This window comes from Lepus europaeus, chromosome 20 (genome assembly GCF_033115175.1).
Source record: "Lepus europaeus isolate LE1 chromosome 20, mLepTim1.pri, whole genome shotgun sequence".
In the NCBI taxonomy this organism is placed as follows: Eukaryota; Metazoa; Chordata; class Mammalia; order Lagomorpha; family Leporidae; genus Lepus; species Lepus europaeus.
Window position 1 is genome coordinate 16,253,826 of NC_084846.1, and position 72,089 is coordinate 16,325,914.

At 42.2% G+C, this 72,089-nt stretch overlaps 1 pseudogene; it reads left to right on the forward strand.

Moving 5' to 3' along the window:
* The first annotated feature begins 44,348 nt into the window (after nt 1-44,348).
* Nucleotides 44,349-45,243, forward strand: LOC133749567 (large ribosomal subunit protein uL1m-like; annotated as a pseudogene).
* Nucleotides 45,244-72,089: the final 26,846 nt, after the last annotated feature.

Consider the following 72,089-nt stretch of genomic DNA (forward strand, 5'->3'; position numbering starts at 1 on the left):
GCTGCCTGCCGCTGGGCACCGCCTTCATGGCCTGGGTCAGCACCCGCCCACCTGCATGCGCAGCCCAGCAGCACCATTCCAGCCACCACAGAGTCCCTCTGATGAAAATGCTGGAGACTGAGGTCGCTGGCAGAAACCTGCAGGACTCCAGCTCACTGCAACCCTGCACAGGTCTGGGCGGGGTCTATGGCTGGCCATGCCTCTAAGAGCACCCGACACACCCTTAACGAGCTCTTGGTCGGTCACGTAGTGCAGGCACACACACACACACACACACACCCCGCAGAGAGCAAAGCTTAGCACTCTCCCAACTCCTGAGAGTGGCAGGTCACCTCAGTCACCTTTAGAACACATTCCTGGAGTAACTGTGACTGAAGATGCTCTAGAAATGACTTAAAGGCATAAACTCCTTGAGTTAAACTTTTTCAAGACATTATTACAAAAAGCTTCTCATTAAAAATTAGGTTGCGCTTAAATGGATTAGTTTATCAGTAAAAATAGATTAGTCACAAGTGTATCAGAAATATTAGGAAGGTCTAACATTGAGGATTTGGGTATAGTTTTTGATCTATGGAAGTACGTGGTATTGTGTACGTGATCTTAAACATTCTGTAGGAATTATCAATATTATGATGGTGTGATGATACTTGTGTTTAAAATGGTAGTTAAATTATATAAGAAATTACCAAGAAAAGGAATTCGCACCTTTACTTTGTTGAAGGTAAACTTTGAGTTTCATTTTATTGGGGGGGGGAGGAATTAGTTTGTGCTTTGTGACAACAAAAACAAAAAAGGGTACTGGTAGGGCTTATAATTATAGCTAATTTTCAATAAAAAAGAAACCCATGGGTTTAGTGCTGTGGCATAGTAGGCTAAGCGCCTCTGCCTGCAGTGCTGATGTCCCATAATGCCACTGGTTTGTGTGCTGGTTGCTCCACTTCCAGTCCATCTATCTGCTATGGCCTGGGAAAGTAGAGGAAGATGAGCCATGTCTTTGGGCCTCTGCACCCATGTGGGAGACCAGGAAGAAGCTCCTGGTTCCTGGCTTTGAATTAGCTCAGCTCTGGCAGTTGCAGACATTTGGAGAGTGAATCAGAGGATGGAAGACCTTTCTTTCTGTCTCTCCCCATCTCTGTCTATAAAACTCTACCTCTCAGCCGGCATCGTGGCTCACTAGGCTAATCCTCCACCTGCGGTGCTGGCACACGGGGTTCTAGTCCCGGTTGGGGCGCCGGTTCTGTCCCAGCTGCTCCTCTTCCAGTCCAGCTCTCTGCTGTGGCCCAGGAGTGCAGTGGAGGATGGCCCAAGTGCTTGGGCCCTGCACCCGCATGGGAGACCAGGAGGAAGCACCAGACTCCTGGCTTTGGATCGGCGCAGCACGCCAGCCATAGCTGCCATTTGGGGGGTGAACCAATGGAAAAGGAAGACTCTCTCTCTCTCTCTCTCTCTCTCTCTCTCTCTCTCTCTCTCTCTCTCTCATTGTCTAACCCTGCCTGTCAAAAAAACAAAACAAAAAAACTCTACCTCTCAAATAAATTTTAGAAAAAAAAAAAGAAAAAAAGAAAGACAGAAACAGCTGGTGCTGCTTGGGTCACCTGCATGTCATGAGTGCCTGGTTTGATTCCTTGCTTCTCATCCAGCTTCCTATGAATGCATCAGGTGATGGCTCACATGCTCGAGTCCCTGCTGCCCACACAGGAGACCTGGATGGAATTTCTGGCTCCTGACTTCAGCCTGGCCCAACTCCAATAGTTGCAGCCATTCAAGAGGTGAACAAGAGTATGGAAGATTGATCTCTCTCTCTCTCTTTCTCCCTCTCCCCTCTATCACTCTGGCTTTCAAATAAATAAATGAATAAATCTTAAAAAGAAACCCAAACTTTGAAGGATTGTTTTGTCATTCTACATCCTAAAATATGCATCCCTCAAGATCTTACATAGGACACATGCAGCGCGTTAGCCATATCCCCTAAAAGAAATTCAATAGCAAACATACCATTGTAAAAAATGATATTAAAATCAAACTCACCAGAGACTTTTCTGCAAAAGGTTAATTAAACCAATGGCTTTCCAATGCAACTTAACTCAAGGAGAGGACTGGACGTTCTGTAGAGGCTTTTACATCAATGTGAGTCAGCCAGTCTTAGGAGAAGAGCCAGAGAATGGTGGTGCTCTCAGGGGAGACTGGTGCTGTCTGTGGACCTGGGGTTGTGAGGCATCTGTCCCCTGCCCCCTGATCACTGCTGTGGTCCCTTGACTGGCCTCCTCTTACCACCTTGCCTCTGCTCCAGTCCATTTTCCCATGAACACAAGCATCTCTGATTCACAATGGATGATTTCCTTGTCCAGTTCAACATGCTTTCCTGGCCTCCTTAGACTTCATTGTAAAAGAAGCCCCTTGTGGCTCCTGCCTTCTTTCCAGGAGCTCCTTTCACCATCCCCTCCACGTTGGGACTCCAGCTGCACAAAGCACTTTGGATTTCCTAGAGGTGCATGCTGCTCATGGCTTCCTATGCCTCTTGCCTCATGGGTTACGTTGGCAGAGTGCCTCTTGCCTTTATTCCTTCACAGGGACACTCTGTTCTGGACGATGTGTTGAAGTTGAAACTCTTCTGCTCCTTTCATTTAAAACATCGTTGATTTGTTTTCATTTTGCTTGAAAGACAGAGGGAGAACTCTCATTTACTGGTTCACTCCCCAAATACCCACAATAGTCTGGGCTGGGCCAGGCTGAAGCTGGGGACCAGGAACTCAATCCAGGTCTCTCACATGTATGGCAGAGGCCTGGGTACATGAGACTTCATCTGCTGCCTCCCAGAATGCACACAGTCAGGAAGTAGGATTGAAGCAGAGGGACCAGTGTTTGAACCAGGCACACTGACATGGCGTGAGGGTATGCCAAGCAGTGTCTCAGCTGCTGGACCAAATGCCCACTCCCATACTTTTCTTATGCAGGTCCACAACATCCTGCATCTCTTTATATCACAGTGGTAGCACAATTAGAATTTATCACACAAACCACCCTAGTGGAATCGTTGGTCTCTTCACCAGGATCCCATGTTAGAATATAAATTCCCATACATGGATTCTCCATTTTCCTTACTCACAACCTATACCAAATAAACATCTGGTACAACATATTTGCAATACATGTTGAAGAACAGAGTTAATCTTTACTATCTTTGAGCTCCCAGGAGAGTGCTCAGACGATTTCTGTTGCATGATACACACTCAGAAACACTTGCTAAAGGAATGGAGATGGCTCGCTGGATAAATTAAAGGATGTTGCACAGCAAGTCTGGTATTTTAAGAAGTGCAAGGAGGATCCTAGGCTGTCTTCGCCACACACAGAGGGCTAACTCATGGGCAGGCAGGGGCAGCGGATTCATTATGCAGTTGTCTGAGAGTGCTGGGGTAGGCACCAGAAGTGACTGCGGTTTGGAGAGTGGGAAGATGAACCAGCACCTAAGCCTGAGTGATGCTCATCCTTACTCCTGCTGAATGGCTTTTCTGTAGGACTGGTACACCCGCCATGCATGGACAATGGACAGACATCAGAGCCCAGTGTTGGAGAGAAACAAAACCCAGAGTATTTTTTTGTTCTGAGAGAGTGATTCAAAAATACTGTCTTGCTGCCTTTCTCTTCCCAGGAATGAAAGACTGACAGGTATTTACCTCTGGAACAGCAGCTTGTCAAGAAGTCAAGGGCCTTTGACAGGAAGAACGTTGCTTTTTGAGATGCATCTGCGGGACAGGAATATTATTTTTATGTTTGATTTCCTATGGAGAAGCTTAGAACCATCCTGAACTTGTGCTGTTATTATTTACACTGCACTCATTAAATTTCACATTGACTCAGCTTCCAGATAATAAAAATCTGGTTTGCAGGCAATGCAATTACAGATTATGTAAGAAAGGAAATCTTAGAAACAAAAATGCCATCTGGCTGAATAACTATGCTATTTAACTAATTTAGGAAAATCTTGGATACACAAGTAGATAACTATGTGGGTGGGAAAATGAGAAAATACACTCTGACCCTAATGTTTTTGCTTTATGATAAAATACAAACTGCTGTGTGCCTGAAATTTTCCTTGTGAATATTCTCATTTTAAGACTGATGCGGTCATTTCTATTTGTAAATAAATATGTAACCATGCAACAAGATAAATTACTTGGAAGACAATATAGCATTGGTAGGTAAAGTAACTTAATTGCAGAAATAAACAGAGACTTACTGAAATAGTTTCTTTATAAAATTATCGCTATTATTTGCATTATTTGATTTTATAATCTGAAAAAATGGAGGAAATTCAGGACAAATAACTTTTACTTGAAATCAGATTAGTACCTTTCTATATGGTGATTATTATAGTGGCAAAACAAGTTCTTGAAAGTTAAATAAGAGCAACAATTCTTTACCAAGCTTAATAAAATAGTAAAATAACTTTTCAGATAATTTCTATATGCATGTGCCTTTTCAGCTATGCTGTCTTTGTGTGAAGCACGGGTAGACAAATGGCAGGAGAGGTAAAGAGGAAAAGAATAACAGCACTTGGAGAATGGAGCCAGGAGCACAGAGCTCTCTGGAAGACAGGCAAGGTGTCAGGTTTCAACCCAAAAGCTTTGCACTGTCTTTAAACAAGCTCTCACTTTCTAAGGTTGCCGCACAATATGCTCACAATTATATATAGTAGTCCCACTAAAGGTTTCTTGTACTTGAAGATTAATGATTTATTTTTGGAACCCAGATAGATTACTTCTCTTACTGTTACTCATATGATAATTTGCAGGATAATTTTATGCAGTTTATCATGTTATTGTCCTTCTGGTTAGCCAGTTGTGAGCTGGGGGAAGCTCTAGGTGTGAGATAATACGGACGGCATGTGTTGGAACACATGCATATACTAAAATGATGTTACACTAGTATGCCTTTCAACTTGGCAAGCTCTGATTTCACTTAAGCCACATTTCTGGCGACACATTATGGGTCAGGTAGCAGTTCAGCGCATAGACCGTGGAATGAGGCTGTCTTGGGTGGATGCCCAGCACTGCCTGTCTGCCTGTGAGACCCTGGACAGCAGACCAGGTCTCTGTGAGTCTCACATCCAGCTATCATTTCAGGGTGATACCAGCACTTCCTACTCATGGAACTGTCATGAGATTTGATGCTTTACCATATTTAAAGTAGTCAGAATACTGTACAGCTCATAGTACATGCTGTATTTTATTTTGATGATCACTGTTAGAAGTGACTTCTCGCTCTGGTACTTGCAGACAATTTTGGGTGACCAAACACATGACAGTATCTCATGTTCCTGACAAAGGTGGTTACACAGTCTCTACGGGGTGCCAGGAAAGGAGGAAGTTGCCCGTGCAGATTTTGGACTGGGGCATACACAGGTATACACAGAAAAAAAATATACTGAGTGGGAGGGAGAACTGAATGAGGAGAAATAAGTCAACTAAAATAGAGAGAAGATTCATGGGATCATTGGAAAGAAGTAGAGATTCCTCCTGGAAATGGAGTAGACATGTAGCAAATAAACAGAGCTGAGTTTTCAACGTTCCCTTCTTTCGCTTCCCCTAGTGAGCAGGATGTGTGGGAGGAGAAAGAAGCTGCGACATCGAGTGTGCATGATTGAAAGTAAAAAGGTGGGGCCGGCACTGTGGCATTAGCAGGTAAGGCTGCTGCCTGCAGTGCTGGCATCCCATAGGGGCACCGGTTCCAGACCCAGCTGCTCCGCTTCCAATCCAGCTCTCTGCTGTGGCCTGGGAAAGCAGTAGAAGATGGCCCAAGTCCTTGGGCCCCTGCAACCATGTGGCCCCTGCAACCATGAGCTCCTGGCTCCTGGCTTCGGATCAGCACAGCTCTGGCTGTTGCAGCCATTTGGGGAGTGAAGCAACGGATGAAAGAACTCTCTCTCTCTCTCTCGCTCTCTCTCTCTCTCTCTCCTTCTCTGCCTCTCTGCAACTCTGCTTTTCAAATAAATAAATAAATAAATATTTATTAAAAAGTAAGTAAAAACATAATTTTTTAGGAGGCAGGGGCACCTGGAGAAGGGCCCATAGCATCAGCAGGAATAAGGGAGAATATTTGTGATTTCTTCTGCCGAGGCTTCCTGCAGCTGATCAACAAGGAGGGGAGAGGAGAGTGTCAGGGGACAAATCCCAATTCCGCCATCTGTCTCCATCTGCATTGCAGAAAGCCAGGCCCCAGCACTTCAACCACCTCTAGGGATTGCAAGTTGGCTGGAGTTTAGGCGATTTTCATGTTTGAAAAACAGAGAACCAGGTGAATTGATTTAAATCTACAGGTGGATGAATAATAAACTGATTGTGGTGTTTTATTGAAGCTTGGTGGCTGTAGATTATCTTTATATCCTCTAGGGACCCAGAAGCCTGAACCAATCCCTCACCTGGTTTTTCTTGTGTTGTGTGCATAATCACAAATCGTAAATACACACCTCCTATGAGTGAGCTCAGCCCTGACAGACCTGAACATGGTAGAGAACATTAGTTTCCCCCAGGGACTTATTAGGACCCTCATCTTTTAAAAATAGGAATGACTCTTCAAGTCATGGAAAGGAAATTAAAAGAGAAGTTAATCTTGCTGCAAAAATTTTTTTAAATCCATGCATGATTTTTTTCGTAATATGCATTTTCCATGAACTATTCGAAGTATTCTCATATTGATGGCTAAAATCAGAATCAGAAATGAGAAGAGGTTACTAGTAAATCCAAATAGAAGTCACCAGTTTCCTAAAAGGGAATTGATTCCACTCAAGTCACCTAAGATTTCTGAAGAAAAACCATGCCACTTGGTTGGCTTATCAGCTAACTACAGTGATGCAGAGGCAGGGCGGTGTTCCAGAGCCTCCACTCATGCCTTTCCTTTCCTTGCCCCTGAAATTTCTCATGCTTTGTAGCAGAAACTAAAGTTTCCTTTAGTTAACTGTAATTACGAACTAACAGATAGCTTTGCTCCCCTCAAGTAAATATCCATGGTTTCCTCCATTTCGGATGCTGACCCTCGTTCTCTGTTTTCATGTAGTTGTTCCATGTTTAGACAAATAATCTATACCCTTAGAGAGGTGCCAGACAGCAGCTTTCACCCGAGGGGATGATTACAAGGGAACACGTTTCATCCCATAGTTTAGCTGCTGGAAAGAAAAGACATCGGCAGGCACACACTTACGGCTCACTGAACTCCACTTCTCAACTTAGCCGGGTAGAGGCTGTACCTTGATGGCCAGCTTGTACCAGCCATTATATGAGATGATTGCACAATGGTATAATTATAGGAACTATTTGGACGGTAAAGTAGGATCTACTTATAATTATGCCAGATAACAGATGTCAACTAGGACCATCCTGGGCAAACATGTGGGATACATGTTCATCATGTGTCCAGCTGGATTCCTCTTATTCTAACTCCTTTAGAATTTATATTTACATTACAAACTCCTTTTCTATCATGACAACTCTCAGTTCAAAGAATAAAATGTTTCTGTGGTATTCATTCATTGTATTTCTAGACCGGAAACTAGATTTCTATAGCACACGAGTAGCTTTCAAATTGTTCATGGGACATGTATATCATGAAGAAAATGCATGGATTTCAAAGTTTTTTGGACCAAAGAAATTTCTAATTCTATTTTCCACAAACTTTTTGAAGTCCCTTGTGTTGTATGAAGTTATCTTTTAAAAAATAAACCCTGCTTTTCGAAACTGGATCTATTGTTTAATGCTTCAACACTTCTGTAGTTTTATTGTGTGATTGTGAGGGCGCTTCATAGTTGGTGGAAAAATGAAGTTAAAAGAGAGGTCTATTTTGATGCAAAAAAAGATTTGAAATCTGTTCATAGATTTTCCATAGTACACATTTTCAAAGAAATGTGTACGAGTATGATGTGAAGTTTTTCAGTCCAAAAAAACCTGGACTTTTGGAGTCTGAAGAATCTTTGTTCAAATCTTCATTATGATTCTCTAGCTGGGTGACTTTGGATAAATTCCAGTGCTTAACATTTGTTTTTCTTCAGTCACAAAACAGTGGTAAAATATCTACTCTTGTGAATTAGTTCAATGCTGGAAATATGAGTATGTGGCCCTCCACAGGAGCTGTTGTTATAGCCAATATACATATCTAAAATTTTTACTAGGAAATTGCCAAAATGTTTTTTGATTGGGAAATAATTTCCAGTTTCTGATGCACTAACTTCACTTTGGTGGTTCCAGTTATTTAAAGATGTGGGATGAGTGAAGTTTTTTGAATATGTATAAACAGAGACTCCCCAACATGCTAAAAGTCGTAGCAAATTTGAAGCAGTATCTTTAAGAAAGTCACACTTGCTTGACAGACGGCTTCAACATTGTCATATTTAAGCTTAAAGGATTCATTTTCAATTTGGCAGATTTGAATATATAATAGTTGGGGCCGGTGCTGTGGTGCAGCATGTTAAAGCCCCAGCTTGAAGCAACAGCATCCTGTGTGGGTGCCAGTTCTAGTCCCGGCTGCTCCTCTTCCAATTCAGCTCTCTGCTAAGGCCTGGGAAAGCAGTAGAAGATGGCCCAAATGGGAGACCCGGAAGAATCTCCTGGCTCCTGGCTTTGGATCGGCGCAGCTCCAGCCACTGCAGCCATCTGGGGAGTGAACCAGCAGATGGAAGACCTCTCTCTGTCTCTACCTCTCTCTGTAACTCTGTCTTTGAAATAAATAAAATAAATCTTTTTTAAAAATAATATATAATAGTAGAGCTATTTGGGGGCATCATCCAAAACAACCCCTTTCTGTATAAAATAGACCCTTACACTTTCCTTCAAAAATGACAAAAGGAAGTAGGGTAGAGAACAACTAATTGTGGTTTTGCACTTGCCTAAACTTTGATGTTTATGCATAAAAACTCTTCCAGTGGTTTTAAAAGACAACTGTGCTAATTCAGAGCATTAAATATGTCTTTTTAAACTAGGGCAGCTCGGTAAGAAGTTGTTATGCACATTTATTCTTGAAACTGGAAAACATGATGCTCATTATATATATATATAATATATCAAAGTTGATATATTATATATACATGCCTATTTATGAAAAGATTCAAAATTGGTAGATGAATGCTTATTTCGATTTGTTTACTCCCTATACCCGTGAATATAATGGTACAGTTCTGCACTTGTCTGATCTATACGATTTACAAGAGATAACTGACAATTTTCTGTAATAAGGTGTCCTATATGCTATGCTTGGAAGGGTCTCAAAGTGATTTAAGAGACACTTACTATATGGCAGTGTTGTGGTCTTTATGGAAACATAGTTTATTGAAACATAGGTTGTTCAACAAATGTCACTGAGACAACTGGATAGCCACATGCAAATAATAAAGTTAAATCCATACCTCATAATATATATAAATATTAACTGAAGATGGATCAAAAATCAAAATATGTGGCTGAAAATAAAAAAATACTTTGAATTTTTGAATTAACTGTGGATATAAATATCTATGACTGTGAATTAGGCGATGGTGTTTTAGACAGTACACCAAAAGTGTACTTTTAGACAGTACACCAAGAGTGAAAATAGATTGGCCAGCGCCACGGCTCAATAGGCTAATCCTCTGCCTGCGGCGCTGGCACACCGGGTTCTAGTCCTGGTTGGGGTACCGGATTCTGTCCCAGTTGCTCCTCTTCCAGGCCAGCTCTCTGCTGTGGCCCAGGAGTGCAGTGGAGGATGGCCCAAGTCCCTGGGCCCTGCACCCGCATGGGAGACCAGAAGCACCTGGTTTCTGGCTTCGGATCAGCGCAGTGCGCAGGCCGCAGTGGCCAATGGGGGGTGAACCAACGGCAAAGGAAGACCTTTCTCTCTGTCTCTCTCTCTCTCATTGTCCACTCTGCCTGTCAAAAAAAAAAATAGATTAACTGAACAATTTCCAAGTTTAACACATTTGCCTTTTAAAGGACACTACAAGAAAAACGAAAAGAAAATTCCCTAGGATGGGACACAGCTTTGTAAATTGTGTCTCTGGCTAGGAACTTGTGTCTAGAATAACAATTACAACTCAGCAATAAACAGATATAACCCCATGAAAAGTGTGCAAAGTACTTGAATAGACGCTTATCAAAGAAATATACACAAATAACCAGTACGCATATGAATAGATGATCAACCACCAGCCACCAGAGAAATACTAACCACAACCACTAGGAAATTCCATTTTAAACCCACTGGGTGCCCTGAGTCAACTAGGTAACAAGCACTGGCAAGGATGTGGAGAAACTGAAACTTTCATACACTGATGGGAGAAAGATAAAGCGATGTAGCACTTTAAAATGCACTGTGTGGGCAGGTGTTTGGCCTGGTGGTTACACGCCTGTGACCCACATTGGAGTGGCTGGATTCAAGTCATGTCCTGTTTCCTGATTCCAAATCCCTGCTGTGCAGACCCTGGGATGGTCTGCAGGTGGTAGCTCAGGTGGATGAGTTCTTGCAATCACGTGGAAGACCTGGATGGAGTTCTCAGCTCCTGCAGTAGTGGGCGTCTTGGCAATGAATTGGCAGATGAGAGTGCTCTCTCTCTAAAAAAAGAAAGGAAAAGGACAGGACAGGACAGGACAAGCAAGCAAAGGAAAGAAAAAAAAAAAAAAAGAAACAAGAACATGAGGTTGACCAAGTCTGAGAAGTTTTGGGTGTGTTTTCTCCTGATAAGAAACACTCCTGGAGAATTTTGCTTTAAAGCAAAAACAGTACAACAGTTTGGCTTTTCCTCAAAAGCTTAAAACTCTTTTACCATATGATCCAGCAACTCCATTCCTAGGAATATTCCCAATAAAAATGAAATTGTATACCCACACAGAACTTGCACAAGAATATTTATAGCGAAATTATTCATAATAGCTAAAAAGTTGCAGCAATCCAGTTGTCCATCAACTGAAGACTAAATACATCATATGCAATGGCATATCATTTGGCCATACGAGAACTGAAGTACTGATACATGGTGTAATATGGGTGAACTTTCATCCCCGGTGTTTGATTACACCTGTGTCATCAATTGGGTAAGGGGCATGTGGCTATCATTTTGCTTGTTGTGACTCATACTTCATTCATAATCTAGGTATGTATTTGGAGAATAGACAAACCATTACTTCTCCCATAGCCCTACATCAAGAAGTGCTTGTTGAAGGAATGATCTTTGTAAGGAGAGTGTGCAGGATTCTCAGCACCAGAGTGGAGCCTGGAGGGAGGCTGTCATCTGAGGATGCTACACCTTGCATGGTGCTAGCAACCATGTAAGTTATGGCTTCAGTTAAGTCTAGATTTGCCATGAAAACATGGATTCTCAACAGACAGATTAATAGATGCTTAATAGATTAAAGATTCTATTTACTATATACTCTTTCCTTAATTATCTTATAGTATTTTACTCTAATACATTGTGTACTACGTATCCTAAATTTTTTTTGTTTGTTTTAAAGATTTACTTGTTTTACTTGAAAGTCAGAGTTACACAGAGAGAGAAGGAGAGAGAGAGGAGAGAGGGAGAGGGAGAGAGAGAGAGAGAGACAGAGACAGAGAGAGGTCTTCCATCCGCTGGTTCACTCCCCAATTGGCCACAACAGCCGGAGCTGTGCAGATCCAGAGCCAGGAGCTTCTTCCAGGTCTCCTATGTGGGTGCAGAGGCCCAAGGACTTGGGCTATCTTTCACTGCTTTCCCTGGCTGCAGCAGAGAGCTAGATCGGAAGTGGAGCAGCCGGGTCTTGAACTGGTGCTCATATGGGATGCCGGCACTGCAAGCAGCTGCTTTACCTGCCACACCATAGTGCCATCCCCTTATCCTAAATTATTTTAACCACACACGGGCCTCCATTAGCAATGAAATTAAGAATTATACCTAAGAGGTTGTCTTCCATTTATTACATTTTATTCTAAGTGATAGCTCCTTATGCTAAGTCCTTCAGTCCATATATACACTTACTGTATGCCACCATTCAACTGACAATCATACAGTTAAATGACTATTTCACATATATTTTCTGTTGCATGACTCTGTAATCTAGACAAGAATAGGAAATCTCTGTGGTATCCCTCCACAGAACTAATCACGACAATAGAAACATTTGTTTCGAGCCCTGCCCCAAGGAGCCCATTCTCTAGTAATTTGCACTGTGACCTTCCTATTCCTTCTCTGGCTGTAGTGAATAATAAATGAGATCAAACAGGTGCTCTGTCCCAGGGATTGGAACTGAGACCAAAAGCTGGCCAGAGAGTCAGAATATTAAGTTAGGAATTGCAGCATATAAAGTTGGGAGTGTGGTACAGCCACATCCAGAATGAAAAAGGAGAAACAGGAAAAGTCCATCTGAAAGAGTGAGAAGAGAGAGAGAGAGAGAGAGAGAGAGAGAGAGAGAGAGAGAGAGAGAGAAGATAACATTCTGTTGAATTTATACTTTAGCTACTTTTGATTACAGATCTTCCTTAAAATCTAGTTGAATCTCTATGTTCCTAAATGTGTATATACAAAACGCATGAAGTTTGCATACCTTAAATAAAATTTTCAAAAAAGAAAGAAAACACTAGCACCAACAACAAATGAGATCTAGTTGAATTCTTATGTTGGCTCCACAAGCTACTTCTCCAGTCTTGAAATACACTCTCCTCCACGCTGTCTTAGAAGTAAAAGACAAACAAACAAAAAGCAAAGCTCACTTGATCTGGAAATCTTAGATGCTTCTGCCACAGGAAATGAGACGTTGCAGCTGAATCACCTGGTGTGCTGTTGTGAGGCCCAGGAGGCGTGATCTAGTCAGTTAGTACGCGTGGATCTGAATCTCACCTCAGACCATCCTATGGATGTTTCATCCCCATTCTAAAATGAGTTCAGTGGAATTTTCTCATAGTGAATAAATTCACATTCCCTTTTATAATTCCAACTGTAAGTGGAGCAGAGTGGGAAACAATGTCAAACCAGCTCTCCCGGTGCAACAAGAACTGAGTCAGATCTTAGTCATTATTTGCTCAAGTTTACAACCCATTTCTTCTTTCAAAGAATTCTGATTTTCCCTTTCACATTTTTTTCAATAATTGAAAGTTAATACATCACCTAGGATTTTTCTTCTTGATAGACATTGTGACCTATGAATAAGAGAGGTGGGTTTGGGGGTGAGGGATTGGAAGAGAGAAGGCAGTGAAGACTGTGGACAGCTCTCTGAGGGCAATGAAGACTGTGGACAGCTCTCTGGGGATAACTGACGAGAAAGCAGCAGTGTTTCAGTGTAAATGCTGACGCCAGCTCTGGAGCAGGAGTTTGTCCTGGGGGTCAGGACACTGGGTGAAAGTGTCCCACATCAGAGTGCCTGGTTGACTCTGGCTGCTGACGCCAGCTTCCTGCAGACCCTGGGAGGCAGCAGTGATGACTCAAGTCGCTGGGTTCCTTGGACCCATGAGGGAGATGTGCATGGAGTTCCTAGTTCCTGCTTTGACCTCCTGGCTGTGGTGGGCATTTGGGGAGGGAGTGAGTAGATGGCAGCTTTCTCTCTGAAGCTCTCTCCTTCTCCCTCTCCCTCCCTGCTTCTTAAGCAAATGACTAAACATTTGATATAAAAAAAAAAAAGATTTCCATAGGTCAGGATCAGATGACCTAGCTGAATTTATTTTCTTGCAATCCAAAGGCAACAAACTGCTTCATATTCAATTATTTAAGTCACTCAGATCATTTTTGTCTTCTTAGAAAATGTGTGCATTTTCTAATCTGCTGTGTGAATACTTAGTAACTCAGTTTGTACAAATTAAAGTATTAATTTTGAAAAGGAATGCATGACAGAGTTCTCAACACTCCAATTATTTTTTTAAGATTCACATGTGATGAATTAATATGACAACTAAAGATGATTGTAATTTAAATTTCCTCTACATTATGACACACTGTATAATTGATATATATAACAACTGTTAAACATTATTAATATATTATTACATATTGCAACAAAATACCAAAAATTATTTCTTAAAGTTTAAAAATATATATCATCAGTGATGACTAAAATAATATTTGTTGTAAATTTCTTTAGAAAATATTAAGGTTAATTTTTTAAAATTTGTTTATTTATTTGAATGTCAGCATTACAATGAGAGGGAGACACAGAAAGAGAGAGAAATCTTTCATCTTCTGGTACACTCTCTAAATGACTGCAATGACCAGGGCTGGGCCAGGCTGAAGCCAGGAGCCAGGAGCTTCTTCCGGGTCTCCCACGTGGGTGCAAGGGCCCAAGCACTTGGGCCATCCTCCACTGCTTTCCCAGGAGCATTAGCAGGGAGCTGGATTAGAAGGGGAGTAGCTGGGACTTGAATTGGCGCCCATATAGGATGCCGGTGCTGCAGATGGCAGCTTAACCTGCTATATCACAATGCCAGCCTCAAGATTAAATATTTATGCCTAATGAATTCTTTTTTAAAATGCATGCTCATTTCATTAATTATATAAGTCTAAACATCTAAACATACTAGACAAAATCAATTAACTGAGTCTAAATAATTCATCATACTTTTCTTCTGGGTGGAATAGCCCAAGGTCACAATTACTGAGAAGGCATATGGTTTTTTTAATCATACAGCTTCAAAAAAAAAAATCAAGATGATATGCTGCAGGAATCACAGAATTAGTGATTACTTTAGTCCTCAAACTTAGAGGGCATTTGCAGGTGTGTGAAAGACCCTCTTTTCCCATAATTGAATATAATTTTGCTTTCTTCTGACTTCTTTCTTCTCTTCCTTATTCTATTTTTTTTAAAGATTTATTTATTTACTTGAAAGTCAGAGTTACACAGAGAGAGAAGGAGAGGCAGAGAGGTCTTCCATCCACTGGTTCACTCCCCAGAGAGCCACAATGGCCGGAGCTGTGAGGATCTGAAGCCAGGAGCCAGGAGCTTCTTTCCAATCTCCCATGTGGGTGCAGGGGCCCAAGGACTTGGGCCATCCTCCACTGCTTTCCCAAGCCACAGCAGAGAGCTTGATCAGAAGTGAAGCAGCCAGGACTAGAACTGCCGCCCATGTGGGATGAGGGTGCTGCAGGCAGCGGCTTTACCCACTATGCCACAGCGCTGGCCCCTGTCTTTTTTTTTTTTCCCCATTTGGCAAAGTGAAGAGGCATTTATATATGCCTATGTGTGTTGTAAAATCTAATTCAACTGTGCATTCAAAGAAATAAGAAAATCCACATGGTAAAGTGAACTTGCTGTCTGATTGATCTGATGGTTCCTGATAGCGAGACACAGGAATATGAGAAAACATGCTCTTGTCTCCTGTGTGTTGATATCCGCCGCCCATTTGTATGCCTCCTGCCCTCATGAAATTTCATTCCTGCTGTCAGCTAACAAAACTGTATTGTTTTATGCTATTTGGAACAAAAATGTAAAAGGAAAATATATTTTAATGTATTAATAATTTGTTTGTCAACCTTAAAAGTAACAAATTCTTAAACGACTTCATGATTTTGTCTACCTCCAACTTCTGTTTATGTTTTTGATTTTGTCACTGAATGTGATTTTTAGATTTTAATCTAATGTCCATTTGCCAGTAATCCCAATTCATCTGAGAACCTTCAGTTTAAAAATTGGATTGCCCCCAGGCAAACCACAGGCCTAGAACTGGAGTAGCTGTAGTCCAGTGGGGCTTTCCATATTACAGATAAAGGAACTCTCTGGTTCAAGTTCTTAAATGGCCACAGCAGAAACTTATGGGTTATCTCAAGACTCTTGGTCCCTGGTTCACTGCCTCAGGAATTCATTACATTGTGTCTTGAGGTTACACATCTTGTACCCACACTTCACAGCAACTCCCCGACAAGTGCTTGCATACTTTTGTTCAGTATACTGCTGGGGAATGAATAAAAAGGACTTTTTAAATAAATGGTAAATGTATTAGTATTTTGTATGTGTAAGCAAAACTTTAAAGCATATATATATACATAATATATATACATATACATATATATATATATAAACTGCTTATAGGTTTTATATGTCTATTGTAAGATTAAAACACAAGTATATAGGGGTATGTGACTTAGCAGTCAAGAAACCCACAGCCCACATCACAGTGCCTGAGTTCAAGTTTCAGCTCCAGATCCTGACTCCAGTTTCCTGCCAGTTCAGATCCTTGGAGGCAGTAGTTGATAGCTAAAGTGACTGGGTTCCTGCCACCCATGTGGAAGACCTGTATTGAGTTCCCAGGTTTGGTCCCAGCCTAGCCTTGGCCAACATAGGCAATTGGGGAGTGAATCAGTGGATGGGAATAGTCTATATGTCTCTCAAGTAAATAAATAAACAAATTTGAATTTAAAAAATTCCCCAGATTCATATGTCCAATTCTATCTATCTATCTATCTATCATCTATCCATCCATCCATCTATCTATCCACCTATCAAGGGTTTCTTGGTCTGGAAATTTATTCTGTGGGTGAAATTTGAGGAATTCTAACTATTATATCACAAAGTCAAATCTAGAAGAGTAAAACAATACAGTTTAGAATTGTAAGAGTCCCAGAAGGACAAAGTGCCCTGTTCAAACAGTCACCCAGCTTAGTCCTCATCATTTTCACTATTGGAAGACATCAACTTCCAATGTAAAAATTCCACTTTGGGACAACACATTAGGACATTTCTTTCTCAAGTGTAATTTATCTCCCCATAGGTTGCATCTGGACATTGAATCAAAAGAAAATATGTGTTATGGGGTCAGTGCTGTGGCATAGCAGGTAAAGCTGCTGCCTGAAGTGCCGGCATCCCATATGGGCACCGGCTATTCCACTTCTGATCCAGCTCTCTGCTATGGCTTGGGAAAGCAGCAGAAGATGGCCAAAGTCCTTGGGCCCCTGTACCCACATGGGAGACCTGGAAAAAGCCCCTGGCTCCTGGCACAGCTCTGGCCATTGCGGCCAATTGGAAAGTTAACCAGCAGATGGAAGACCTCTCTCTCTCTCTCTCTCTCTCTCTCTCTCTGCCTCTCCTTCTCTCTCTGTGTAACTCTTTCAAATAAATAAATAAATCTTAAAAAAAGAAAATATATTTTTTCTTCTTAGTACAAGCTTGTAATAATGAAACCACCTTTTCATCTTATTCCCAATTTTAACTTAATTTTATTTTTTTAATAAGTGAAATTTATTTGAAAGGCAAAGAGAGAGAGAGAGAGAGAAAGAGAGAAAGACTCTTCCACCACTCCCCCACGTGGCCACATCACTGGGGCTGGGTGAGGCCCAAGCCAGGATCTGGAAAGTCCAAGCCAGTCTCCCACATGAGTGGCAGGGGCTCAAGCATTTGGGCCGTCATCTATTGTGCTCCCAAGTGTGTTAGCAGGAAGCTAGGTCAAAAGCAGTGCAGCTGGGACTCGAACTGGCACTCTGATATGGGATGCAGGTGTTGCCAGCCGTGCCACAATGCTGGCCCCTGTTCTCAATCTTTACCATCTTTAGTATTTGAATCCCAATTCACATAATGTTATTTCATTTTCTTCCCTACTCCTAACCTCACTACTTTTAAACTGTGGTCCTCATACCTCATTTCAGAAGTACTCCAATCTTTCTAGATACAGTATTTCTTACAAAACTTAGAACCACCCATGTTATTGATCTGCTGAGTCCATCACATGGTGAAAAGTTAGAGCTTGTTTGGGGGGATAAATTATCCATTTGAAAGTATTCCTTGTCTTTCTTTTCTTCCACTTCTTTAAATCATCTTTTTTCTTCTCCTATTTCTGAAGGATATCCAGGCTTGTTAGACAGGCTCTTCTGGTCTGACAGTGCCAGGACCAGGTGGGCAGCAGGACCTGGGGACAGAAGGTGCCTGTTACAGAGCTTGGAGGAAGAGAAGCTGACAACCTTGCAGACTAGGGAGGTATACTGCAGGGAGGGAAAGTTTGGTGGAAGGCAGTCATGGTGAGTTCAGACAAGGGAGCAGGCAAGGAAAAGTAAGGAAGTATTAAGAAGTATTTCCTGGGAATATTATCTGCTTTATGAAATTCAGGAAGTACTACTGGGGTGGATGTTGACACAGTGACACCCTCATACAATACTGGAGAGCCTGGGTTCAAGTCCCAGCTCTTTTCCTGATTGAAGCTCCTGCTAATGTGTACCCTGTGAGGCGCCAGGTGATAGCTAGGCGCTGACTCCCTGCCACCCACACTGGAGATCCAGATGTACTTCTAGGCTCCTGGGTTCAGCCTTAGCTGTTCTGGGTACTTGGGAGTGTGATCCAGCAGATGGGAGATCTATCTGACTGTATCGCTGCCTTTCTAAATAAATATTTCAAAAGGGAATGTCTACTGGATGAATTAGATTATATGGAAGTTAGTACATACTGTATTCATGTGACTTTGATATTATTCTAGGACTGACCCAGTTATAAGAATTACCTATCTACGTCAAAGATGCATGTTTTACAAGCAGTCAATATCTGTTCATGTGTCTTACACAGAGAGCTTAGGCTACCTGTCTGTGCTTCTACTCACGGTGACTCAGTGTGCCAGGCCTGAGAGTGGCGAGACTGCAGCCTGAGAGTGACAGTCAGCTGGGGATCTGGCCGGGTGCCTGAAATAAAGCCAGCCAGGAGGAAGCAGGTGGACCGCCAACAGAGCCTGCTTCCCTTACACACGCAGGTCTTCTCATCTAGGTTCTGTGTGGCAAGAGGCACCTTCTGACTCTCCTGGAGGACTTTTAAAGAATCGAATAAACCCATGTTTTAAAATATACATAAGAGATGAGAAAAAACCCTAATGACTATGATTTTTTTTTTAAAAGTATTAATGTTTGGAGCTGGTGTTGTGTTGGTACAGTGGGTTAAACTGCCATCTTCAGTGCTGACATCCCATGTGGGTGATTTGAGTCTCAGCTGCTCCACTTTTGATCACGCTCCTTATGTACCTGGAAAACTGGCAGAAGATGGCCCAAGTGCGTGGGCCCCTGCACCCATGTATGAGACCGGATGAAGCTCCAGGCTCCAGCCTGGCCCAGTCCTAACCATTGCAGACATTTGAGGGTGGAAGATCTTTCTCTGCCTCTCTCTCTTTCTCTCTGTAACTCTGCTTTTCCAGTAAATAGTTAAAAATTTTTAAAAGTGTTAATGTTTGTGGGCTGGCATTATGGGGCAGTGACTTAAGCTACCGCTTGTGACTCTGGAGAGCTGGTTTGAGATCCTGCTCCTCCGCTTCCCAGCCAGCTCCCTGCTCAAAGCCCCTGGGAAAGCAGGGCCCATGTGGGGGTTCCGGGCTCCTGGAGTCAGTCTACCCTAGTCCCAGATGCAAGCACTTGGGAGTGCAGCAGCATATGGAAGATTGTCTGCCCCTCTCCCTCTATCACTCTTTCAAATAAATAAATCTTTTTTTATTTATTAAACATTTATTTAATGAATATAAATTTCCAAAGTACAGCTTATGGGTTACAATGGCTTCCCCCCTCCCATAACTTCCCTCCCACCCGCAACCCTCCCCCTTCCCACTCCCTCTCCCCTTCCATTCACATCAAGATTCATTTTCAATTCTCTTTATATACAGAAGATTAGTTTAGTATATATTAGGTAAAGATTTCAATAGTTTGCCCCATATAGCAACACAAAGTGAAAAAACTACCGTTGGAGTACTAGTTATAGCATTAAATAAGAGTGTACAGCACATTAAAGACAGAGCTCCTACATAATATTTTTTTAAATTAATTAATTTTCTATGCCATTTCCAATTTAACACCAGGTGTAGCCTCAACAAATAAATAAATCTTTAAAAAGCAAAAAAAGAAAGTATTAATGTTTGGAATCTCTTATGTCTTGAGACCATCCTCTCCTTTCCATTTTTCAGTGTGTCTTGAAGTTGATGAGAATTGATGGCATAGTTTGCACTGGGAATAAGCATCAAACCTGTTACACGTGAAGCAGGAATACAACTAGGTTAAAGGCGTGAATTAGAATGAGGAGGAATTCTGTGGTTTTCAGCAGGTGCCTGAAGGCATCTCTCCGAAAGGAAGGGGGAATTGGCAAGCTGGTATTCACCTTATAAAGCTTTCTAAGAAGGTTTACTCACTGTGATGAGCAGAGGTTACAGAAGCACGGATGCCCTGTCTGCCACGCCTTCCCTCACTGCTCCACCCACAGTGCCTGGTGGACCAGAAAGCAGCAGGGCTCCTCCCCAGGAAGCTACTTCCGCGTGCTGTGCGCTGAATTAGCACCTAATCTGGCCTCACACAAGGAAAGCAGTGGGGCCAGCTGAACCCTGAGTTCTCCTCTAGAGTTGCTTTGGCAAGGTCTTGTGAAATGCGGCTTTCATTGGATGTTTTCTGTATTTGCTATGTTAGTTATTTGTACAGAAATTATTCTTTGAGTGTAAGTTATTTTAAAATAAGGACTGGAGAACATGAAAAAATAAAGGTCTAGATGTGTGTGGGAAGTTGCCTTTTTAAAAGGAGTGACAGAGAAAATAAAACTCCTGGAAGAGGGACTATATTTACACACGGTGTTTACTGTTATTCTTTGTTTCTCAGTATCAGAAGCTCATTCTCAGATGGGGAGAGATGTGAGCTTTTCCTCATCTGTTCCTGAGGTTGGGTATGTTACAGTGACAATGAATAATACTGATAACAATCAGGAGTTTCTGAGTGAGGTAATAAAAGGCTCAATGGTAACAAGAAATAGCTCATTACAAAGCTTTGCTGGTAATGGATAATTAAAGAGCACCTGATAATTAAAGAGCACCTGCCTGGTGTTCATTCACTCATCTGTCCATTAAGCCACTCCTCCTCAGACCTCGCTTCCCTTATGGAAGAAGCCAAGGGATGAAGAAGTTAGTGCCGTGTCTCATCTATATTAACATGTTCATTTAAAACTGCATTCTATATTCTCAACTGACTCATCCATGTTGAGTGAGATTACGTGTTACCTATCAATTTTAAAGACAAAGAAACCGAAGTTCACAGGGCTACTGGATTCACTAAGATGACGCAGCTGTTAAAGAGGTAAAACTGGATTTAATTTAGGATTTAAGACACTATTCACCTATTGAATCACTTAACCAACTTTATAGTTGGATACCTGTGAATGTTTAGGATGTGTTTTCATAAGTAGTTTTAAATTTATGCACAGGTTTTCCATAATATACATCTTCCCTTGGACGTCTTAAAGTCCACTCATATGCATGGATTTAAATTTTCCTGGCACCAAAAATAATAGTATTTTTAATTACATTTTCCACAAACTTTTTGAAGTGCCTCTGTATATGTCAAAACAAAGGTAGTATGATGATCATTAAAACACATTGTTGACGTCAAGAGGCTGGGAGAGGTGGGGCCTGGTGTGATAAACCCTGTGAGCTACAGAGGGTGTGGAGAACATGGGTTGGAGACCCTGTCAAAGGCCAGGGCAGGATTCGCAGGGATGGGCGTGACTTCTACACTGAGAGCTGAAGGTCCAGCAGGAGTTGCCTGCCCTGCAGGTGTGTGTGGGCTGTGGGTGTCTGTGGGTAGCTGCCACACAGTGTGCAGGCAGAGGAAAGAGCACATGCCTTTGCATGTGCTAATGAGAGCAAGGCCCAACTAGTGGCAGACGAGGGAGTTCCGACAGAGCAATATGGTTGGAGCACAGAATTAGACTTGGGGTGTTTTCATGATGTGGATCCAGGTAATTAGGGACCTTGACATTTATGGGGGTCCTGAAGCTATGTTGGAAAGTTTAGACCTTATACTGCCTGCTTTTGCTTAAAAATAGAATAGTACTGAGATCTCTTATGACATGACAGAAACTAATCATGCAGATGCTACTGCAGAGTCTAAGCTAGATTGAGACTTGGATGAAGGAATTGGAAAACTAGCGAGAAATTAAAAATTCAAAAGAGTTGATAGGGAAAGCATAAGTGTAGCATCGAGGCAGTAGTCTTATAGTTAGGAGGCCCAGAGAGCTTCTGAATGAGACTGTGTCTACATTCCCATGTGTGCCGTGAACTTAAGGTGTCTCCAACAATCTCTAAAACATGTTAGGAGCAGTCCTTGTCTGGTTTCCTCAAACCCGTATTTTCCTCTTTTTATTGTAGCACTCACTTTTAAAAGCAATACCTGATCATATTGGTCTTCATTTTTCCTTTTTGTTTCTTTGACAAATTAAAGTAATGGGGGGGGGGGGAGACAGAGAGAGAGAGAGAGAGAGAGAGAGAGATGGAGAAGTCAGCTCCCAATTCACTCCCCAAACACCAGCAACGGCTGGGACAGGGACAGGCCAAAGCTGGGAGATGCAAAGGCAACCAAGGTTTCACAAGTGGGTGTCAGGAATGCATTTACTTGAGTCACCAAGGCTGTCTCCCAGGGACTACTTCAGCAGAAAGCTGGAGTCCGGAGTCAGAGCTGGGAATCAAACCCAGGCACATCAATGTAGGATGTGGTTGTCTTAAGCACTAGCTAAGCATTCACTTCAACTTTGCTTTCTAATTTGAAGAGTAAGATCTTTGAAAGTGCTTCGTGGTGAGCATAGTCTCTCCAGAGAAAATACAATCATGGTCCCTTTCCCTCTCTCCTGTTCAATGTGCCGTTGCCCATCCATCTGTAATCTAGCAAATGGTGGTCTGGAAAGGAAATGTTTAGCTGTCTCTTGGCTTCGAGTATGTGATTCTTCATAATGACCATTTAAATCTCTACAAAATTGATGTTTACTTAGTTCATACTATCAGGTGACCCTCATGGAATTTTACATTAATCTTCCTGGTAAGAAGTGAGATGCAAGGGCCTCAGGCAATATCATGCTCTTTGGCAGCAGAGAAGCAATTAAATTATATTCATCTAATTTAAAGCCACAGATGTAAGCTCTTTAACTTGTTCAAAATCTTTGAGAAATTTCAAGATTATTCAAAAGGGAAATTATACCAGTAGTATAACCAAACCTTGAAATCTATGAAAAAATGAAATTTCTATTGTGGTCATCCTCAATATAGTTTTTGAAATAATAAAATAACCATCTCATCTCTAATCAATCAACTCTTTTTCTTTCTGTGCTAACTAATATTTATTGCTTAGCTATTCAGATCAAATAATGAGAATCAGTATGCATCCCCCTAGTCACAAAAGAATATAAAAATAAATAAATCAGGGTCTCTATTTTGGCATTAGGTACACAAGGATATTTCTGCTAATCAGTTACTGCTTTGTAATATAATATTCATCATACATTGTAATTTTAAAGATATGTATAATTTCATTATCAACTGGAAAACATTCTTGGGAGTAGATCTGTTATCAGGGAACATATGTTAAAATTAATGATTAGGGTTCTTGTCTTAAGCCAAGAGAGATATTCTAAGCTTAGACACAAATGAGACAGGCAACATGGTAAGGTTTAAGATTTATTTAGAGAGTGAGAGAAATACACAGGAATGTGAGAGCTTTATTTAAGGGAGAAGGGGGTCAGAAATTTAAACCAGGAGTTCTACACCAGGCAAAGGGCAGACCAGGGGCCACTTGCAGGAGTCAACAGGCCAGAGATGCATGTGGCATGGCACGGGCTGAATCAGCCTCACATACAGGCAGCCTGTGAGAGAACAGGGAGAACAGGTCAGGTCCAGGGCTCTCCAAGCCTCTTACTCACTTTCAAAAGGGAGTAGTTACATAGTCTAATTGGCAGGTGGGTATACACATGTGAGATCAGGTAGGGACAAGAGGAGGTCCTGGTCTCCAGCTCACTAATCTAAAGAATCTAATCCTATCTTCCTGATTGCCTCCCCATATCAGAACTGTTAAGTATAAGTGTATGTACATCCTTTAGGCTGTAGTAATATTGTTTGATTGTCACAGGAAAGATTTTGACATTTCCCATTGCCATCTTTCGTAAATATTTTCTTAAATACTGCTGGTATTGTACCCATGCACACACACACACATATACAAGTGTAGATCACCTAATATCACCTAATTTCGTGCATAGAAAAATGGCATTACTTATGTTGAAATGCACTCTTTTTTTAATTTTCTTTTTGATATAATTAAAGGGCCATTACACCCATTTAGAAAAGTGTTAAACTTTTAAGTAACAGCTTTTTGGATTGTAGAATGATGCACTTACTTTTCAATTTTTCTACTGGGATTTCATGAAAAAGCATTTGTAAAATACTCCCTGGCTGGTAGAACAATATGTCACTAACATTTCTGATTTAGAAATGAGAAAAATCTGCTGAAAAAACACACATGCATGCACTAGACTGAAGTCAATTTTGGTTTTTCTCAAACACCCCTCTTTTTTTTCATTTATTAAACTTTTATTTAATGAATATAAATTTCCAAAGTACAGTTTATGGGTTACAATGGCTTCCCCCCTCCCATAACTTCCCTCCCGCCCGCAACCCTCCCCTTTCCCGCTCCCTCTCCCCTTCCATTCACATCAAGATTCATTTTCAATTCTCTTTATATACAGAAGATCAGTTTAGTATATATTAGGTAAAGATTTCAACAGTTTGCCCCATATAGCAACACAAAGTGAAAAAACTACCGTTGGAGTACTAGTTATAGCATTAAATAACAGTGTACAGCACATTAAAGACAAAGATCCTACATAATATTTTTTTTTAATTAATCAATTTTCTATGCCATTTCCAATTTAACACCAGGTTGTTTTTTTTCATTTCCAATTATCTTTATATACAGAAGATCAATTCAGTATATAATTAGTAAAGATCTCATCAGTTTGTACCCACACAGAAACACAAAGTGAAAAATACTGTTTCAGTACTAGTTATAGCATCACTTCACATTAGACAACACATTAAGGACAGATCCCACATGGGATGTAAGTACACAGTGACTCCTGTTGCTGACTTAACAATTTGACACTCCTGTTCATGGCGTCAGTAATCTCCCTAGGCTCTAGTCATGAGTTGTCAGGGCTATGGAAGCCTTTAGAGTTTGCTGACTTTGATCTTATTCCGATAGGGTCATAGTCAAAGTGAAAGTTCTCTCCTCCCTTCGGAGAAAGGTACCTCCTTCTTTCCACTGGGATCTCACTCACAGAGATCTTTCATTTAGGTCTTTTTTTCTTTTCCATGGTATCTTGGCTTTCCATGCCTACAATACTCTCATGGGCTCTTCAGCCAGATCCGAATGCTGTAAGGGCTGATTCTGAGGCCAGAGTGTTGTTTAGGACATCTGCCATCCTATGAGTCTGCTGTGTATCCCGCTTCCCATGTTGGATCTTTCTCTCCCTTTTTGATTCTATCAGTTAGTATTAGCAGACACTTGTCTTGTTTGTGTGATCCCTTTGACTCTTAGACCTATCAGAGCCATCAATTGTGAGCTGAAATTGATCACTTGGACTAGTGAGATGGCATTGGTACATGCCACCTTGATGGGATTGCAAACACCCCTCTTTTGACTAAATTAATACATATGGAAAAATTAGAACCATGAGTGGTAGTCTTAATGCTTATAATAGCTTTCCCTGAACCAAAAAAAATACTAAATTGGCAATGTAAATGAAAAGATATCACAGAAAATGTAGTTTAGGAGAAAAGAAAAATCAATTTAATTGTATGCCAATATAGTCAACCAAAGATGACATATTTAGCATAGAAGTCCTCAAAAGTAAGGGAGAAAGTCATAGGAAGTGTTTTTACCATATTTATTAGAAAATTTATTTGATAATCTATATTAATAGAAAGTGTCCAGAAATGTTTTAATTTTTCATTAGATCCTGTTTTTCTTATGACCATCTCCAGCACTAAATGCCATCTCATACTCTGAGAATGTATTCAGTCTGTCAAATTCAGAACCAAAATTTCCTTACAGAAAGGTTCTTCCTTTGATGCTTTCTTCCTAAGGTTTGTTATTTTGTTCTCTTCTCAACATCCATCATTTTGTGTGTTTCCTTAGCCTGACTTCTCGGGAAACTCCTCTTCCTTGATTGTGCCTCTTCTTGCCTTAATCAAATGAGTCAGAGCCCTCATGGATCAAGTTGCTAAACTGTATTTAAATGTAGAATTTGACAGAAATCCACAATGAAAACATGACCCATATAATTCGAGTGAAGAGGCTCAGCACATTTTGCATTCCAGGAGCAGTATTCTGTTTTTGTTTCAGTAATCTGATCATTGGTACTAAAATGACCACCCCTGGAAGGACCCTCTGTTCAGCCGCACCACCTCCCTTCCTCTCTCCCTGATGTTTTATCAGAGGCTCTGTCAACAACTTTGAAATTGCCACACCCTCACAACACAGTTGTCATGTCAGAACTCCTGTATTCTATTCATCAGAAGAAAGTAATAACCTTTCTTTGTAAAGTACTGTGTCTTGATGAGGATGGAGCTTGCATGATTTCAGGCCCTGAGAACCATACAGCGAAGGTGGCTTTTTTGGGATATGTGGGGATGCTCATAGAGAGTTCTGGAAAACCCATCCCCTTGTCCTGCAGTCTTATCTTCCCCATACCCTCACCTTGAGTTTTGCTTGGGTTAACTCTTTCTTTACCTTCAAGAGCTTAGTGAGGGACCTAAGAGTCACCTCCCTTAATAACTCCAATCAGTAGGACCCAGACACCTGACTGAGAGCATTTTATCCTTTCTGTCAGACCATGTCCTGCATACTTTTTGACACTGCTTTTGTTGCCTGTCTTCTGTACTATTAGAAAAATAAGGGCAATATTCTTCAATTATGTCTCCAGGGAACTTGAACCTAATTTTTGCCTAGAAATTCTGTTGACTAAATGGAAGTGGAAGTGGATATTTGAGTGGAAAGTTTAAAGAGGAGAGGCTACCCCCTAAAACAACTTCTGGACTAGAATCTGCAGTGTTATTTTACATAAAGACATCAATAGGCATTTTCCTGGGTTTTTATTTTTTCCTCAAACATCTGACAATTGAGGGTTGTGAAGACTATATAGTATATATGTATGTACACACTTACATTTGGTGGGGGGAGGTGCGAGGGCCTGAATATAAATGAAAGGCACCATAAGCTTAATAAAAACTAAGTGTAGGTGTTTGCAATATGCCTCACATCAGGATTGCTGCAATGCCTTGGGCCTTTGAAACTTTCTTCACAGCTGACTGATTCTTGGAGGCTTCAAATCCATGGTTCCATGTGTAGCTGGGTTCTGTTTTCCAAGGGCTTCATGGACTGCTCATTGGCTGGCACTGCCCACAGGGCAGAAAACCAATCGGTCCAATTCCAATGAGACAGGTGCCAAGTTAGTCTGGAATGTGTGACTCTACTGCCTCACAGTTAGTGGTTGTGGGCATTGTGTGTAACTGCTTCATGATAAAAACAAACTGTGGCATCATTAAATTAATTAGACAAAGGCAAAATTAGAAATGAATGCTTTTCAGTTTCAGAACTGCTAATGGTAGAAATTGAAGCACAATAAATGCACTCCAAGCTTTGATGAGCTTTGCTCTTGATTAATTAGCAGATTTTAATGGCCTTCCATAGTGTGGTAGCCATTCTATTGATCCATCTAATTAGAGATCATGAAAGTAGAAGGGACTTCTCTTCTCTTGGATGAGTGAATCGCATTGAATAATGCAAAACAGCTCAAATGGCGGCTCAGAATCATGTCAGCAATGTTATGTGTTCACATTCATGTGCAGCACACCTACTGCAAAATTTTATTTCACTTCTGTTTGTTTGGGTACTAGGTAGGAATGAACAGAAAGGAATAATGGGAAGGGACTATGGTTTCAAACTGTGTAAACACTCCTTCCAATGTTATGCCATGAGTAGATTTTAATTATTTATTTCTGTTGAGCTGAAATCCACTGAATATCACATTTACTCACTGAGTGCTTATTCCAGCATAAGGTACAACCAAACAGGCTGACACGTTGTGTTAAAATTTAAGTAGCTGGGACATTGTGTATGTGAAATTTCTCAAGCAGTTCTAAGAGGCATTGCGAGTTCACATGATTTTAGCCCAACATCATGGCATAGAGAAATAATGCACAGAAGAAAACACATGAGAATCACAAGTGAGCCACGCATGATGAGCAGGACAAGTGGGGAATCATAGGGAAACAAGGAGGGGTAACCAGGCTCTTTCTTTTTGTAAAGGGGGGCAGTGTTGGAAAAGGGCAGGGAAGAGCCAGGAGGGCTCAGCCCCACAGGTGCCTGCAGCCTTCAGCGTGCTGTTCATGCTGCTTGGCAGGGACCCTGGAAGTTCTGTGTTTATTTCTACTTTGGGGAGGCGAGACTCACAGTGTGGGGTAGATTCAAAAGGTGGAAAGGGTATTTAGCGTTAGTGGGCAGCCCAGAGTGCCTGTGTCCACATCCCTCTGGACATCCCTTCTGCCTTCCTCTCCCTCCCTCTCTTCTATCTTTAATTCTTTCTATTTTCCTCCTTTGTTCATTCTTATTTTCCTCTGTTGTGTGCTCAGTGATGTATGTATGGTGCCACTGGGCACTCAATAATAAAACATTGCAATACAGGGGAGGATAAGACAGCTTAAGGGAGCCCAATATTAAATCTAAGCATTTTAGAGATTGAGACATCTATGGGTTGGTTTATATGTTACGAAAGGAAACTAAATGAAATCTGGTTACTCTTTCAGTGGCTAGAAACTTATTTTTCATAGAGAAAGTAATAGCTTGGTGACAGAAATTAAATTGTTCATAGTGACTGTTCCAATTCTTCTGAAGACCACATGGACAACTTGAGTTTCGGATAACTAAATACCCCCATGATAACTTAAAGACCGGAGGAGGCATCCTGCCTCAGATCGGAAACACTGAAGAGCTTTCATATGCTTCCTGCCTTACACTCACCTGCAAGTGTTGTGGGCTGCGGGGTCCCCAGCTGCGCTTATCCAGGTTCTTCTCAGCTCCTGTGCATCAAGGTGTGAGGGAAAGCAGGGTTTATTTAGAGCAGAGCAAAAGCGTATGCTCAAGAAACAAGATCATGGGGAGGGGTGGAGAGAGAGAAAGAGAGAGAGAGAGAGAGAGAACAAACATCAAAAACACAAAAAGGCTCAACAAAATCTCCTCACAATGCAAAACACCCTCAACAAAGGAAAAACCCTTGCCAACAAGTTCAGACCATCCCCATACACCACCTGGACTACAGTGGGTGATGTACTACTCAGCACTGCATTGAATATTCAAAAGGGAGTGCAGTTTGGGGTGGGTTTGAGTACTGACCAGTTCTGTGCCACTTTTGGAAAATACTGGAAGTGTTGTAGCAACAGGTGCATGATGAGACTCGGAGCGTCTGCCCTGGTAATTTTATTAAAGTGATATTGTAATGATCCAAAGGTTACTGAGGGGACACATACTGGAGGAAAACATTCTCCACTCATATTGGATATTTTCAACTAGCTCTGGTTCTACATTTGTGGAACTTGGGGTTTCTTTTTTTAAACTATTTATTTATTTGAAAGGCAGAGTTACGGAGAGCAAGAGGCAGAAGAAAGAGAGAGAGGTTTTCCATCCACTGGCTCACTCCCCAGATGGCTACAAAGGCCTGAGCTATGCTACTCTGAAGCCAGGAGCCAGGAGCTTCTTCCAGGTCTCCCATGGGGCTGCATGGGCCCAATACATGGGCCATCTTCCACTGCCTTTCCAGGCCATAGCAGAGAGATGGACTGGAAGTGGAGCAGCTGGGACTCAAACTGGCGTCCATATGGGATGCAGGCACTGCACGTGGTAGCTTTAACAGCTATGCCACAGCGCTGGCCCCAGGAACTCGGGGTTTTGGACCCCACAGAAAGGGGGAGAGGTTTGTGGTGTAGAGAAGGTGGGTTTGGACAATGAGACACCGGGGAAGCTTGAGTGGTGCACAGAAAAGAGAGCTGTCACACAAGCCAGGCTGGGCTGCCATGTGGGCAGGCCCAGCTGTCCCAAGGCAAGAAGGCCAGAGCCTTCGGAGTGGTGCCCGCAGCTGTCAATCAGCTGCCTGCATCAGTTGGCTGGGGCTGTCAATCAGTGAGCCCCACTGCAGCACAGGTTGGCAGGAGCTGCCCAACAGTGGTTCTGCTCAATTTGTCAGACCTCAGCTCCTCCCCCTATCTACCTACCCTTCCACAACAGAAGTGCTTCAGGAAATAATATTTTTCCATGTGTTAAAAAGCAATTTATTTATTCACTTGAGAGAAAGGCAAATTAAAAGACAGACAGAGCTCCCATTCCCTGGTTCACTCCCCAAATGGTCACAATGACTAGGACCACTCCAGGGTTGAAGCTGAGTGTTGCAAAATGCAATCCAGGTCTCCCACATGGGTGTCAGGAACTCAAATACCTGACCCATCACTGCTGCCTCCCAGAGTCTGCATTAGCAGGAGGACGGAGTCAGGAGCTTGATAGGAATTGAATCCAGGCATTTGATATGGGATACGGGAGTGTCATGCAGCATTTTAACCACTAGGAGAGGCGCCCTCCCGTGTGTGTGTGTGTGTGTGTGTGTGTTCCCCCAAAGCAGGAGTTATTCATGGTCAACATATGGACAGGGTCATGTTAATTTATATCCTGCTGTGATCAAGGTGTACAACCTCACAGAATCTACCTATTAGGAATAAAACATTGTGCACAGTTCAGGATCATATTAGAATCGAGCACCCTTAGAAAGTAAAGTTAGAAATTCCTTGGACAGTACACAGACACATCTGGGACTGTTTAAATGGGAAATAAGGAGGAAGGAGTCAGTGCTTTGCTTAATAAAATTTCTTTTGAGAAATAGTTTTCATTTATGAAAATCACTTCCTTCATTTCTAATAATTATATCCATGGCCATAATTCTAAACATCATTAGCTGGGTGTTCTTGAATATTCATTTGAAAATATAATCTAATGGAAACTATGCACCCCAACTTATTATGGATGACATTGTTTCCAGTGCAGGGATTTTATTCACAGAAACAGTGCCGAAAATCACACCCTATTTCCAAATCTACTGAGCAGCTAAGCAGAACCAAGGCTTCCTGAGCTGAGGCCACGGTCAGTGGGACCAGGGGCACTGGGCCTACCTGGGGACATCAGCTTTAACTCTAAGGTTTCCTTCTCCTCTGGCCACACCTGCAGGCGCTTGTACAGGCATGAGAATGTGTGTGTGAGCCTGGATTTTTCCTCTGTCCTTCCCTCTCTAGTCTCCCTCCTACAGTTGTTAGAGGGCCGGTGCTTACGATCAGGTCTCCTTCTGAGTCCTCCTCCTCTTGGTGAGCATCTAGGTCTTAGGAAGCTCAAATCATGCACCTGCTCCTTCTCTTCTCTTCTGGACTTTCCTGTAGCTGCCCCCCCCCCCAACCCAAGACCCCATAAGTTAGTCAGAGTTGCTCCTCTCCTCTCCTCTTCTCTCCCCTTTCCTTTTTCTTCCTTCCTTCCTTTTCCTCCCTCCCACCACCCCTTCTCTCCTTTTTCTTTACACAGGTAGAAAGACAGAGAAAAAGAGTCAGAGAGAGAGAGAGAGAGAGCAGAGGGGAGCTCCCACTGGTTGATTCACTACCCAGATACCCACATTAGCTGAGACTGGGCTAGGGCCAAAGCCAAAGGCCAGCAACTCCATCCAAGTCTCCCCATGTGGGTGGCATGGACCCAAGTCCTGGAGCCATTACTGACAGGATCTGCAGTAGCAGGAAGGTGTAATCATGGCCTAGAGCCAGGTATGGAGCCTGCTGTCTGAGGCAAGACGGCAGCAGCCTTAACAGGAGTCCTCTTCAGCAGGCCGACACCCTCTCTGTTCTTTTTCATCATGTCTGAGTGCTGAGAAGAAAGCAGCTGTCCTGACTGCACCTGCCAACAGCTGGCAGAGCACATCATCACTGATTGTCTTGTGCCATTCTTGCTTTTTTTTAAAAAAGATTTAGTTATTTATTTGAAATTCAGAGTTGAGGGAGAGGGAGATTCTGACGTGTCCTACAGCTCTTACAAGCCCTTCTGAGACACATGATCAGCTGGATGTGGGGACTTCTGACTTCAGAGCAGGCTGCGAGATGGCTGTGCACTGACCGTCCCAGAATGAAATGGGTTTGAGAGCAGGCCTGCCTGCCTCTGATCCTGAGTCCACGAGCTATCTCTTGCATGCCGCATGCCCTGCTGGGCTGATTACCTTGTTTGCACAAAGAAATTCTGATTACTTTACATCTTTGGTGTCTATGATGTTGCTGAGATAAATACAATGCTGAATAGTTTCATTGAAATGAGGCCATTTGTTCAATTCCTTTTCCAAATGGGTGAGTGCTGTCCCGTTGTGTGATACAGAGTGTGCTAGTTTTGTCTGAAGCTAATAACAGACCCTACTTTCAGTCTTGGGCAGGGGAAAAATACAGCCTGTTCCTTCATTATGATAATAGATATGTGTGCTAAACACATAAGAGGTGTTTTGAGAGTACAGGAGAAAATGAAATTTCTTTTGTAAGTAGGTTCTTGTAAGGTTTTTTGATGGTGTTAAGGAAAAATACATTTTAAATTTTTTAAAAAATTTAGTTTTATTTATTTGAAAGGCAGAGTTACAGAGAAAGATGGAGAGACAGAGAGTGAGAGATCTTCTATCCACTGTTTCATTCCCCAAATGGTCACAATGGTTGAAGCTGGGCCTGTAAAAGCCAGGAGCCAGGAACTTCTTCTGGATCCCCCATGCGGGTGCAGGGGCCCAAGGACTTGGACCATCTTCTACTGCTTTCCCAGAACAGTTATTGCAGACATTTGGGAAGTGAATGAGAGAATAGAAGATCTCTCTCTCCCTGTCTCCCTCTCAGTGTATGCCACTCTGAATAAAATAAATATTTTAAAATTTTACCTATTTATTTTTAAAGATTTATTTATTTGAAAGTTAGAGTTACACAGAGCCAGAGAGGGAGTGGGGCGGGGGAGAAAGAGATTTTCCATCTGCTGGTTCACTCCCCAGATGGCCCCAACAGCCAGGGCTGGGCCAGGCCAAAGCCATGAGCCTGGGCTTATTTGGGTTCTCCCACATGAGTGCAGGGCCCAAACACTTGGACCATTTTGTACTGCTTTTCCAGGTGCATTAGCAAGAAGCTGGATCAAAAGTGGAGCAGATAGGACTTGAACCAGAACCCATATGGAATGCCAGAATCACAGGTGGAGGATTAACCCAGTACACCACAACACTGGCTCCCACTTTGCATTTTTTAAAGGCAACTAAAAGGCAGTCTCTGTGAAAGCAGGAAGGCAAAGAGGACATGAGTTTGGCTGAGGTGGGGTGCTTATGGGAGGCAGAATAAGTAACTGGGTTTGTAAAGTTTCAGCGAGACTGTAAACAGCCTTGGATTCCAAACGAAATAACCCAAATTGCTTTGGAATTTGGCTCCAGGCGGAAGAATCCAGCAGTGATGTAGTCAAGTTTTTGACTCTGGGAAGGCCTATTCCAAGGCTGACACCATCCAGGTAGAAGATGTCAACTTCTGAATCCCTTGGTTTGAAAAGAAGGAATAGTTATAGGGATTTAAGATCCAAACTATGTAGGAGTAAATGAGATGCACTGCTTGGCATAATGAACAAAATATCATATGACTAATTTAATAGGACAACATGCTAGTGACCGCTACTAGAACTGATGCCTCAAGGTGCATCCATGTGCCTTGGTGAGCTGTCCCAGCTCCCTGAATTTGTGGCATTCAATGTTTACATAAGTAAACAGGACAAGAGACCTGCTTGGAACTGTCCCCCAGCACAATGCACATTCCTCCACTTCACAATAGCACCTGCCTTTGCCTTTTACTTATTGCTTTGAGCCCAGTGGCATTCAAAAAGGAATTTGAGATGCTTATGATTAAAGAAAAAAGATTGCTAACAGCTGGGTCAAGGGTCAAAGTTCCCAGGATTCAGAACCAAGTTTCTGTCTGTGTCTTCAGGTAGTCAAGATAAATGTAAAGATAAAACAACGGGCAAAACAATAGCTTCACACAACTCTTCACAAAAATCAGGAAAGAAAAGTGAACCACAGTTCTGTGGGGTGTCTGTGGGTTCGCAGAGACATGGTTTGAGCCACGAATGGAGTTCAGGTTTACTAACAGCACACCCCCAAAATGGCATCCTAGTAGGCCCAGGCCACCCACTAGAAACCAGGACTTCAGTCCAGCTGGACTCCAATCACCAGAATCTGACAGTCACACGTCTTTGGGATGATCCCAGCGGTGTATGCACATGTGGCTTTACTCTTAAAAATTTGAGAGCCACTGATCTTGAGAAATAGCTGAAGGGTGGTCTCTCAATCTGTCTTCCATTTATCTTTCCCTAACTGCAATTTTCTCAGAAACTATGGACAGTAGGTAGGTCTCTCAGGAGTCAGTGCACAGGTGCCAAGCTCTCTTTGTGTTATGAGGATGCTATTTTGGGTGTTTGCCCAAGGAGAGGGCCATCTTTTTACAACTGACCAGTTCTGATATTTTATTGCCATTTTTGGTTAACTTGGGTTCTCATATCCCAAACGTTGCTTGAAATTATTGTTTATTGTTTGGATAGGTATATCTTAATATTTGTCACCAAATTTAACCTTGAGTTGATCTCTCTGGTGACTTGAATATAAAGATACTTTTTTGTGGGGCTGGCACTGTGGTATATAGTAGGCTAAGCCTCTGCCTGCAGTGCCAGTATCCCATGTGGGTGCTGGTGCTAGACCCAGCTGCTCCTCTTCTGATCCAGCTCTCTAATATGGCCTGGAAAAGCAGTAGAAGATGGCCCAAGTGCTTGGATCCCTGCACCCCCGTGGGAGACCCAGAAGTGCCCCGTTCCTGGCTTTGGATTGTCTCAGCTCTGGCCTTTGCAGCTTTTTGGGAAGTGAACCAGTGATTGGAAGACCTCTCTCTCTCTCTCTCTCTCTCTCTCTCTCTCTCTGTCTGCAAAAAAAAAGTCTTAAAAAAGATACCCTTTTTGTTTCTTTGCAAGGGAATACAGTTAACTGGTCATACATCACAGTTTAAGTGAGCGCAGGGCTCAGGAAAATTGCATATAATTTCTGACTTGGTCAGAGATGTGTATGTAAGATAACTACAGTTTGCTTTCCCAGTTGAAACACAAAAGTAATATTTTACAAAATATCACTTTTGACAAGTAACTCCCTGACATAAGTAATATTGAGCTTAATACATATTATAAAATAGCATAATTTTAATGGATTAAACATTTATCAGATCATCTTTCTTATCTTTACACATGGATGGTGGCAGTAGTATCTAAGATATTTTTATATTCTTGAAACAGTGCAATGTTTTTTCCAAGAAAGTAGTAGCTATTCTTTATTTTCCTGAATATTAAGTGTCCTGGTTGCTCACATCTTTTCATGTTGAATACAGAGGTTAAAAGATGTCTGGCTGTGGCCTGTGCTGTGGAGTAAGTTAATCCTCCATCTGCAGTGCTGGCATCCCATATGGGCACCAGTTCAGTCCCGGCTATTCCGCTTCTGATCCAGCTCCTTGCTGATGGCCTGGGAAGGCAGTGAAAGATGTCCCAAGCCCTTGAGCCTTTGTATCCAGGTGAGAGACCTGGAAGAATCTACTGGCTCCTGGCTTCCGATTGGTCCAGCTCCAGTTGTTGTGGCCATTTGGGAAGTGATCCAGCGGATGGAAGACCATTCTCTCTGTCTCTCCCTCTCTCTATCTATAACTCTGCCTCTCAAATAAATAAATCAATAAATCTCTTTTTTAAATCTTTTTTTTAAAAGGCATCTGACCTAAGGCTGCACAGTCTCTGTTTTAAATTTTGTATTTGTTTTGCAGCCACTTATGGTCTATGATAAATTCTTATTCTAAAGTATAAACTAGTATGTTTCATATTAAAGACAGGAAAAACATAAATAGTTGAATTACTTTTTACAAACTTTTAAAATTTTTAAAAATTTTAAGATGTATTTTATTTGCTTGAAAGGCACAATTCCAGAGAGAGAGAGAGAGCGAGAGAGAGAGAGAGAGAGAGGCATCTTCCATCAGCTGATTCACCCCCAAAATGGGTGCAATGGCCAGGGCTATGCCAAACCAAAGCCAGGAACCCAGAGATTCATCCAAGCCTCCCAAGTAGGTGGCAGGGACCCAGGTATTTGCGTTATCTGTTGCTTTTCCAGGTGCATTAGCAGGAAACTTGGAAGTAGAATAGCTAAGACTTGAACTGGTGCCCATATGGGATACTGGCATCAAAGGCAGTGGCTTTGCCTGCTGTGCCACAACATTTTAAACAACAAATGTACAAATCCAGTTTTACATAGAATAGATTGAGTTCAATGCTGCATAGCTTCCTGCAATCATCAGGCCCTGTATCCATGAGAAAATACTGGCTTTTGGCGTTTTGCAGCAGTCACAGTGATTTTCCTAAGCAATCTTACTGGAGATAAAGAAAAAGCCAATAAAACTGATCTTGAAGAACAAAGGCCAGGATAGTTGAGTTAAGAATATAGGACCAGAGCTAGTGCTGTGGCATAGTGGTTAAAGCCTCTGCCTGCAGAGTGCTGGCATCCCATAAGGGTGCTGGATCTGGACCCTGCTGCTCCATTTCTGATCCAGCTCTCTACTATGGCCTGGGAAAGCAGTGAAAGATGGCCCAAGTGTTTGGGACCCTGCACTCACATGGGAGACCCAGAAGAAGCTCCTGGCTCCTGGCTTCAGATCAGCCCAGCTCTGACTGTTGTGGCCATCTGGAGAGCGAACCAGCGGATGGAAGACCTCTCTCTATCTCTGCTTCTCCGCAACTCTGCCTTTCAAATAAATAAAATAAATGTTTAAAAAAAGAGAATACAGGACTTACCAGTCTTGGGCTGCAACTTTCTGCCTGACCAATTTCTATTTACTCATTTAATAAAAGAAAGTCTATGATTGTGAAGAATGAATGAGATGCTCCATGCGTATTTATAAATGAAGAAAAGACTTGGATCGAATTCAGAGGAGAAAAAGGACAGAGCTGATGACTCCTCAAACCTGTGGAACGAAGGGGAAGGCTGAGCTGGCCCAGGAGCACTCAGATGCACAGACTTGGTCAGATTCTCTCTCTCCATTTCTCAACCCTGCTTCTCCATTTCCACTGTGTCTCCGTGAGATGAAAGTTGAAATTGTCTGCATCGGTAGGCTCTACTAATAGGGAGGAATAAGTCTCCTTTCTTCCATGTCCAAATTGGAAAACTACTAGAGTTCAGATGGCTTGGTCCTTTGACAATTTCTAAGTTTGTGTGTGTGTGTATGTATGTGTTTGTGTGTGTGTGTGTGTGTGGCTAGGGATATGAGATGATCAAGCTTGTGGCTCCATGGACACGTCTCTTTGTGAGTGTTCCCAGATTGGCAAACCCACTCCAAACACAGAATCAGATAAACACATTTCAGAAGGAGGGCTATGCAGCAAGGAGGAGTGAGCATGAAATTGTGCAGAAGTTAAATGACCAGTACCACAGGTGGCAAGCACTCCCGAGCTGCTTGTGTTGCTTCGTTGCTGCTGTTGTCATGTGCAGCATTGTCTGGTGTGTCTTTTCTGAGATGTAGCTGTTATCTTTCCTACCATAGCCTTCTGATATAAGAGAAATTGACTGTCAATACCAGACAACATTGCCAGGTAGGGCAAGTCTGTCTGCTCCACTTTCTCTCTGTTCTCTGTCAAAAGTCCCTCACCTGGGCAGCCTTCCTTCAAGTATCTCAAGCTGCATCATCACTTCTCCCCCATTGTAGCTGATGGGACTACTAACTGTTAGGTATGATTAATTCTACTTGTCCTTGATGAGGTCATTTGCTTTTTTTCAAATTATTTTATTTATTTGAAAGACAAGAGTTACATAGAAAGGGAGAGACACAGACACACACCCAGAGAGAAGAGAGATCTTCCATCTGCTGGTTCATTCCCCAAATGGCTGCAATGACTGGAGCTGGGCCAAGCTGAAGGCAGGGGCCAGGAGCTCCTTCAGATTTCCCATGAGGGTGCAGGGACCCAGGGACTTGGGCTGTCTTTCCAGTACTTTCCTAGGCACATTAGCAGGAAGCTGGATCAGAAGTGGAGCAGCTGGAACTCAGATGGAATGCCTGCATTATAGGTGATGGCTTAACCTGTTACACCACAATGCCAGCCCCTAAGAGTATTTTCTAATGAAGAGAGGTATGCATACATTAATGAAGTCTTTGAAGAGGGTATGCATCTGAATTGGAAAAATCAACAGTGAGTGTAATAATTCTCCATTGTCTTTTTTTAAGGTTTATCTATTATTTATTTGAAAGTCAGTTACTGAGAAAGAAGAGACAGAGAGACCTTCCATCTTCTGGTTCATTCCTGAGATGGCCCCCAATAACCAGCGCTGGGGCAGGCTGAAGCCAGGAACCAGGAGCTTCATCTGGGTCTCCCATGTGGGTGGAAAGGCTCTAACCACTTGGGCTATTTTTGCTTCTTTTCCCAGGCCATTGGCAGGGAGCTGGATTGGAAGTAGAGCAGCCTGGATGGGGACCAGTGCCTATATGGGATGCTGACATCATAGGCAGCAGCTTCATCTGCTAAGCCATAGCGCTGGCATCATCCGTTGTCTTTTTTTCACAGAGCACAGGTACCCAGTCTCTTTTCCACAACTCTGTCAGTGCCCCATGTTCCATTTTCCTTTTTTTCTCCTGGTCTTCCTTTCCCACATCTTCCAAGGATTGGTAGACTAACGGCTCATGTTCTGGAAAGTAAACACTCTGGTACAGGAAATATGCCATTTCTAGAGATTTGGAAAGGCACTTGAGAGAACAGTTCTGCAGAAATAAACACTGTAAATGAGTACTAAGTCTGAACTGACTGTGTATTCTGCATAGACTTGAAGGCCCAGGTGTTCTATGGTAAATAAGAACAGAAGCACAGGCTGCTCTCTGGAGGTGGCTGCCTGCTCTGTGCAGAAGCTACAAGGATGCCACAGCCACCACTTCCATCCTCAAGGAGATTGTAGTTCTGGGAGGGGAAGCTAGAAAACACCACCCCCCCACCTTCAAAACAAGAAGACAAGGCTTCAGCGGAAGAGAGAACGGGCCAGGGAAGGTGTTACTGAGTTAGTCCGTTTTGAACCCATGGGGAAAGTTGGGTGATTTGTCACAGCAAACAAAACTTGAGATGGCCCGTGCCCTTTCTTGATAACCAATTACAAGCACATTGAATTCCTATCTTCACAGAATCCTTGCCTATAAAAATTGCCAGGGAGTGTCTCCCTTCTTCTCACTGCCTTTGAAAAGTTCCCCTATACTGACTGATAATTTATTAGGTTTCTGTGAACTGAGATTCTGATCTTCAGGGAGCAGTCACCTCCTGAAATCCAGAGAGGCTGGCTCTCATTCAGACATACTGTCTGATAGTGTAGTGTCTCATGGACTCCTGGCACTGGACTCCCAGCACTGCAGATACATCTCATGAAACCAGCATGACCTGATGGCAGGTGAGAAGCTATTCCAAACTTCTGTTACTTTGAATTGAAGATTAGATTGTTGAGAGACCTCTAACCCACAGGCTCCTCTGGCTGGCTTTGGACAGAAATAGAACAGGCAGGAGCAGATAACAGGCTATCTGTAATACTGCCATGAGCCTTCTTTCACTGCTTTTTTTTTTTTTTTTAAATGAGCAGGACCTGTCTCCCCAGAACGTGTGCAGATGTTTAAATGTTGATATCTTAATTGTGCTGGCAGATGGCTGCAGAGCGGAGGCGTGGTCTGAGAGGGGGTCTGATGGAGGTGTTGGGGTCACTGGCCACACGCCTTTGGAGGGTGGTTCCCACACAAGCTGGCTGGTAGAGTTGGAGTTTGGCTTAGGTCCTCTCTGCTTCCTGGATCACAAGTGCTGACTGCTCCGCACCCACCCTGCTGTGGCCAGTCTCCAACAGGACACCAGAGCTTGGGGCCTGAACTGTAACCTCCATACGGTGAGCTGAAACAAACCTTCCTCTCCCAGGAAGCTCCTCTTACACATTTTAGCTAAAGCAATGAAAAACTGATTTGTGTATGTCCCATTCCCTCAAACAATTCCACATCTGACATCCCTGACCTGATCCCTTGATTTATTTAACACTGGATGCTAAAGCCACCCCCTCTGCATCTTTTTTTCTCTTTTTGAATTGTGCTCTTGTTTCATTTGATTTGTGTTCATTTCTTTTGTTTTTAAAGATTTATTTTATTTGTTTGAAAGACAAAGTTATAGAGAGAGGTGGGGTGAAAGAGAGAGAGAGAGAGAGAGAGAGAGAGAAAGACTTCCATCCGATGGTTCACTCCCCAAATGGCCACAACAACTGGAGCTGAGACTATCCAAAGCCAGGATCCAGTTGCTTCTTCCAGGTCTCCCATGTGGGTGCAGGGGCCCAAGCACTTGGGCCATCCTCCACTGCTTTCCCAGGCATTTTAGCAGGGAGCTGGAATGGAAGTGGAGCAGCCGGGACCTGAATCTGAGCCCATATGGGATGCTGCCATTGCGGACCAGGGCTTTAACCTGCTGTGCCACAGCGCTGGCCCCCTTGTGTTCATTTCTGACTATGCCCATGCACATACTGTCTAGTATCCATTTAGGAATGTAGTATAGGGAATCGTTCATTGTTGCACGGACTTCATCTTTTGGAGCACATTTAAGTTAATTAAGTTGTGCATTTTGCAGTGATGTATGTGATAGGGAGTCTGTGAATACTGAAGAACAAAGATATAATCATCTTTCTTTGCATGGTGGCAACCATAACCTTGATATCTATATAGAACTCCACAGTTTTCAAACTACTTTCATATATATATATATATATATATATATACATACACACATACATTATATATATATATATTAGCCTCACTCCTATTTGATCTCTTATTTTTTTCTTTCTTTCTTTCTTAAGAAAGGAAGGAAAATGTACTAGAACCTAGATTGAATAATATAAAAATGCTTTGTAGCTTCTTTGACAGAGATTCTCCCAGACATCAGGACAGTGGGTTTGTATCACAGAACTCTGCTGCATTCCTGCGTCAAAGGACTCTAGCCACCATAGCAGAGAGGCCGATAGCTCAGCTGCTCACTGGCTGTCCAGTGAAATGTCAGAGTTTGATGTCATGACTGCAGTTTACTGTGCTTTGCAAGAAGTCTTCAATAGAGGACTGGCACTGTGGTGCAGCAGGTTAAGTTGCCACATGCAGCACGGGCATCTCATATGGTCACCAGTTCAAGATCTGGCTGTTCCACTTCTGATCCATCTCCCTGCTAATGTAAAAGTAGTAGAAGACAGCCCAAGTGCTGGGGCCCTGCACCCATGTGGGAGACCTAGAAAAAGCTCCGGGCTTTTGGCTTTGAGCTGGCCCAGTCCCAGCTGCTGGGACCATTTGGGGAATGAACCAACAGATAGGAGATTCATTCTCTCTCTCTCTCTCTCTCTCTCTCTTTTTCTCTCTTTCCTTCTATGTGTAACTCTGCCTTTCAGATAAATAAATAAAATCTTAAAAAAAGAGGTCTTCAATCTTTACCTAATATATACTAAACTAATCTTCTGTATATAAAGAGAATTGAAAATGAATCTTGATGTGAATGGAAGGGGAGAGGGAGCGGGAAAGGGGAGGGATGCGGGTGGGAGGGAAGTTATGGGAGGGGGGAAGCCATTGTAACCCATAAGCTGTACTTTGGAAATTTATATTCATTAAATAAAAGTTTAATAATAAAAAAAAAGAGTTCTTCAATAAAGTGTATTTATCTCCCGTGTTCAGAATTTCCCAAATGGAGACATGTTTAGGGATAATGTAGCCAAGTTAATGTGTTCCACAACAATATATTAGTCATTAAATTTACATAGTTTATATAGAGGGGGTAAAGAATTGAAGATATTGTTTTGTATTTTTTCTTTCTTTTTTAAGTCACAACTGGCCACAACGGCCAGAGCTGTGCCGATCCGAAGCCAGGAGCCAGGAGCTTCTTCCAGGTCTCCCACGTGGTTGGAGGGGCCCAAGGATTTGGGCCGTCTTCCACTGCTTTCCCAGGCTATAACAGAGAGCTGGATCAGAAGAGGAGCAGCAGGGTCTCAAACCGGCAACCATATGGGATGACAGCACTTCAGGCCAGGGTGTTAACCCACTGCACCACAGCCCCTGTATTTTTTCTTTCTTTAAATATTTCTTTATTTATTTGAGAGGTAGAATGACAGAGACAGAGAAAGAGGGCGAGAGAGAGAGAGAGAGAGAGAGAGAGAATTTTCCATCCACTGGTTCACTCCCCAAATGGCCACAATGGCCAGGTCAGGGTCAGGCAGAAGCTAGGAGCCTAGAACTCCATCTGGGTCTCCCATTTGAGTGGCAGGGGCCCAAATACTTGTGTTTTCATCTGCTGCTTTCCCAGGCAGGAATCTGGATTAAAAGCAGAGCAGCCAGGACCCCAAATGGTGCTCTGATACAGGAAGCTGGTGTTGTAAGCGGCAGGCCGCTCAACTCCTTGGCTACAATGCAGACACTGTGTTTCTTTCTTATATTGCTTTAAAAATATAAAGAAAAAACATTACCACAGAGATTTTTTTTTTTGTAACCTGGCCCATACAATGAAGAAAACAGACAGGGATCAATATGTCAATTTTGCTTCCCAATTATGTAAGAGTTTAAGTAAACAAGGAAAAACAAAGATTTCTGGGATCCTGGTTTGGTGAGCTTTATTGATATTTAGAATGAAAGTGATAGCAGTGTAATCAGGCAGTTAACATTTAAGTGAGCTGGATTCTTGTCTTTCCACTGTCAGCCTGACATGTTCACCCTCCCAGGATGCACCTGTCTCATCTGGGACCAGAACCCACGCTAAGAGCCCACTCCGTTTGTGCATCTGTTTAAGGCATCATGCCCCCCCCCCTCATAAAAAGAGGCGGAGAGGGACAAAAGTTGTGGTTCAGCAGGTTCAGCTTATAGCATCCACTATAAGAAGACCTGGCTGCTTGACTTCTGAGCCAGCTCCCTGCTAATGTGCCTGGGAAAGCAACAGAAGATGGCCCCTGTGCTTGGGTCAGTGTCACACATAAGGGAGATGTGGACAGAGTTCCTTGCTCCCAGCTCCCGGCTTTGGTCTGGCCCAGCCCTAGCCATTGTTGCCATCTGGTGAGCGAAGCGAAGAAGATCTCACTCTCTCTCTCCCTCTCCCCATCCCTTCTCTCTCTGTCACTCTGCCTTTCAAACGAATAAAAAATCTTAAGAGAGAGAGAAAGAACAAGCGAGTGGTCTCTTCACCATGGACCGTGCTTAGTGACACTGTTGGAGTTTTCTTTCTTTCTCCCCTTCTCCGTGTATGTGTAGTTTTACTTTATTTATTTAAAAGGCAGGGAGACAGAGACACAGACAGAGACAGAGGAAAATCACCCATCCACTGGTTCCTTCCCTAAATGCTGACAACAGCTGAGGCTGGACCAGACCAAAATCAAGAGCCAGGAACTCAGTCAACATCTCCCACAGGGATGGCAGAAATCCACATATATGAGCCATTACCTGCTGTCCCCAAGGTGTGCATTTGCAGGAAGCTGGGATGGGAAGTGGAGCTGGAACAGGAATCCAGGCACTATGATATGTGATGCAGATGTCCCAAGCAGCCTCTTAGCTGCTATATAGTACACTCACCCCAACATGCTATACTTAAAGATACATAGCAGAATATAAAGGAATAAGAATTAAAAGCATGGAGAGAAGTGAACTCTAGTTGGATTATGTAGGTGAAGTAATGAAAGCTTTGTACATTTTCCTTTTCTTAAGTATGAAATAGGGAAATTCTAACTCTAAACATTAAAGTCATTTTCTCTTATTTTTTAAAAAGATTTTATTTATTTGAGAGGTAGAGTTACAGATAGTGAGAGGGAGAGACAGAGAGAAAGATCTGCACTCCCCAAATGGTCGCAACGGCCGGAGCTGTGCCAATCCAAAGCCAGGATCCAGGTGCCTCTTCCGGTCTCCCATGCAGGGGCCCAAGCACTTGGGTCATCCTCCACTGCCTTCCTGGGCCACAGCAGAGAGCTGGACTGGAAGAGGAGCAGCTGGGACTAGAACCTGGCGCTCATATGGGATGCCAGCACCACAGGAGGAGTATTATCCTACTGCGCCATGGCGCCGGCCCCTATCTCTTATTTGTATTACTGCTAAACTGCAAGTATGTGGAGGACCAATCTTATACTAGAATAAGGGGAAAGTCTTCATGGCCATGAGTGTGGACAGAATTAAAAAGGGATGAGGGTGGCCGAAGCACTGAAAAAAAACTCTTGCAGGAAGAGACTCCGTGAAGTCTATGTTTACAGCTGCAGGGTAGAAATTTCTTTTATGTGATGTCCCATCCACAAAATCAGTAAATGAAAATGGAATTTTAAAAATTTTTCATTGATAAGAATTCCAACAGTTTCTTTATCCAAGATAAAATCAATATTTTATGAAATTATAAGAACCTAATTTGATATGGAAAGCTTTGAAACTTTCTAGAAAAGCAACTTTAAAAAAGAATCCATAAATCCGGTGTGGCCAAAATGGCGGCAGCCATATGGTGCCTCGGCAGAGTCTTGATATGTCACCAAAGGCCTAGTCTTTCCAAGATGGTTTATCAGGCATCCCTTTATCCCTGTTCCATAAGCATTCAAGTGCCCAATAGACATTTTGCTGCTGCTGCTACAAAACCTGCAAAGAAAACAAAAAAGGTGCCAAAGAAAAAGCACAAGATGAAAAAAAAGATGAGATAGAAAAAATAAAGTCATATCCCTTCATGGAAGGTGAACCTGCAGATGATGTCTATTTAAAACGCTTATACCCGAGGCAAATATATGAGGTGGAGAAAGCTGTTCACTTACTTAAGAAATTTCAAATTCTGGACTTTACTAATCCAAAGCAAGGTGTTTACCTTGATTTGACCCTGGATATGGTATTAGGGAAGAAGAATCCATCAGAGATTAAAATAGCAGAAGAGAATGGAGCTGCATTTGCAGGAGGAACTGATCTGGTTCAGAAGATTTTGGATGATGAAATTGAGGTAGACTTTTATATAGCTGTTCCAGAAATGATGCCTGAACTTAATCCATTAAGGAAGAAACTGAAAAAAAGATTTCCAAAACTTACTCGGAATTCCATTGGCCGCGACATTCCAAAATGCTTGAATTATTTAAAACTGGACATGAAATTGAGGTAGATGAAGAAAGGGAGTACTTTCTTGAGACCAGAATAGCAACACTGGACATGTCAAGTGAACAGATAGCTGCCAATTTGCAAGCAGTTATTAACGAAGTGTGTCGGCACAGACCACTGAATTTGGGTCCCTTTGTGGTACGAGCTTTCCTTCGTAGCTCAACAAGTGAAGGTTTGCTGTTGAAGATTGATCCATTGTTGCCTAAAGAAGAAGCAACCGAAGAAAGGAATAAAGCAGCTATTTAAAAGTCTAAAAAAAAAGAATCCATATAACTACATAAAGCGTATATAAAACATCACTATAGCTACATATAATGATACATAAAATGAGAGAGAAGCATGAAAATAAATAGAATTTTTCTAGGTGGCAAGGAGTGTTTTCCTAGTTATTATTCTGGATTTTATTTTTAATAAAGACATGCATGTACTGAAGAACATAGAACATAAACTATATACATGACATGATAATCAGTAATGAAATAGCTTGTAAAAATACGTGAAGTAGGGGTAGGTGTTGGGCACAGTGATTTAGACTCTACCTGGGACATTCGCATCATACCGGAGGTTCTGGGTTTAAGTCCAGTTCTGCTTCCAATTCTGCCTTCCTGCTTCCATGCACCTTGGAAGGCAGCAGATGATGGCTCAAGTCCTTGGGTCCCTGCAACTCATATGGGAGACCCTGACTGAGTTTCTGGCTCTAGACTTTGGCCTGAGCCAACCTAGTTATTGGGAATATTTAGGAAGCTAACCAGCAGATAGATGATCTCTCTCGCTCCCTCTCCCTCCCTTTCGAATAAATAAAAATAAATTTAAAAACTACATGATAAAATCCAGGGATGTGGAATATGGGTGAAGTCTCTGCTCACAGCCCCAGCATCTCATATGGGCCCCGGTTTATGTCCCGGCTGCTCCATTTCTGATCCAGTTCCTGGCTAATGTACCTGGGAAAGCAGCAGAAGATGCCCAGAGTGCTTGAGTCCCTGCACTCACGTGGGAGACTCGGAACAAGCTCCGGGCTCCTGGCTTTAGCAGCCATTTTGGGAGCTAACCAGCAAATGGAAGATCTCTGTTTCTCCCTCTCTCATTTTTTCTCTCTCTCTCAGTAACTCTACCTTTCAAATAAATAAAATAAATCTTTAAAAAAATGTTAAGGCCGGCGCCGTGGCTCAATAGGCTAATCCTCCGCCTTGCGGCGCCGGCACACCGGATTCTAGTCCCGGTCGGGGCACCGATCCTGTCCCGGTTGCCCCTCTTCCAGGCCAGCTCTCTTCTGTGGCCAGGGAGTGCAGTGGAGGATGGTCCAAGTGCTTGGGCCCTGCACCCCATGGGAGACCAGGATAAGCACCTGGCTCCTGCTATTGGATCGGCGCGGTGCGCCGGCCGCAGCGCGCCTACCGCGGCGGCCATTGGAGGGTGAACCAACGGCAAAAGGAAGACCTTTCTCTCTGTCTCTCTCTCACTGTCCACTCTGCCTGTCAAAAAAAAAAAAAAAAATGTTAATAGGGGCCATCGCTGTGGCGCAGCAGGTTAACACCCTGGCCTGAAGTGCCGTCATCTTATATGGGCACCGGTTGGAGACCCAGATGCTCCACTTCCGACCCAGCTCTCTGCTATGGCCTAGGAAAGCAGTGGAAGATGGCCCAAGTCCTTGGGCCCTTGTCCCTATGTGGGAGACCCAGAAGAAGCTCCTAGTTCCTGGGTTCAGATCAGCGAGCTCTGGCCATTGTGGCCAATTGAGGAGTGAACCATTGGATGGAAGACCTTTCTCTCTCTTTCTCTCTCTAATTCTGACTTTCAAATAAATAAATAAATCTTTAAAAAAATAGTACATATTCTCAGAATACCTGTCTATTCTGTCTATTGGAATAAGGAAGTTTGTAATATACATACAAAGGAACCTCCTCTTGCTGATGCAATACTTATAAAAAGGAACAGTCAGCTGGATATTAAGTATATTGAATATACTAGAACAGATATAAATTGTATCTGGAACATATAGTTGGAAATGATGTAGGATATAGAAAATAAGAATACTGAAATACACATAAATATATTCAACTGTATATAAATAGTAGAGAACATTATTGTAGAGGAACCATTCATCACCATGTACAGGTTGGAGTCCCAGGGCAGTTTCCAAGTAAGGAGAAGTCCCTCGGGGCAAGGAAAATAAGACAGCCACAAGTTGAAGTGACAAAGAGGGTTTGTATTGAGCAGTAGCTTTGGTTTGCTGAAGCCGTTGTTTCAGAGGCTCCAGAGAACTGAGATCTGCATATGATCCAAAAATGTAGCTATTTTTAAAAATGAATAATTCACCTGCAAAACAAGAGAAAAGGGTAGATTAAATGTAGGTCATCAAGCACCTGCTTTCTTCATTCAAGCAGAAAAGAGGAGTCCAACTTGTAAGAATAATCTAAATGATTCTAGTAAATAAACAAATGGACAAAACTCCTGTTTATTAGCAGGAGAGAGAGAGGAAGAGAGAGAGAGAGATTGATTTTTGTGAATGTTATTCCAAATTTTCCCATCACACTGGTTTCTCTAACTTTGTCTCATTCTACACAGAATTTAATCCACAATAAAGGTGTACAGTCAAATACCATTATTAAATTTTGTATATCTAAGAGTTTCTTGTAGAACCCTGACCACAAAAACTTAATCTATGGAATGAGAATGAGAATCTGGAAGACTGATATTTGTCATATAAAATGTGCCAATTCTGAATATCTGTTAATGCAATCACATTTAGGTACCAATTTTTTTTTCTGTTTATGCAAAAGATAATGTATAATATTACATATCTGACCTTTACAGATTTTTATATCAAAACTCTAAATAATCATAAAATGTATAATAAAATTGTTTCTTATTACTAAACTTACAAGTTGACAATAATGATTTTCTTTTTTATTTTGTAAAGATTTATTTATTTATTTGAAAGGCAGAGTTACAGCGAGGCAGAGGCAGAGAGAGAGAGAGAGAGAGAGAGAGAGAGGCCTCTTATCTGCTGGTTCACGCCCCAGATGGCCACAATGGCTGGAGCTGGGACAATGCAAAGCCAGGAGATTCTTCTGAGTCTCTCATGTAGGTGCAGGGCCCAAGCACTTAGGCCATCTTCCACTGCTTTCCCAGCTCATAGGCAAAGAGCTGGATCAGAAGAGTAGCAGCTGGGACAGGAACTAGCAACATACAGGATGCCAGTGGTGCAAGCAGAAATTTAGCTACTATGCCACAGCGCAGGTCACAACAATAAGCATTTCCAAGGAGTATGTGGAGCAAAGGGATCTGCCAAACACTTCAGTAGAATGATACATTGGTAGCTCTTGGAGATGAATTTGACCATATTTAGAGAAGTTAAAGACCTACACATTCTGTGTCCCACATTATTTCACTTAGGTACTCCACAAAAACATTTACACAGTATGGAGATACATATATACATAACAATGAGATATACATTTGAGCTTTGACACAACTTATATTTTAAAGATAGATATTGGGACATTTGGCATAGCAGTTAAGGCACCCCTTGGGATGTGTATCTCCTGAATAAGAGTGCCTGGATTTGAGTACTGGCTCCACTTCCAATTCTAGCTTCTTGCTAGCATGCAGCCTGGTAGACAGCAGGTGCAGCAGCCTAAGGACCTGGGGCATCTTCTACTGCTTTTCCAGGCCATAGCAGAATGCTAGATCGGAAGTGGAGCAGCTGGGACCAGAACCGGTGCCCATATGGGATGCCCTGCGCTTCAGGATGGGGCTTTAACCCACTGTGCCACAGCACCACACCCCCCTCCAAGTACTCTTGCATCTAAGCTGCAGACTCACCTACACACAAAGGCCAGTGCTACTTAAGGAGCAGGAACGAAGCTAGGCCTCCGTGGGGTCCCGTGGACAGCTCAGGCAGGGACAGACTTGGGAACCAGGCAGAGCAAGGAAAGATGAAAATGCACAGCCTGATTTCCTATTGATTTCTGGCGTAGGGGAGAAGGGATGGCCGGGAAAGGCAGCCAGTGCTGCTCAACCAGTACCTGCTTGCTCTGCAGTCCCAGCAGGCTGCCTCCCATCCAGTGAGCTTGGTATTTGACGGGGTCCCCTAGGGGGCCCTGTTTAGGATTCTAAATATGCCTCTCTCCAAGCAGCCTGGGGCCCCTGCCCTTTAGAAAACCAGAGAACAGCATGCAAAGATTGTAATCTTGCTTAGCTGAAATCGGCTTGCCCAGGTTACAGGAAAAAGAAGGACATCTCTTTCTGGGTAGGCAACAGAACTCAGTGTTAGGGTTGCCCAGACTATGCCTATTTTAGTAATAATCTCATCGCCCTTGGCAGCTTCACTTGAATGTCTCTTAAAAAAAAATCAATAAACAGCCTGCTCTGCACAGGATTCACTTGCTTTCTCCCCAAACCGGTTTAGCACTTTTGTTTTCCCTTCTGGGACTGCCCAGCCACCTGCCCGGCCATTCTCCTTAACTAGGGTGAGTCGAAAGTAGGTTGACTGCTTCCCTTCCTTGCTGTCCACATACTGTCCCTTCAGCCTTATTCTCCACAGCACTGAAATCTGTCTTTCTCGCTACCCACTCCCGGTCCCAGGACGGCTTTCTACTTCTGCACCACAGAGCCCCCTGCTTCACTCGTGCGGTTCTGGTCCAACCTCTTCATCACAGGCTGTTTGGAACTGAGAATCCGAAGATGTAACCCCTTTAGGTGAAACCTCAAAGCATCATGATTTTCAGTATTTCAGAGAAAATTAATGGAAAAAAGTTTGCAATGCTTGATATGTATTTCCATGCACAAAATAAAATTATTTGTCCACCTTGAAAAAAAAAAAAACACCTCAGGATGAAATCTTAACTCTATCACAGTTTAAAAGACTCTCCACATTCCTCTCCCCTTCTTACTCTTCATTCTTACTCCCCAGTTAGCTGGCTCACTTCCAAGGCCATCGTTTGCCAATTTTTCCATGAGTTATGTGCTCATGTCTTCCACAGGGTTTGGGCCTTACAGGACCCCATGGCGATGCCATTTACTCTATGAGAGTAGGAGCTGTGCTTGCGCTGCTATCATCAACATATCGCAGATGCCCGATAAAACATGAACCAGGGAGTGCAGTGGAGGATGGCCCACGTGCTTGGGCCCTGCACCCCATGGGAGACCAGGATAAGCACCTGGCTCCTGCCATCGGATCAGCGCGGTGTGCCGGCTGCAGCGCGCCTACCGCGGCGGCCATTGGAGGGTGAACCAACAGCAAAAAGGAAGACCTTTCTCTCTGTCTCTCTCTCTATCTGCCCACTCTGCCTGTCAAAAAAAAAAAAAAAAAAAACAAACCAAAAAACAACAAAACAAAACAAAACAAAACATTTCCTAAATGAACATGGTGACCTGGCCCACTGCTTTTCCAATCACTTCTGTTCCCTGTGTCCGCCCACCTTAAACGTTATGATCTAGTTACACTGAGTTTGTTTTCAGTTTTCTAAAATCGTGTTTTCTCTTACCTCTGGCCCTTCACACACAGTCTTCCCTTGCCAGGAAGACTTGACTTCTACCTAGGTGCTCCCCAAGTGTGATTTTCCTGTTCCAGCATTTATGAGACTACATGGCAATGCATGAGTCCCTCCCACCCAGGAGCATAGCACTGTATCTTTCCTTGTTAAAACCTCCAGCATCTAACAGAGACACAGATTGTATTTTTTTTCTAACATGTACGTTCGATAAATAAAAAGGTTAAGGAAACAAATTAATATGCATGGAAAATGTGGAGGGAATGCCTATAAGATAAAAATGTTCCAAGGAAAAGACACCTGGCCCATATGATGAAAATGATAAAATCTGTATAGAAAAATGATTCTGAAAGGAGAAAGTTCTAAAATGCCAACATGACAGAGCATGAAGAGAAAGACTGGGATAAAGTTTTTTTCTACTTTTATTTCTAACGGTGTTTAGTGTATGTTATTCGCATTATATTTTAAAATATTTTGGAAACTGAAAAAAACCACAGCATAAGTGTGACTAGTGAATGCATCAGCATCTTTTTCCAGCATGTTGCTGTTTTTATGAATATTTGTCTTGCTAATCTTCTTTATAGTCACTGTTACATCAGAGAACATCCTGGAGTTATTTGAAGAAAAAACAAAACATCAAATTCTGCATCTGTATATTCTGATTTCATTTTCTTTTTCTGCTGAGTGTGTGAGTCTGAGAAAATTATATCCGTCTTTCACTTGTGTGACCCGATGCATTAGACAACACACAAGCCCTTTGTCAAGCAGAAAGACACAAACACACGGAGTTGCGCAAGCAGAGCTGACTCCCTTCAGGCTGATGGAGGCACTTAATGAGAGACACGTGCAAACTCAGCCAGGCGCTCAACAAGTCTGTGCAGTCTGTCCTATGTGAACCTGACTTCAGCATCGTTGGATGACTCTAGCAGTTATTTGCCTGTGGGCTCTTTTAAGAACCATTTGCAAAGACAGACCTCTGCTTGTGTAGGACCCACCCAAATGCCGACATCCCAAGAGCAGCTGGCCTTATCCCCAAGGGTTTTTCCAGAAGCCAGGGGTCCTTATCTGCTCAAAGAGACAGAAAGACCCAGACAAAGGGTCTCCAGGCTGTTATTAGGGATTGCCAGTTTCCTCAGAGCCTGTAATTACATATTTCAGAAGGTGTGGTTGTAATTATGCCAATCGAGATGTGAGCTCCACTCCACTGTGATCTAAGGGAGACAGAATTAAATGATTTCCCCCCTCTGTTCTCTTGGGTTTTTATAATACAGAACAAATTATTGACCAGAATCCAATTCTTTCTATCTCTTGGTCTTATATCATGTGCTGGATTGAGTTGGTTAAACACTTTTAAAATATAGCATTCAGAATGACACATAGTGATGAACATTTATTCATGTATGCTAAGTGGTTTTAACTTAAAACTTTTTAACTAATTTGAATATCTTAAATGTATTACTTCAATAAAGAAATGCTGAAGAGCAAGTGAAACTAGATGGAGATGTGGCATTTTTAATAGAGTCCTTCTTTCATGATTTATGTGAATTAGATGAGATGTTGTTATAATAGGAAAAAGAATCGCTGAATGTTTTAATTAGGAAAAATAACCAAGTTCTAGTCTTCATGAAAGTTTCCTTTGGAAAACCACATAATGCAGATTTTGTTGTGTTTGCCTGCAAAATGGGAACAAGGAGGACAGCTGTCCCTCTGCCTTAAAGGATAGATGGAAGGTAAGTGAAGCCGTGTAGGTGAAAGTTGTTGGCAAGTGGTTCAGCCCATATACATTCCAAGGCAGACACTGTGTTGGTTATGGAAACAATAGCTTGTTTTGATTTCCACATCTTTGCCATGTGGACCCGGTCCAAGTAATATCTTTAAAATTTATTTTTATTTGAAAGGTGGAGATACTCACAGACAGGCAGACAGAGATCTTCCTCCTACTGATTCATCCCAAATGCCTGCAACAATTTGGGCTGAGGCAGGTCAAAGTCAGGAGCTGAGAGCTCAATCTGGATCTCCCATGTGGGTGATAGGGACCCACGTTCTTGAGCCATTACCTGCTGCCTCCTAAGGAAGCCATTGGTAGAAAGGCAGAACATGAAGTGGAGCCAGGACTTGAACCTAAGCACTCTGATATCGGATGCAGCCATCTTAAGTGGTATCTTGAACACTGTGTCTAACATCCATCCCTTGCCCAAGCAATAATTGACCTAGACCTTGAACAAAGAGTTGTATTTGGAATAAAGAACATAAAGCATGTAAATCCAGGACTACTCTAGGCCAGAAATGATTTCTTTAGTTAACTTAGAATGCCATTCACCTGCTGTCCCTGTGAGGCATAGAATGATATTCAACTATTTCATTTTAGAATTCTGTGTGTGCCTCTATCTGAATATCAAGCAACTTTACAAAAATAGCTTGCATCCTTATGGGCCATGTACATATATCTTGAGCCTTAAATCTTTATAGATACATGAGACAGATGTTACACTCATTTTAGCAGTAAGGAAACCTAGACACTGAAAAATCACTGCTCTAATTAAAAAGTCAGCAGCTTATTTTTGTTGTAGATGATGTTGGGTAAAATGAGGGGAGGATTAAAATTCAAACTCTTAGGTTAAAATATGTCTTATTGCAAATTATTGTAGCTCCATAATTTTGCTCCTTTTTCACATACTTCTCCTGTAGTTGCTCCCCTTATTGCTTTATCTAACTCCTTCCCTGACCTAACACCTACTGACCTGCAGCACCAACATTACCTTTCTCAGACACATTCCCTAATGTGCTCATAATTCCAACAAAAAGTTGATCGCATAGCATTGTCTGTCAGTTTTCTTATGCCTCATCTACTAGTCTGTGGAAATCTTGATCATTCACAGAATAAAATACATAGTGTGTCAATAAATAAAATTTCCATGTTATAAATGATCTAGATCTGATTCTAAAGACCTACCTGATTTCTGCAAATTTGCACACTTGGTTGACACTTTTTGCAGATAAGTCTGTATATTTTTCTCAGCATCTGACCATACTTCTTTCCAAATGTTTAATATAATTGTGTTCTTTCTGGTAGCTATGTTAATCCAAGCAGGGAGAGGTGTGTTTTTTTTTTTAAGATTTTATTTATTTATTTGAGAGGTAGAATTACAGACAGTGAGAGGGAGAGACAGAGAGAAAGGTCTTCTATCCACTGGTTCACTCCTCAGATGGCTGCAATGGCTGGAGCTGTGCTGATCTGAAGCCAGAAGCCAGGAGCCAGGAGCCTCTTGGAAGTCTCCCACACGGATTCAGGGGCCCAAGGCCTTGGCCATTTTCTACTGCTTTCCTAGGCCATAGCAGAGAGCTGGACTGGAAGAGGAGCAACTGGGACTAGAACCAGTGTCCATATGGGATGCCAGTGCCACAGGTAAGGATTAACCTACTGCACCACAGCACCAGCCTCAGGCAGGGGGAGTTTTTAATGGCTTAGTTTAACTGTCTGTATTCCACCTTTTCCCTTGCTGTATAGACTGGCTCTCAATTTACAAGTCAACACGGTTTTTATTTCTAATTGATTTTTTTATTGAGCCTCAATCTCCAAGGTCAATACTGCACTCAAATTTTCACTTTTTTTTTTTTTAAAAGATTTGTTCACTTATTTGAAAGGCAGAGCTACAGAGAGAGAGAGAGAGAGAGAGAGAGAGAGAGAAGGGAGAGGAGGGAGGGGGAGAAAGAGAGAGAGAGAGAGAAAATCTTCCATCTCCTGGCTCACTTCCCAAATGGTAACAATGACCAAGGTTGGGCCAGACCAAAGCCAGGAGCCAGGAGCTTCCTCTGGGTCTTGCATGTGAATGTAAACACTCAAGCACTTGGGCCATCCTCCACTGCCTTCCCAGGCATATTAGCAGGGAGCTGGGTTGGAAGTGGAGCAGTTGAATCTCGAACCAGTGCCCATATGGGATGCTGGCGCTACAGACAGTGGCTTTACCAGCTTTGCCACAATGCCGACCCCAGTTCTCATTTCTGAATCCCAGTGTTGGGAATCTTGGTCTTGAAATGCAAATTTTCTTCCACTGAGTCCTCACTGGTAAACTTCTATTGAGTGCTCTGAAGTTTTTCTGGAATATTCTAAAATATCCTTCCAGGTAAGTCTCCACTTTTGTGCAGTCATTTCTCCCTCTTACTCATCCCTGGTGGTCATAGGCTTCACTTCCCAATGTACTATTTTCCTACCACTGATAATTTCCCTTCCTCTAGGTGTTTTAAGGATGGATTACCTAGGGTTTCTCTCCCATTCATTTCCATTCACCTGTTCTTAAGTATTTGATGATTTGTATTGAACTTCTAGAATCTCCCTGTTCTGTTCCATATGCTAATCTCTTGCCTAGACTATGTGTGGTCAGTAAATGAAAATAACTGTGCTGATCGTTGAAGCCACAGCCCCAGCTTCAACTTCCTAAGAATATTCCACAATTCACCCCCTAACTCCTACTGGTGCCTTTTGTCCTGATGAACTCCATTATTGCACCCAGATCTTGGACTTGGCTCCAGCAAGTTCAGCCTACTGCCTTTAGATTTCCCCACCCCAACCATAACACATGTGTGCAACAGAGCTTCCACTTACTGAACTGGCAGGAAACCAATCGTGAATGTACAGCAAAGAGAGAAAATACAGAATACAGAGAAACTTTATCCCACAGACTTACAGGTAAACATGAAGCCACCTAGTCTCATCAAACATCAAACATCAGTGTAGTGAACAAAATTTATAATAACAATAATACTTGTTTTTTTTTTAAAAAAACTTTTATTTAATGAATATAAATTTCCAGTGTACAGTTTATGGATTACAATGGCTTCCCCCTCCCATAATTTCCCTCCCACCCACAACCCTCCCCTCTCCCGCTCCCTCTCCCCTTCCATTCACATCAGGATTCATTTGCAATTCTCTTTATATACAGAAGATCAATTTAGTATAAAGATTTCAACAGTTTGCACCCACATAGAAACACAAAGTGAAACATACTGTTTGAGAACTAGTTACAGCATTAAATCAAAATGTACAGCACATTATGGACAGAGATCCCACATGAGGAGCAAGTGCACAGTGGCTCCTGTTGTTGACCCAACAAATTGACACTCTAGTTTATGGCGCCAGTAACCACCCTAGGCTGTCGTCATGAGTTGCCAAGGCTATGGAAGCCTTCCAAGTTTGCCTACTCTGATCATATTTAGACAAGGTCATAAAAGACAGGGTGAGGATAGTAACCAATGATCCTAAGAGAGGCATTAACCAGGTCTGAACAATTATACAGCATTAAGTGGGGAAGAGGACCATCAGTACACACAGGTTGGGAGTAGAGCCATTGGTGGTAGAGTAGAGGTTATGATTACAAAGAAATGAGGCCCAAGTGCGCTAGACAGGGCCTAGAACAAAGGACAGAGTCATTATTAGAGGAGCTAAGAAAGGTGCAGTCTAAGCTACAATTAAGTTTTCTGATTGAGAGGCAAGTAGAACCTGATAGAAGGGGCTTGATAATAATCTGTTGGGCTTTAGGCCTTGTAAGTTAAGAGGCCCAGACCTATCTATCTCTTCACTTGGGGTATATCCTAAGGGAGGTGTGAACCTCCTAGGGGAAGGCACTCTGTTGACTTTCATTACTTGGCTTGCCTGGGAGGAGAGCTGGCCAGGTAAAGGCAGGGGGCATCTCTAACAGGAAATTTACAGTTCTGCCTTCAATGTTGCTGACCCTACTTGGCTGTCCCCTCAGCTGCAGTGGTCACTTTGGAAGTTGGGCTGAGTGAAGGGCTTTGCAGCTTAGAGCCAGTCAGATCTGTGGCTCTGACCTGGGCATCCTTCGACTCCAGGGCAGGTCCATTTCCAGTGATCCAACTCTTGGCAGAGCTGCCAGGGCTCTTCACAAGCTGATTTCTGCTGAAGCCCAGGCTTACCACATTGAAAGCCACTGCAGTGGACTGGCCTGTTGGGTCTCCTTGAGGGCAGATCACTGTACAGATCAGCCATTTATAGGCCTGCCACCCATTGCTTCTGGTGCCTAGCTTTCTTTTCCTCCTGGTTTGTGTTAAAGCAGACCAGAGGATGCAAGTCTTTGTTTTAATGATTTAATTCCATGTGAATTACTCTCTTCCAATAAGTCCAATAAGATACATGCGATACAAAGGTAATACCAGAGAACAGTTTTATAATAATTATTTAGTATTCAGATGCATTCTGCCTCATTTCAATGAAGCAAATGTATCAACATATAAGTGTTATCAATCACAGACATCCTTTTATATTTATAAATACCCATTCTGAATAATTTTAGAGCAACAAAATCTGTTTGTGATTGATTTTGTTGCTATTTTAAGGACTTATTTAATCCAATAAACATTCCATGAAGTTTTTTTTTTCCCTAAGGCTAAAGTGTTTTCTGGGTAGTTCAGAATTCTGACATAAAAACTGGAGTTTCCTTCCCCATAATTACCATAATTTAATTTTCTCTCCCAAGGGCAGGGGGATGATTTTCTCCTAGGATAATCTGTGCAATAATGAAGAAAAAGACCGCTGTGATTTTTTGAGTAATCCAATTTAAGGGCATAACCATGGAAAGAGACTTTCCACCATAGCATGTCCTTCCAGTGGCCTTTGTGGTCAGCCCCTTCACCAGGGTATTTCTCGTTGCCAAGAGAAACGAGGTGGCAGCAAACAAAATATTACTCAGAATGATGGGTCTGCCTGCTCTCTGGCTCCATGGCAAAAGCCAGTTGTTATCAACTTTTCTTCTTCAAGTGGAGGTGAAACCTGAGGCTGTTTACGTAAGATAATACAGGAATTGTCTATCCACTCCCAGTGTGTGTTTTTTTTTTTCTTTTTTTAGCTTGTACTTTAAATCCTACTGTAAGAAAGTATTCTCAGGAAAATTAAAAATCCAGAGGTAGTAAATTCTAAAAAGAAATGATTATGTAAATCTCCCAGTAGTAATTTCCTTTGTTTCTATAAAATCCTCATTTAAGAATTCTTTTAAACTTAAGAATTCTTAACAGTTATTTCAGCTTTAACTTATTGAAATGTTTTCTTAGTCTTTTTATTCTCTTGTAGTGTTCTTATGTTTAATATATTAATCTATTTTGTTTACTTTGCCAGTGATTAATTAATACAATTTATTCTGGCAAGATAATAATTTGTTCCCAGATATGATAAATCTTCTATAATTTTCTGTAGTTCCTCCTGCCTTTTACAATTTCCTTAAATTTTTACTCAGCTGGGGGATTGTTTGGTTTGTTGTCCCAGATATATATATATATATATATATATATATATATATATATATTTTTTTTTTTTTTTGACAGGCAGAGTGGATAGTGAGAGAGAGACAGAGAGAAAGGTCTTCCTTTTGCCATTGGTTCACCCTCCAATGGCCGCCGCGGTTGGCGCGCTGCGGCCAGCACACCGCGCTGATCCGATGGCAGGAGCCAGGTACTTCTCCTGGTCTCCCATGGGGTGCAGGGCCCAAGAACTTGGGCCATCCTACACTGCACTCCCTGGCCACAGCAGAGAGCTGGCCTGGAAGAGGGGCAACCGGGACAGAATCCGGTGCCCCGACCGGGACTAGAACCCAGTGTGCTGGCGCCGCAAGGCGGAGGATTAGCCTAGTGAGCCGCGGCGCCGGCCCCCAGATATATTTTTAAGTTTTCTTTCCAAGTTCCTAGTTACCACATTGTTCTATTTAGTTATTATTTTTAGAATAATCTTTTTCAGGTCATTTATTTTGTAATCATGAGGGGCCTTAATAATGTTTGCATGTCCAAAGGTTATACATGACATACAGATACAATGCAAAAAGACAGACATGTGAGCAGGTGCAACAATACTAACTCAACAATCTCTTTAAGGAAAGGATGAAGTCCCCAGATGTGTATCTTTTGTTTCTCCACGGTAGCACCATCCTCTAAGTTATTCTCTTATTTTCTTTTTAAATTTGTCAATATTTTCCAGTTTTGAAAATTCTTCAAAATTTACATAGAATCTTTTTAAAATTATTTATTTGAGAGTTAGAGTTAGAGAGAGAGAGAGAAACCTCTTTTCCATCGGATGGTTCAGTCCACAATTGGCCACAACTGCTGCGCTGATCTGAAGTCAGGAGCCAGGAGCTTCCTCCAGGTCTCCCATGTGAGTGCAGGGGCCCAAGGCCTTGGGCCATCCTCTATTGCTTTCCCAGGCCATAGCAGTAGAGAGCTGGATGGGAAGTGGAACAGCCGGGTCTTGAATCAGCATCCATATGGGATGCTGGCGCTTCAGGCCAGGGCATTAACCCACTGTGCCACAGCGCTGGCCCCAACATAGAGTCTTAAACATGTGTTATTGTGTCACTCACTTTTTCTAAGCATGATTTATAAGACAGTTTTGTATATTATGGGAAGCTACAGTTCACTCATTTGTATTGTCCTAGAGAATTCTATAGTATGAATGTTATCAAAATGTACTTATTTGTTCTCTAGTTATCTATGGATTTCACTTTATTTTCAAGATTTGGCATTGAAATTATGCTGCAATGAACACTGTCTCTTTAAGGAAGCTGTGACACATGCACAGGGCCTTCTGTGACTTTTCAATTGTTCAGATACCCATATGGTTACTGCTGTACTCCTGGGACTGTAATAGTCACCTGAAGACAATTGGGATGATTTTAGATGAGTTCTTTTAAGTTATATGATCATGATAAAAAAATGCACCCAAAACACTAGTGTAAGAACCAGTGGGTCTGGCTCAAAGATAAAAAGAAGTTTATTTAGTGAGAGGAAATAGACTGCTTACTAGAACTAAACATTCTAAAAAGTATTTAATGGAAAAAATTTATCAAGTTTTCTGTAAGTTTTTTTAATGATTTGATTTACTTTTCCGGAACCAATTGCTGGATATCATTAATAAGCTTGGTGCATTCACCTCTGATTAAATCAAATTCTGATGACCGCTTTCTTCTTTTTCTCTCCCCCAGAGCCGATAGTTTGGTATATTCACATTTCCAAAGCTAACTCATTAGTAGTAAAATACAACTCTTTAAAATCATTTTCCTCTTTGGAATGTCATAGCAGGTTAAAGGTCCCTTTCATGAGTGAAGACAAACAGCTCACTCCATGTCAAGGTAAACGAAAGCAGAGTGATTTCCCACGGCAAACAGTACACCTGTGCTAAAGTTGGGGATAATACCTATATCTTCAAAAGTAGACTTTGAACAACAGACCACTGACTCTGGAAAGGAAAAGCAGACTGGCGTCAACTTCCATGGTGTAAATAAAGTCTAGATTGATACTGAGACATCAACAATAAATAGACAAATGTTACGACACACGATTTGTGTGTAATAAATCAGTGCACAGGTTGCGGGATCTGTAGGTTAAGGAAAGGACATGGATTTGGAACAGCTGCCTCTACATGAGCCCCAACTCTCTACCTTCAGGCTGTGTGAAGTTGGACTCTGGACTGCAATGGTTCAGCCATGAATGGCAGTCCAAGTGGAACCTACTTCATACAGTTACTCTGGGATGAAGTGGGATTTCCCACCAGAACGCTCCCTGTGTGGGCTGACATCTGCCCCTGGTGACCATGAGCACGGTGGCTCCCCGAAGGACTCCAGGAGAAACACCACCTGCTGCTACAGCGCAGCGAGCACGCAGGACTCCTGTGTTACCAGATCAGTGACGTTTGATTTACTCCTTCTGGAAAAATCTTGGCATTCGCTTTCAAGATATATAAAATTGCTAAGCAGTTTTTTTTTATCCTAAAAATACCGCTATACATATATTTTAAAAGAAGAACTTTAAAATTGGAAAATAATTCCATGCTAATTGATGTTGTCTGTGGCAGGATACCAGTAATAACATGAAAGAGCCAGCAATAAATCAACCAAACTGTTTAAAATAATTTGCAACCATTAACTAGGACAACGAAGGAGATGATGAGAGATATAAAAGGGCTTGCAAGGTGGAAAAAAGTCAGATAAGATGTGTGTATGCAGGTGAACTTGCATGTGCATGTGTCTGTGTGATGTAAATGTGCTGAGGAAGCAGAAGGAGGACAGTGTCCTGTGGACAGTGACGATGAATAAGCGCCAATGGGCCTTCACAGGGAGCAGTCCCCTGACGTAATACAAAGGCATTCTTTACATGTGAGGAAAAGGAGGCAACACCTGGCGTCACCTCCTGTGGGTTTCTCAGTCCGTGTGGGAGCAGCCTGTGCAAATTTCCTAAGGGCCTGATCTAGTTCACAGCAACTCAGCTTTATCTCTATCCCAGACAACTCCCATCCTCCACTCACTGGCCTACATGTTTCATCAAGAATGTGGCAATAACAAATCAACTCAATCTGGAGTCATCGGGGGAAAAAAATGAAGCCGAGATGCTGATGTGCCAGTGCCTTTCTGAGCAGAACAGCTTCATAATTACGTCCTGATTACGAGGAGAGTCCATCTTCTCTTTAAACTGCTCAGCTGCCAGACAGACAAGCTTAATGGCGGCACTACAAATACAAACCCAGTTTGTTGGCCCAAACGAGTCGTAAGTTTGCCAGGGTGCAAGGACGTGAGAATGAGCTTGCTGGTGAAGTTCAGAGACCAGCAGCTGATGGACAGATGGAATCACTCACACTGTTAGACTCCTTGCACCTAAAACTCCAAACCTTTTTTTTTTTTTTCATCAAAGATCAGGATTTATAAGGAACGTAATCTTTAAGGAACATCTTTTTCCCCCACTAAGCTGTATGGACTTGCTTTATTTCATTTTCTAATTCAGACTCTTCTACCTTTCTTCCACCAGCACAGTATAGGTCACTGTTGTGGATGATGTGTTCTAAAGTTCTCAGCTGGTTCTGTCTGATATGGTACAATCACACACGACAGCTGTTCTCTTTAATAATGACACATTCTGTGATTTCTCAAAGGTGTATGGCAGGTGGAAGGGTTGCAGGCAACAGCTTCTAATGTAGTACAAAGCCCTCTGCATTATCAAGTGAGCGTGTTGACATACATGCGTTAGGTTTAGGGGCATGATTGACAGCAAAAGCTAAATCTGTTTCATTTAAGAAACAAACCCAAGTGCTCATTGTTGTAGTGATATGTTTGTTGTTAATATGAAATAGCTACTACAATATATAAAGTGGTCCACTGGGTGATGTAAGATGTGGTGGGAAAAAATTGCACTGGAATTAATTCTTCCTCTCGCTCTAGCCCCCAAATACAGCTCTGTTCATTTCACATGCTGTAGACCATGGAAATGTCTGAAACAGACGATACAAAGAATCAGATGCCATTACACAGTGCTACTAACCTGTGACTAAGGATCACGCCTGGCAGAATTGTAGAGGGTATCTCTAACTAAGTCTTTTACTGGTTCCTTCCACTCCCACATTAAATCCCTGAAGCCATGGTAAAGTTGCCACCACCCTCCCCTCCTCCCCCCCAGTTCCACTGTCCAGTGCTTCTCTTTAAGATTCACAGTAGCAGGAACAACTGAAAAACACTGACCAGAAATGCTTTCATTTCCTTCACTCGGCATTTGTCCTCCCGACGCAAAAATAATTTTCAGTTGCCAAATCATTATTTTCTGCTAGAAAGTGAAATCTGTTTAAATATGCTGTCAAAAGATGTTTAAATATACTGTCAAAATATGTCAAAAGACGCTCCCATTTATCTATTTGTCTAACATGCATTAAGATCTACTTTGTGCTTGGCACTGGGATGAGACCCGAGGGTATAATAAAAACAAGAAATGTTCTCTGCCTTCAGAAATTTACAAGCTCCTATGGCCTCACCACACATAATTCTATGTTAAAGAATTTATCCTCCAAAGAGTTTAGCAAGTCCTGCTAAAGAATAGCATTTTAACCTCTTTCGTTTCTCAGAATCATTTCTCCTGTGTCTGAGAAAGGTGACTAAATATGGGACTCATTTAAATAAACATGGCTTCAGTCTACCATCATAAATGAAGAAACCAAGCAGGCCATGTTTTCTGAAATCCGAAAGGTAAAGAACGGTAGCGATTAGAAGAGTTCAGTTGCCCTTGCTTTCAGATTTTTCAAGGGATAGCCTAAGTTAAGAGAATAAGTCCATGGTCAGCAAGGCAACAGATGAAAGCACACTCTTTTTTGGGGAGGTAACATTTGAGTCATAAATAAAACAAGAATGTGTAAATAACAACTCTGTTGATCAGACTTACTCCACTGGAATGCGGGGATAACCGTGTACATGCACAGATGTGGCATTCTCGGAATACTGTGGGCTGGGCACACTTTTTGAAGATGTATCTGTTATCCCTCATGCTAAAGTTTAGCTGTTAGCCTCCAAGTTACAACTGTCAGCTGCAGCTTCTCCAACAGCTTAATGGAAGTGAGCCACACAAAGCATGCTACTTACTAAGCCACCATGTACCCGACAGACTCCTTGTCTTTTTAATGTTATTTCTTTGATTAAAAAAAAGAGAACGCTACAGTAACTTGTCCAGATTCTTATTTAATATACTGCTTGTCTTTTGCAATGATGAAAATTTAATATAATGTCATTATTTTAATGCTTTGATCATGAAAGTAAGGTGGGTGGAATTATTACAGAGAACATTTCATACGGTGTAGAATAGTTGTTATGCTTTCTAACTATCAGATTTACCCAAGAACAAAAGTAGTAATTTGGGGAAGAAGAGAGATCATTATCATTGGACACATTCAATAAGGTGGCCATGTTTTCTCTTTCCCTCACTTTCCCTCAGAAAGTCCTGATGCATCACTGAAGATACCAGCAGTTCTGGAAAAACCAACTTTATTTTTTGTTGTGAGAGTAGAACACATGATCAAAGCCAAGCCAAACAGAAGTTTAACCCCTGGGCCACAGTGACCAGCTCCTGAGTGAGCATGTGATTCAAGGCAGCGTGTTTTAGCAAGCCTGGAACATGAAGTGGGTGATCAGGCCACCGTTCCTCCCAGAGGTGCAGAAGGTGGAAGGTGGTGCTGGGAGCTGTTGGCTGTTCCATAACCTCCAGGGGGTTTACCTTTAGGCGGATTTGACATCATAGAGACATGGATAAGGAGGTAGAGCCACTGCAGTCATGTTTTTATAATTGAAGAGTCCTTGAACTCTAACCTGCTTGTGAACTTTATATAAACCAACAAATTACCTTTATTAGTTAATTGAAGTTGAGATTCTATTACTTGCAACTTTTATAAAAAGCATTATCATGGGTACAATCAAATATGTGCCAGGTAACAACATGGAGTGGGGGTTGGAAAAGGGATTCAGACCACACATTGGTAGTTGAACTGTATGTTCTCTAAGAAGGCTTTCAACACTGTGTCCCATCTCCACATGAGACTAAAAATATCAACCAAATTCCCTCAATTCATTTATATGTCAGAAACAATGTCTGACATTACAGTTTTGTAAGTATCTTAAGGACAATACAGTTCTTATCTCAGTTTGATTACTGTGCCATGAGCCTTTAATTATTCTCCTTCATCTAGATGGCCTTTGATTGATTCTAATTAGGATACTTATTTCTGAGCATGATTTCTTCCTAGAGGGTCAGGATTAAGATTAAAAGAAAATACTTGAAAAAGTTCTAATGTAAAATGTAGACAACATCAGTTATAACCAAGTTTTTGCATGTGTTACACTGATTCATATCTGTTTCAAAAGAATGCTGGGGAATATCCTTTTTGGTTTCATTAAGTAGCAAGGATCTCTGCTAAACAGGAATACACATCTCTCTCAGGAATAAAATTTGGGACTGAAGTTTGTTACGAACCAGTTGCCTTGGAATAGTGTTCTACAGTGAAAGGGTTATCAACCATGGAATGCCTGGAGGCAGCCTAAAGCCCTACCTTAGGAATGCAGTGATGAATGGAGACAATCTCCAGCACTGACTAAAAGAAGTCACACCTCTGTGCTGTCACTAGCCAAGACCTACGGCTTTCTTTCTGAGAAGGGACTGAGCTAGATCATGGAAACACAGTAGGGTAGGGGGACTCCAGTGCCTTCGTGACTTGCTGCATTCCAGTAAGAGCTAGGATCACTTACCTGAGCTTGTATGGATCATTTCCAGGACACAATGCTGTCTTACAATGGATGTCTATTGTCTTCTTCCTGGAAGGAGTGATTCAGAGCTTCACTTTATTGGCAGAGATGTCTGCTTTTCTTGGAGCATATGTGTTCTCTTCTGTGGTCAGTAGCATTTCCTTCCCTACTAATTGTTTATGCTTCTGGGGCAGAAGGAATCTTCCTGAAGCAATCTAGACATTGTATGTACTTCAGGAAGCTCTTCTTTGCTTTTAAAAGATCTTAAATCTCTTTTAGGAATTTAATATTTTGGTAGTCTCCATGCTTGACCAGAGTCAAGCATGTAAGGGCAGTAAGGGCAGGTGAGTTCAAAGCTCTCACAGTGACATGGATGCCAGGCCTGGATGCTCAGAAGGAGAGTCGTGTGTATTCCTTATGAGTGCAAATGACTCTATACTGACAGCCAGAAAATGTTTTGAGATAACTTCTTAGCATTTCTTTCTACTGTTTTATGCCTATTCTGAGAATTGTTTAAAAACATAAAGATTTATTGCTGTCATTTTATGTTGTTTTATACATACATTGAGAGAACAAAATCGGACCACACTGTAAGCTAAAATCCAGTTTGCAAGCAAAAGACTTAAAATACACTGGGAGATTAATCTGAGGAAATTGCTTATGTCAGCAGCTGTCACAAACATGTGGCCTGCCTCAGAATCTAGAGCAGCTGCCATACTGAAATACTTTTTCTTTTTCACAGCGAAATAAGAATATCAGTGGAATCTGTCTGCTTTGAAGTGCTTCGGGTCTTTTATTTCTAATTTCAGATGTCAGCAGCCTGGTTGGGATGACTAAGTAAGGCAGAAAACGTTCTGCTGAGCCCTAGTATCTGGGGTGTTCCCCAGTAGCAAGAATGTTTCCGGCGCAGCTGGGGGGGAAGCATCCCTTCCTTGTGCCAGATGCCAACAAGTCCACCAGCCAAACATGGCCTGGCTTCTGTGAAGGTGGCAGGGGCTTCCCTACAAAGCCATCTCTGGGAAGCTTCCTGGAAGGAGCCAGGACTCTGTGGCACCTTAGACCGGGCTGTACTCGCAAAAGTCACACCCGGCCCTCTTAGTCTGCAAATGTCTTCCCCTTCTCTCTCATTACTCCAGTAACTTGGGAATCCTTGCTGGACAGAGACTTGCCTGGTTAAGAATCATTAACTATGCAAGGGACAACACCCCAGATATGCAGAGGCACAGACATTCAATATATACTTGCTATTTTTGCATTGATTTGCTTTAATTTGTATGTCTCTTGAAGTTGTTGAACATGTAGACTTCATGTAACTAGACATCCTGTGTATTTTCTGAATTTAAAGTAGACCAGGGGTAGGTGTTGTGGTACAGCAGGTTAAGCAACTCCTTGGGACATCCACGTGCCATATCTGAATGTCCTGGCTACCTCACTTCCCTTCGAATGCCTTTGAGAAAAGCAGATGAGTCCCTGCCACCCACGTGGGAGACCCAGCTGTAGTTCCAGGCTCCTGATCCAGCCTAGGCTGCTTGCAGCCTTATAGAGTGAACAACCAGATGGAAGATCTCTCTCTTCCCTTCCCGTCATCTTTCAAATAAATAAATCTGAAAAACATAAAATGGCTCAGTGCAATAAGATGAATCCTGAGTAGAATCTATGTGATAGACCAGCATCTGACCCATTTTGTACCTTCTGCTCTGAACAAAGTGAGCCACAGTGGGTTTATAGGTGCCCGATGGTTCATTAATGGTGACTACCAGAATTTAGTGGCTTCAGCCATACTTGCAATGCCTCTTCCTTCCTGACCTGTAAGATGAGGATGCCATGATGCCTTCTTCAGAGGACTGTTGTGAGGTTAAATTGAAACAATGCACATGGGTGCTTAGCATAATGCTTACTCTAATTGACAAAATCAGTCACAGGACCGCAAATCAGTGAAAAATCCTCTTCAGATCACTTACTACTCATGATTACAAGGCAGTAAATGTTGCCAAATTGTAGGAAAGGTAAAAAGTGATGACAGGAACAGGAGTCACTTTTGTTAGAAGAGAAAAATTTAAAAACAGAGAAGACATAGTAGATCACATCCATGCATCCATGTTCACAGGATACCCATGATTACTACTGGGTAGGTCAGTTTTCCTGAAGGAAGATGGCCCATTAAAAAGCACAAAATGACATCCACATATCCAGCATTGCTTTTATAACAAAAGGATTGACAAGAAATGGACATTGAGTCAGATCTGAGACAACACAAAGACAGAACCCAAAGGCAGGAGGTTAAAAAATAACAGGTGTTTAATATTATTAGAGACATTAAGTGATCTTAGAACAAAAAGGGTGATTGCATTGTGAATGGATTTGTTCATTTGCATGACACTATTGTGCAGACTCTATAAAAGATAAAATAGTTTTAGAAAGTATGAGTGTCAGGAGAAGTGAAAGATTGCTCCAGATGGTTAAAGAGTATTGCAAAGTGATAGAGCAAGAGAAAAAAGAGTAAGGTATAGAATTAAGTGAAAGTTTAGCAAAAATAAGAGCTATACTTCCAACAGATACCCTGGATCATCTGTCATATCATATCTTAATCATCTGTCATCTATCTAGCCAATACCAGGTAAGGAATTTGAGATGGAAATGAGAATGGTAAATGATGTTTAAAACAAAATTACTGTTCTCAGAAAAATAGAGAAGAATCAGGAAAAACACAAAAGAGTCGGGGGGAAAGAGAGAGGTGAGGGAAACAGTGAGGCAGGGAGGGAGGGAAGAAGGGGAAGGAATTGCGGGAAGGAAGGAAACGGTGGGGTGAGAAGTTAGAACAGAAATAAGGCTTCTTGCAGTGCTTGGGTAAAAACAAACAAACAAGATAAAGCTAAGGTAGAAGTTTAGAGGGTGGAAAGAGAGGCTGTTTTCTCCACAAATGAAATACAAAGTAGCTGGTGCAAACATAAGAATTCTTAGGATTTCCCTGGCCTCTTAGATTTCAAAATTACCTTTGCAGTGGAGGAATCCCAAGTATATTCTACTGTCTCTGTGCTGACTGTTCCACACTTCACCCGAGAAAGGGGCTCCTCTCTCCTTGTGGCGTCAGTTTGGAGCTGCACATTTTCATTCACTAGCCATTTCTTTAGTCACTATTCTCCAAGCACTGTCCAGACAGTCACACATTGGCTATAAACCAGGGGTGGACATCTGGTATAGCAGCTAAGACAGCACTTGGGATGTCTGCAGCACCTATGGGCAGAGGGCCTGCGTTTGAGTCCCACCTCTGCTTTTGGCCCAGCTTCCTGCCAATGAGCATTCTGGGAGGCAGCAGGTGATGGTTCAAATATCTGGGTCCCTGCCACCCATGTGGGAGGTCTGGATGAATTCTCAGATCCTGGCTTCGGCACGGCCCAAACCTGGATGTTAGTGACATTTGGAAAGCAAACTGGCAAGGGCCAGTGGTGTGGCACAGCAGGTTAAACTGCCATCTGCAGTGTCAGCGTCCCGTTTGGACGCCGGTTTGAGTCCTGGCTGCTCTACTTCCAATCAAGCTCCCTGCTACTGCACCTGGGAAAGCAGAGGAAGATGGCCCAAGTACTTGGGCCCTGTATTCATGTGGGAGACTCAGTGGAAGCTCTTGGATCCTGGCTTCAGACTGGCTCAGCCCTGGCTGTTGCGGCCATCTGGGGAGTGAGTCAGTGGATAGATGATTCTCTGCTTCTCCCTCTCTGTTTGTAACTCTGCTTTTCAAGTAAATAAATTAATTAACTAAAAAAGTTAACCCCAGATGGAAGATCTCACTGTTTATGTCTCTCTCTGTTTCCCTGCAAACAAATAACTTTTAAAGATTTTTTTCTTAAAACAAGAAGTAAAATTTGACAGGATCTGTCTAATCTCAGGAAGTGTCTGGTGGGAGACTCCTGACTATGGCTGGGAAGGGTATGGTGAGTCCTGTCACTGCAGCAGAAGCACCAAGGAGGGTGAGAGCAGTAACTGCCTGCCCTCAAGTCTTGCAAAGGCACCGTCTGAAAGTGCACCCAAACTCCTTCAGCTTCCAACATGGAATTTCAGCCACCTTGAGCAGAGAATGTTGAGCTCTTCCACATCATGTTGAATAAAACAAGCTGGACACAGGAAGATAAATGCCACATGTTCTCTCTTACGTGTGGGAGATAGAATTAAAAAAAGAAAGCAAACAAAAAAAGAAATACTTCTGTGTATCCATATGCTCCAAATGTACAGTTTTTTCAAACTTTGTCAAACCAATGGTTAAGAATGATATACTCCTATAGTTCTGATGCTCTGTGATTATTTTAAAATGTATTGTATATGACTGAAATGGTCATCTTTTCATTTGATTATTGTTTATAGCCCTTGCCTATATTCCCATTGTACTAGGACCTTTTCAGTTTTGACTCATTGAACTATTTAGTGGATCTTTAAGTCTTTGACTATAATAATGTAAATTAAAAATTGCTGTCTTAAAATTTAAAAAGAGTGGCCAGCACTGCGGCTTAGCAGGTAAAGCGTCCTGTGATGATGGCATCACATGTGGGCACTGGGGTGAGCCCTGGATGCTCCACTTCTGATCCAGCTTCCTGCTAATGGCTTGGGAAAAGCAATGGAAGATGGCCCAACTGTATGTGACCCTGCCCCACACGGGGAATCTGGGGGAAACTTTTGAATCCTGGTTTTGGTCTGGTTCAACTCTGGCCATTGCAGCCATCTGGGGAATGAACTTGACTTTCAAATAAATAAATAAATCTTTAAGAAAATTTAAAAAGAAAGAAAGAAGAAAAGGAGAAGGTGGGAGGGAGAGATGGAGGGAAGTGTTATCTTATTAGAATTGTATCTATGAATTATATTGAGTCTGTTCTTTGTATTAATCTCACATTAACATGAGAATTGATGAGAATTGTGTTGTAGTGACTATTATGTACTTGCTGTGACTCTGAGAATCAATGTATTAATAAACTCTTTACAAATATGTAAGTAAAGTAAATCTTAAAAAAGTAAGACAAATATCCATTATTTAAAATGAGAAAAAGAAAAAAAGAAAAGAAAAGAAATAGAAAATGTACTTAAAGGCACATGTGAGGAAAATCTGCCCTGAAGATCTGAAGATCCCAGGGGAGGTCTGGCTGTCACCACTCATGTGTAAAGTTTTAGCCACAGCAGCCACCTCTCCCCCTGAGGGTAAACAGCTGGCTGGTTGGCCAGAAAGGAATTTGTTGGAAGAGTTACTCTTTGAAAAATCACATTAAAGAAAAGCACATCATTTCATACCTAAGGGCCCAATGGCCATGCCAGATAAGCAAACTACTTAAAGTATGTCTACCTTAGTATTACCACATACAGTCTGTCTCTCATGTATTATATCCCCCAATTTTCTTTATCCATTAATTCATTCATACAACAAAAATAATAATGACTGTAGTGTTAATGTGAGATCATGTGCTTCACATATGGGAGAGAAGCTCTCAGGCAGAGAGATCACTTAGAAAACTATTTATGCCATGCTTGGGCCTAGAGACACAAAATACACTCTATTATATGGCAAGTACATTCTGTGAATTCTTTACATTTAACTCTTGCAGGAATCCTATGGAGTAGCTATTCATCTCAAAATTCTTCCATAAATGTCATCTCCTAGTGGGTAGGGGGATTCCAAGCCAGACAGGCTCTGATTTCACCCAGCATACGTGCATCTCCATGGCTGCATGGTGTCCTTTCTTTCCTTCAGTCCCAACGCTTAAATCAGATCCTTGCTTTCTTAATGGATGACTGGCTGCGTGTGGTTCACTGCCGTATTCTCGATGAGCAGAACAGTGCCAGGCCTGTGGTAGGGACTCCATAAATGTTGATTAAAGCAATGAAACAACGCAATGATTAATGAAGACACACACATATGTACATATATAAAACTGCACAAGACCAAGATTATTAATGCAAGTAATAATCACTGGAGCCACTGCTAGGAAATGCTTGGATATGAACTTCTTGAATTTTACAGTGCAAGAACTGCTCAAGGAGAGACCTTCTCTTAATTGTCTGTATCCAGTTATGCCTGCAGAAAACTAATACATTGCCTTCATTCAGTAAGGCTCTGTGGGGATGTTAAATTTCCAAGAGACATGTCTTTAGTGGAGCCTTGATGGTTACGGTTTGCTGAGCTGAACAACTTGTAAGGAGGTTGGAGTTTCTTTTACCTTCTCTCTTGAGATTTGAACAGGTCCAGTGGCCAGATCTCACTCTTTGATGTCTTAGTCAGGCACCCTGAAACTCAAGAGACACATCTGTTTCCAAAGAAATACTCAGCCCAAACTGTTGAAAGACTAGTATGGGAAGAAAATGTTAGCAACCTCACTCTGGTGCCACAAAGCTTTCCAACTTCTAGCATCAATCAAAGATTCGTGTAACTCCTTCTTCCCTTTCACCTTAAAAATGTGCCCATTCTCTCATCCATCCATTTGCCTCAGAGCTACCAAGTACTTTACTGAATGAACAAATAGATTCATTGAGTCTCACATTATTTGAATGTAGAGATATACAATAAAGATAATTTGCCCCATGGCTATGCAAACTACTTGAAGTATGTCTACTTTAGTGTGACCACATAGCAAGTGCTTTTTAAATAAATAATTAAATAAATAAAAAGAAAGTTACAGTTTGGATGGATGGTAAGTAGAATCATTGGCACCAACATCCTGACTGAGATGGGGATGGAGATAAAGTTTCCTTTGACCTGGTATCTGTGCTGTCGGGATGCACCTGCAAAGGCAGGAGCAGTTACTGGGGATGTATGCTTCCCATGCATTTGCTTACACTGCAGGTATTTGCTGGGCATTTACTATTTTCCAGGTATTCTTGTAGGTGCTAAAGATACACCAGTGACCAAACAGAATGGATGCTGCCCTTCCATAGCTGACATTCGAGTTGTGGGAAGTAAAATGTATGACCACCACCATGTGTGTGCTGAGGGAAATAGAGAGCCAGGAAGGAAGTGTGTGGAAGGCAGAAGGACTGCTGTTTCCAACAGAGTGGCCAAGGTGGCTCTCACCAAGGTAGTGAGCAAAGGCTGAGGGGCTGCAGACATGAGCCACACTGAAATACAGGGACAGAATACAGGGCTCGCTCTGGATAAGAAAGGGAAATGGAGGCGAGTTTGGTGCAGAGAAGGGATGTGGTGTGGCGCATTTCACACAAATGTTCTGGTTGCTCTGTCAATGACAGAGTAGTGGATCACTGGAGAGTAGACAGGCTGATGGCCTCCAGACAAAGGCACACTGGAATAGACAAGGGGCCTGCCTGTGGTGCAGTGAGTTGTTGCTGCTTGGGATGGTTGCATCCATATCAAGTCCGGGTTCAAGTCCTGGCTACTCCATTCTTCTGAACCAGCTTCTTGCTAATACTTCCCAGTTTCAGCCTGGAGCAGCCCTGCTTTGTTACACCCATTTGATAAATGAACCAGTAAATGGAAGATTCTCTCTCTTTCTGGGGCACATTGACTTTCAAATAAATAAATAACTCTTTAAAAATAATCTACCATTTTAGCTTTCAAAACTATCCTCTG